Source organism: Lotus japonicus, chromosome 1 (assembly GCF_012489685.1).
Source record: "Lotus japonicus ecotype B-129 chromosome 1, LjGifu_v1.2".
NCBI lineage: Eukaryota > Viridiplantae > Streptophyta > Magnoliopsida > Fabales > Fabaceae > Lotus > Lotus japonicus.
In genome coordinates, this window is record NC_080041.1 from 51,205,899 (window position 1) to 51,277,987 (window position 72,089).

Consider the following 72,089-nt stretch of genomic DNA (forward strand, 5'->3'; position numbering starts at 1 on the left):
AAAAAGGAACTCCGTTGAAAGAGGTCGAGCGCCCTTTCAGTGAGGAGTCGGGCATGTGTGCCTTCTGGAAGAGCACCTGGAACCTCCAGTGACTGCTCCAACAACTCCACACCCCTACGTATAGCAGATTGCAAAAAATAAAATACAAAAAAAATGTCATTAGCAAGAATCGCAAATGAATGGATAAAAATAATATACAAGTTTAGAATCCAAACTTACCACGGCACTGAGCTCCTCCTTCCTATCGTCAAGGATGATGAACACATGAGACACTCTGCTATACCACCTCATGTAACCCTCAACCGCCTTTCCCGGATATGTTGCAGGGATCCCCTGAGGGCGGAGGTGCGTCTCAAACTCAGCATAGGTAGCATCTGCGACCTCAGCAAGTGACCCCGTCGTCTGGATCGCAGAGGGGTGTCGAGGGATGTCCTGTATGTAGCCAAACTGCCGCATAACCCTCTCTGGTAGATGTCGGCTCATAGACCGGCCGTAAGGTGTCCTGATGTAGCCAGAATAGAGGGCCCTGGGATCTCGCGGTCGATAAGCCCGATGGTCCTCAAATGGGGTCCATATGATGTCATCCACAGTAAGCTCATCGAACATGACTCGTCTCTCATCGAGTCTAGAATGCGCGATCCGGGACGTGGACCACCGCTGCGCCCTAGGCTGGTCCTGTTTGTAGTCTGGTACCTCCCTCCTGATAATGACGCTGCCGGATATGTACTCATATGCCCATGACAGCAAGAGCGAGGTGAACCCTCCGATCAGGGCTGTCTTCCTGCGGGATGCACGACTAAGCTGTTCGTACAACGATGCCAGCTTAATCGCACCCCACGCGTACTCCGACACACGACCAAGGTCCTCCAGCATCCCAATCCAGTAGACAGTAGTGTGGTATCCCCCCACTCTTGCTGGCAAAGAAAGTCGCACCAAGCTGGTTCACCAGCCAAATCCTAGCAGCATCCTCATAGCGGTGCTCTACAATGAAATGAATTAAGTTAACAGTTATTAATAATACGCTAAAAATAAATACAACTTAATAAAGTAATGATTAAGACATACCATCCAAAGCAGACGTATACATGTCCTTCATAGTAAGGAACCGAATATTCTGGCCACCCGTCCCATCAAACTCAACAAGATAATCAGCAGCGGATCCTCCCATGAGCTGGGCGAAGAGCGCTGCACACTCATCTCGCTCCCCCCTGCCCGGTGTGTAGAACCTCGACCCCGTGGGGAGATGGAGAAGAGCCGACACATCGTCCGGGGTGATAGTCATCTCCCCGAACGGCATGTGGAAGCTACTCGTCTCCTCATGCCATCTCTCAACAAGGGCCAATATGAGAGGTGGGTCTGTCTCCGGGTACCCGCACCAAGGCATGTGATACAAACCCGTCTGCTGCAGCAGCTGTCGAACATGTGTATGGGCTACTGAATCACCATCACAAGGGAGGTTCCATACCTTCCCCCCAACAGTGGCCACCCTCAATGTCCGACGATCCTCGTACCGCGGGTCTGTGCCAGAAGCGACAGATCATCAGGCCCCCCGGGAAACGGTGCCACCCTCTGGATGAGGTCATCCACACCGCCCTGTGCCCCTTCCTCTGGCACGACATCAGCAGCATCAATCTCCTCCTGATGAATAAGAGGCTCCTCCTCCTCACCACTAGCCTCAGAAGAATACTCCTCGCCACTAGGCTCAAAAGAAGACTCCTCGCCAGATGTCTCCTGACGAGGTAACTCAGCCATCGGAGACAGCGGAATAGAATCCAGCACAGCCGCATCCGGAGTAGCAGACGGAGCCGGAGTAGCAGACGGAGCCGGAGTAGCAGACGGAGCCCCGGCCGGAGTAGCAGACGGAGATGGAGACGGAGCCGAAGCCTCTACCGCCTGAGTGGTTGGAATATGGTCGCTGCGCCGGGTGGAAGCATGCAAGCGCTTGTGTCGGTCCTCTGCATCCTCACTAGTAGAAGCATGTGGAGACCTCTTCCTCCCGCCCTTCATTCTCGCTATCTATGCAAAGCAAACAAATTTAACATCAATTTTTTTTTCAATATGAACTATTCAATATTCAACTATCTAATAAGCTTGAACAACATCACCCTAGATTTGAACAACTTGAACAAACAAGCAAAACATAACGGAAAAGAACATATCATATCATGTTTGAACAAATTTGAACAACTTGAACAAAACAAGCAAAACAGCTCAAGTTGCATGTTTGCCTACAAAATGACAAGAAAATTGATGGAGATGTCAAAACCATAGGATTCAAGTAGAGTAGAAGAAATAGAGAACTGCACCAAGTCTGATTTTGTGATAGAAGAGTATTACTCATGATTGAAGAAACATGTATTGTGCAGGAATTGAACTAAACTGACTTCCCCGAAGATTATCATTATAACACTCTACATCCCTCCATTATTCTAAATGGTGTATGAAGGAGGGAAAGTCAATGCATTTCGCAAAGTAGAGTGGAGGTCAGTGCTATAATGATAGACCCCAAGGGAGGTAAGTGCAATTTGCCCTATTTTTTTTTTTTTTTTACTTTGTTGTCAAATCAACTAGAATTGATTGATGGTCCATTCTTGTTACAATCTTGTTGTCAAACCTGTGTTATGGAAGCAACTTATGAGACCAACTTTTAGTTATGTTTAAATGTAAAGTGCAATCTTTTCTTACATGGAATGTACAAACTGGCTTCTTAAGTTCTAATTGTTAGATTTTTCCTACTTAATCATTTAATGCCATAATAGGCACGCTGATGACCCTAGTTTAGTAGTGTTTTTAGTCATTTTGTAGTTTATTTTGAGTCTTTTCATTGAGTCTCATGTAGTGTTTCATGCATTATCATGCATTTTTATCTTTCTTTAAGTTTTTACTTTGTTTTGGTAATTTTATAGTTTTATAGGGACCTTTCTTGCATTTTAAGTAAGTTTAGGACTTGCATATCTTTTCTACTTGAATTGAGGGTCTTTTGTCCTAATAAACTCTTGGAAATCCTAGATATTTTCCTTACTTTGTTCCCAAGCAGCTAGGTCTGAAAACTGATGAAGAAAGAAGGTCAAAAGGCTTGGAAAATTGAAGGGAGGCTTAAAGGGGAGTTAAGAAGAAGGTCAAGAGGCTTCCTAGCATGTAGAGAGCGCTCAGGCGCTCGTGTTGAGCGCCTGAGCGCCAATTGGATCGATGTTTACATGATGCTAGAAAGGAATTGGCGCCTGAGCGCTCCTGATTGAGCGCCTGAGCGCCAATTACCCCCAGAGAGCTTGTTTTGGCTTGGAATTGGCGCTCAGGCGTGCTTAATTGGCGCCTAAGCGCCCAGACTCGACCTGTTTGCCTATAAATAGGCTTTTTGTCATTTCTTTTGGAACCTTTTGTCATTTTATCATATTTTCATAAGTTAGAAGAGAGGGTTTGAGTTCTGGAGCTTGAGGAGCTTTCCCTAAGCCCTATGTTTCAGGTTTCATCTTTATCTTCTTGTATGGATTTCATAGCCATGCTTGGCTAAAACCCCTTTTGTTTTGGGTTCTTTGTAAGACTTTGGATGTTTTAGCTATCAATCCTTTTCTATTCATGAAGTTCTGAGTAAACCCTTGAATCTCACTTCTATGCTTTATCTTTCAAGCTTGAATGCATGCTAGCTTCTTACTTTTCTATAATCATAACGATAGTTTGTTGTAGAATTGGGACTTGTTGTGAGATTACTCCTTCTATACTTGCTGCTAGGAATAGAGGAAGGGTTGGGGTTTGTTGGCCTGATTTGTATGCTTAGTGCTTCTAGCAAATGTTTAGGTTATCAAGGAATTGAACCTATCTTTTGATTAGGAAGGGTTTTCTTTGCGAGGCATCGAAAGACAACTAACTAGGCTAGAACATCAAGGAGAGACTCAGGATTAATTGAATAGGAAGGTTTGCTAAAACTGAATTTGTTGAGCAAGAACCCAAGGCAATCTCATCTCTAAATTTCAATCGCTTTATTACTTGATCACTTGTCTTTTTACAAACTCAAGAAACAACCAATCATTAAAACTGAATTTTACTTGCTTTTCAACCTTGAACTTGAATCTTAAACTGAATTGCCACACCAATTCCCTGTGGTTCGATTATTTAAAACCCGGAGATATCTGTGCACTTGCAGATTGACCAACACACGCTATCAATTAGTGTCAAAAATTGATACAATTTGCTCGAAAAAATGAGAAAAAAAACAAAGGTATAACTAGATATCAACAATCCAGGCCTCAAAACAACAAACCAGGCCTCAAAACAACAAACCAAATCTCAAAACAACAAACCAGGCTTTGCTGATATCAACAATCTGTCATATTGAAAAATGATTTCCCATTATCATAACGGAAAATCATTTTCCGATATTACAGTGTCAAACACTGCAGACCCAATCGTGCCCAAATCCCATTTCATACAATTTTAGTCAACAAAACCTACCTCTAATCATCAATCAACTACCCTAGTGTTCAATCATTCACCTAATTCAAACTTAAAGTGTGAGAATCAATGAAAATCAAAACTTACCTTTTGAATGTAATGGAATGTGAGTTCTGAATCTTTGAGGGAGCTTTGCTGATAATGAGACCGGAGCTTTGAGGGAGATTGCAGTGGTGGAACGGGATTTTGGGAGAGATTTGAAGAGGGTGCGATTTGGGGAGGGAAATGAGTTTTGAAATTATGGGTTTCAAAACTCATCTGTCGCGTTTATATGTTTTAATGACTATCGGTAAATGATTGCCCGTTATTGGAACGGTTTATCATTTACTGATATTAACCAGGAGGGTTTCCGATAATTTCCCACTTTAAGTGGAGCGGGGAGCCTAAAAGGGTGGGGTGTTAAACCCAAATCCCACTAAAAAGGAAGGGGGAGTTAGCACAGTGCCAGAGAGGGCTAGAGAGGTGGTGGAAAAAATTAGGATATTATTGTCCAAGAAAGAAATAAGTTAAGGGCGTTATTGTCATTACAATCTAAAATTTTAACTGAAGCTCCATGAGTCACTATTTAATTGACACACCGAAGACGGCGTCGCTAAGAGATCACAAGTGTCTCTTAGAGCATCTCCAATGCAAGGTTCTTAGTTCTTATTTTAGAGTTAAGAACTAAGAACTAAGAACTTTACCATTGGAGGTGCTGACATGGACTCCTTAGTTCTTAAAAATAAGAACTCAGCTCTTATATAAGATGTTTTGTTTTTTGAGTTCTTAGCTTAAAATATTAATTATTTCTCTCTCATCCAAATTACTTTATTACTTTATGAGTTTTGTTTTATTACTTTATGGAAAAAAAGTATAAATAATGTGGTTGGTGGGACCAAATGAATAGTAGTAAGAACTAAGAACTAAGAACTCATGGTTGGAGCAAAATTACTTGAGAGTTGCTTAAACACATGTGGCAATACGGGCCCACATGAATAGTGCTAAGAACTAAGAAATAAGAACTAGCATTGGAGATGCTCTTAGAATCCCTGAAAGAGTAGTGAGCTCCTCAACGAACCAAACGGCCTAAGCATTTTAAACTATTTGACCAAACCAAATTCCTCCTCATCGCTTACCAGAAAATCTAATTATATTCATTTTCTGTACGGAACATAGCTGTTTTCATACATAAAGTCCTTAAACACGAGTACAAATATCCATGACAACTCGAATTTTATTTAGTTTTTTGCAAATTTAAATTGCGAATCAACGTTTTCGTTTCGTATTGGCTTGGTCGTAACACAGCATATTTTTTTTCTTCAATCAAGGTGTCTCCAAATCATAATTAAACACGAATTATCTTGAGATTCTGAGATCATATAAAAGCATATTTAATCATGATATTCGCTAATGTAAGACCCGGATAATTTATGCGATTAATTAACTAGTTCTTTATTAGTTAAATAGCGATAAGCGCTATTAAACTTAAGTTGATGTATTTATTGTGCCTTCTGTGTTTATGTAAAAATTATTGTATAATTTAGATTGATATTATTATTTTCTTACTTGAATTGAAATAAAAGAAAATTTAAAATTTAGTTAAAAGAAAAAAAAAAGAAAAAAATGAAAGAAAAAAAGTCACGTAAGTGACTTAAATGGAAAAAAAAAGAAGATAAAGACAAAAGTAACGAATTGAAGAAAATGTTTATGTGATTTGTATATGTGTATATATAACTTGTTAATACCTTGTTTCTTGATCACTTAAACTTGTTCAAAGTGATATTAAATTATATCATAGAACTCCTAATCATTTTTAGGATAATGCTTCATCTTCCTCATATTTTTTCTTTAGTTCTATGAGTTAAATCCTACCCTACTAAAATCATCTCATACCACAAATATATTATATAACTTCAGCTTTTTCATTTCCCTTGCGTGGCAGAGAACCACGTCCACTAAGTGTCCTAGAGCATGACTCTTCAATTCAAATGGTGAATCATCTACCTATTCAAGCATGACACACACACCCTACCATGACTCATAACTTGACAGCACTTGCTTCTTGCATGTTAACAACTCCTAGTTGTTGCATGTTGCTCCACGTCAAGCTTACTAGCTTTCTGCATGACCCGCAAGTTGTTTGATCCACTACCCATGAATTCTTCTTTCTTAAGGATTCATGTCTATAAATAGGCATCAATGTAAGTAGCTTAGGGGAAAAAAAAGAAACACACACAAAGATATATTCACATATATTACTCACAATAACACTAGTTTTGCGTGAGTTAGTTTTTGGTGAAAATTCTTGAGTCTTGCGGAGCGGAAGTTAGGATCTAGAAGCATAGCATTTACGAAAGCGATTAATTTTTGAGATCTCAAAGATCACGAGGTTCGCAACTTCTATGCACTACTCACGAAGGTAAGGATAACTCAGTATAGAGTGTCTTTGAGTCTTGCATGCTTTAATCGCACTGCTTGCGTTTGAGATGAAGGTGTTTAATTTGATTGGCATTTAATTGAAGTATTGACATGTTTTATTGCGTTATATATGAGCTTATGTTGATTGTTTCTGAGACTTTTGTCAAATATATTTTGAGGCTTCGACCATTGTTAAATCTTGGGCTTACGCCTTTGTTTTCTTGGGCTTAGGTCATTATTCATTGCTTAATGATTTACTTGATGAACTAGTATGCATAATTGAATTGACTTTTCTTGTTGGGAATATGAATAACATTTGGTTACTCTGGCTTGATTATTGGACTTGGAATTGTTGATTGGGTGACTACTGAGTTTAATGAGATGTTGTTGGCTGACTTTGGCATATAGGGTTTGAACTTAAAGTGGCAACGTGGTGGTGATTGTCCCACGTGATTGTCCCGTCTTTCGAGGCGTTATAAAGTGGCAATATGGTGGATATTGTCCCACGGGATCGTCCCATCTTTCGAGATGTCTTAAAGTGGCAATGTGGTGGTGATTGTCCCACGTGATTGTCCCGTCCTTTGAGGCGCTAAGTGGCAGTGTGGTGGTGATTGTCCCACGTGATCGTCCCGTCTTGTGAGACGTTATTGATCGATCCATCTTGGTAGTAGCATATAGTCGCATTATAGGGCACTAACATTTGATTCTGTTTATATCTGATTTGATTTCATGTTGTTGGATATGCGTTGTCATCTGTCTTGAATTAAGTTGCTATCTCATATGCCATGTTATGCACTAAAATTTGAATAACATGTTTTTCTCTTTTTATGTGAAGTATTTGCATGGAGTTAACCCTTTCTGTTTGCTACTTGTTGTTTGAGCGCTTAACGCTATTAGGCGATGGCCTTCCGCTGAAATTTAGCTATGTTCGAGTTGGAGACAAGGATTGTAGGCGTCAGAGTAGCGATGGGAGAAGCAGTTTAACTTTCTTTTTGTAGACTATGTATAAGTCATCTTCGCCATCTGAAAACTCTGTTATTAAAACCTTGTTTTCGCCACTGTCAAATATGCGTACTTATTTTGAACCCTTCTTATGATATTGTAAATAACTAGTACTGTATGTCGGGAACGGGTTATTTAATTAAGATTATGTTATGTTTTCAAACCTATGGTTGAAGTGTTTTATCAAACAAGTGGCAGGTGTATTCGCTTTAGCGATGTTGTGTTTAGTTCTTAAAAAATACTCTTGCATTTTAGGATTGCAAATTAGTCCTTAGACTTTGATAGGTTTCCAATGTGATTCCTCAGTTGAGAAATTGGGGCGTTACAGCTAAAGTATTTACATTTTAATTTTTACAACTCCCAATAATACCCCTCATGTTTTCAAACAGTGCACCGTCTACCCCTCTGTCACTCAGTCTTTCTCAGGAGAGGTTCCTGAGTGGATTGGAGAGATGAAGAGGAGTATATGAAGTTGATGATGATTAAGGAAATGATATAAATTAAATTTGCTTACTGTATATATCAATTATGTATGTAACTGAACTGGTTAAATGCATGTTTTCCAATTTCACTTGTAATTTCCACGTGGCAGGTCCAATAAATATAAAAAAAGCCAAATCAACCTATTCCGTTAGTTTCTTAACGTCTGACTGACTGAGGGGTAGACGATGCACTATTTGAAAACATGAGGGGTAGAAACATTGTCAAAAATAGAGTAGGGGCAGAATTTGCACAAGCTTGAAACATCAGGGGCCAAAAGTGCTTTTTAGCCAAATTTTTACTCCAACCCAACAACTCTTAAAAGTTTATATAAAAAAATTATTTTACATTAAGCAATAATAAATGCAAACACATTTTTCATGACTAAACTGAGTATCTACTCTCACATACTCTCACTAGCCATGTTGGAATTAAAAATATGCTCCAATGGTAATAGATATTGGTAGGAGTATGTATTTGACAATTTTACATGCTCCCATTAGAGATGCTCTAAGTTGTGGATATATCCCTTCAAATAAATCTATTTTCACATGCAACGTTCAAGCATTGAACCTTTGATTAAATATTTAGGAATTCAAACTATTTACTAACTTTGTCGAGACTTTCTTTTCATTGGTTCGTAACACACCATACGATGCTGACAATCATCAGTACAGACAAAGAGCTTAATAAGCATGGTCGATTATTTCAATGTTGATCAAGGAACAACCTTGATCAAACCTACCCAGAGAGGAGGGGTAAGGGGAGGAAGGAGAACGGTGGAGTGGTCTAGCGATCGGCTGGGAGAGGTAGGGTGCGATCCATCATCCCGGAAGGGGGGTCTTGCAAAGTGCCCCAAAGCTTAAGTTAGTTGAGGGGAAAGTCTAAGTTTTTCAAGTGTAAAGTGAGGTAGAGATAGATATATACCTTGACTCTTAGAAGTTTAAGGTCTTTTATACTCTAGTAGATACGTGGGGTGGACCCCAGCTAAAGGGTAGTGTCATGAGTGTTCCTGGTACTTGGGTGGTTCCCTACCGCAGGATCCACCTGCAGCGCCTGACATCCCCAGAGATCTCACGGCTCAGGATTCCTCGTAACCCACCCTCTGTCGTCGTGACGTGACACCATCCCCCAAGTACTGGTTGTGGGGTCCACGAGGGGATGGTTGATTGGATCTCCCCAAGTACGTAAAGGGGTCCCTTATCCCCTGGCCGGCCTGTCCCGTTCAGAAAGGTGACCATCGTCCCTGGGCGTAATTCTCCCATTGAACGCCCCGGGTGTAATTCTTCAGGTGGTCGTCCCGTTCTTAATGGCCCTTTCAGATTGATGATCCTTCGGACCGGTTGAATTGCCCCATCGAGGGACAGGGGTAGTTATGACCGCCCAGACTGGAGGGATTTATCCCGGTCCCAGAACAGTAGTCCCCTAGTTCTGGTTCACTAGGATAGTGGAGCGTGAACTAAAATGTTACCGTGGTAATCCTCGTCCGGTAGCCTCTTCTAGATCGATCCAGGGCCTTTAGGATGAGAAGAAGTTCCCTTTGTACGGATGCCGGAACAAAGGGGGTATTTGTTTCTATTTAAGATTTAGGGATTGGGTGAAGTCAAATTACCGACTGCGAGTCCCCTAGTTCTGTTCCACTGAGGCAGTGGAACGAGAAATAAGACAGTGATCGTCCCTCTCCGCGACGGTGGTTAGGTTAAGTCGAATTGCCGACTGCGAGTCCCCTAGTTCTATTCCACTAGGGCAGTGGAGCGAGAAATGAGATAGTGAATGTCCCTCTCCGGGACGGTGGTTAGGTTAAGTCGAATTACCGACTGCGAGTCCGCTGTGGTGCGTTTCCCAAGGGGTCATAATTAAGCATTTTGAAGAAAGGCGTTTGTTTGAATTTGAAAAAGCCCGGGAGTGGGGGGTGGTCTTCTGGCGACCCGTCACTTCGGAGGTACATGTCCCTTCGTAAGGGGGTGGAAGAGGTTATGAAACGTTTTGTTTTCCTCACACGTGTGCAGGTGACTTACCCGAGGCGTTGTCTTTTATTGGAAGGTGTGATGGCGGTTCAATGTCTTTTCAAGGTAGCTTTTCAGCCGTTGTTGTCATTAATGACTTTAATGGGCCTTTAATGCATTGGACCGGTCCATCTTCTCCTTTAGTATAAAAGGGGAGTGAGTTCTTCATTTGGGGAGCTTTTTCCCCAAACTCCTCTATTTCTCTCTTGCGAAGGTGTTTCCTTGGAGAGTTTTGTTGCGGCGAAGTTCTCTCCTGCGCTTTTTGTTGCGGTGTTCGTTCTCATTCTCCGGCGGTCGTCTTCTCGGGTTCTCTATTCAATTTTTGGTAAGTTTATCCTCCTTCTCTTCTTTTATTTGTTTACTTTTTCCTGTTGTTGATGGTTTCTGGAGGTCTACTCCGCTCTTCTTTCTGAGGAGCGTGAGCCAGGGTGCTCACGCATGCCTTCTTCTCTGTCGTCCTTCTCTGCGAGGTGAGGCGTGGGGCCCCGTGGGACTTCCCACCATTCGTTTTAGTGGTAGACCTACTGTTATAACATGCTCCCCTGTGCAGGTGAAGAGATGTCGGGTCGAGGGAAGAAGAAGGCGGATGGCTCGGGGATTCCGGGCTCCAAGTCCCGAGAGAGTGAGCCAAAACGTCCCAAGAAGGAGCAGGTCAAGTATCCTCCGTTAAAGGGGGATTTGGTCCCCTATAACTGGTGTTGTCAAAATATTCTGGATATGTTGTCGATTTACGCTAATGAGGACGAGGGTTATTTCCGGACTCAATACTTTGTACCTGAGAAGTTGGTAGGATTAGGTCATGAGACTTTCTCTCCGGGTCCCAAGGAGAGGCTTCCTTTCACCCCCCCTCCCCTTCGGAATATACATGCACCTATATACCGTCAAGAGGGTATGGGTGTCGATGTCGTTTACGGACTTCTAAGTGCGTGTTCTCAACCACCTACAGGTGGCCCCTTCTCAGTTTACTCCCGGGGGGTGGGCTTTCGTTCGGGCGTATGAAGCTGCATGTGTGCTTTTCAGGAAGCAGCCGACCCTGGCCCTGTTCTTCAATATGTTCGAACCCTCGCATACCCAGGGGGCCGAGGATGGGGTATGGTGAGTCTGATGTCTCAGAAGCAGATCTTCCATCCTTTTGCCGACTCTTACAAGGATTTAAAAAATGCCTACTTTCGCGTTGCTCCGGTTGGTCCCGACCCTTCTTGGTGGTTTGAGAGAACCGAGAGTGGGGGGACCTGACCGCAGTTCCCTTTGGTTGGGACCGATCGACACTTCAAACTGTGTGCGCAGAGGTATTGTACTCAGGACCCGGGGGCGTTGTCGGAGAGCGATCGTCAGTTTCATTCCATTTTGGTTAGGTCCACCCGAGACGTTTTGGACAAGGGAAAGCTGAAGACGATCAAGCCTTTGAGGGCATTTGATCTCTATCGTTTTAGCGCCTGTAGAGTTTCTAGGGATCTAAGTAAGTTTATTTTCCCGGTCTTTAATTTGGTTCTGTCCTGTAATAAGTTTAACTCGTTCAATTTTTATTTTCAGAAGCGAAAATGGATGTGGATCCTGATTTGATTTGTGCTCTTCAGATCGTGGATGATGAAGTAACTGATGATGAGGAAGAGGTCCTGATTGATGAAGGCTAGGAGGAAGAAAACGAGAGGGAAGAGGACGACCCGGGGCGAAGACCTGAACAGGAGGAACGTGTAGACCCTAGGGGGGAGCAGAACTCTAAAGGCTCGGGGTCTGGAGGGAACGACAAGGAAGATGATCGGACTAAAGAGTCGGTCATCGGTGCTGAAGATGAGGGTGATGATAATGGTGGCAGCGATGCTCCAAAGAATGCTGATGACGGGGGCAGAGATGAGGGGACAGAAAGTCCTCGTCCCAAGAAGAGGTTGCGGCGCATAGTTTTGGATTCTACTTCTCAGGGTCCCGATCCACAGGTGGTGAATGTCAACCCGTCCCAGGCCATTCCCCTTCGGTGGCCCATGAGGTCCCTCGGCCAATCTCGGTTTGGAGAGACGAAGCTCTTAACTCTGATGAACATCTGGATCAAATTGACGAGCTGATTTTCCAAGAGATTAACCGTGATTTCGTGCTCGGCCATAACCTCCCTTCCCTGTACAACCATGCTCTGCGGAGTTCTTTGAGGTTGGCCTCTTTAATTTGTTTTACTCTAAATGATGTGATGGTTCAGCTCTCCGAGTGTTAGGAGAATGAACAGAACCTAGCAGCTAGCCTTAAAAAGGCTGAGGAGGATCTGACCGAGAGTCAAAAGGTCGTGTAGGAACTATCAGAGGGATTGGAGGAGGCCAACCGAGTCAAGGGATATTTTGCTCAGAAACTGGAGGCTGCCGTCAAAGTCAAGGCTCTGTGTGAGGACAAGTTGGCTTCCGCGGAGGTCGATTTGGCTAGAGCTCAAGAATTACTACTTCAGAGGGACGATCGGGTGAAAGAGTTGGAAGCAGAGCTGAATGCCTTCAAGGCTACGGAGGTGAAGATGGTTGAGGAGAGCCCTACTTTAAAAATGGAGAAGACAGACATGCAAGGGGCACTGGCTGATTGGGTCGCTAAGATAGTCGGCTTGGAGGAGGAGGTGAAGCAACTCAAGGGTATTTTGGCCAAGATCAACAAGGCAGCTTTCAATAACGCTGTTAGTCAGCTTCAAGTGGTCAATCCGGGCATTGACGTGAAGCCGGTCCACTATCGGAAGTGTGTTTCCGGTGGCAAGATCGGTTCCGTCAAAGATAACGCCTTCGTCCCTTCTTACCCTCCGGCGGAGGGTCCTTAAGTCGTTTTGTCTTTCGTTGTTTATTTTATAAGTGTTTTGATCTTTATGCTTCTGTTCTTTGATGACTGTATTGGTTTGGGTTTTTATGTCCTTCAATGTTATGTTTGTTTTAATGTTATAACGTTTTTGTGCTTCCGGCGGATATTGGTTAGTTTGGTCTTGATTTTGGACGATAACTGAATTGTAAGCGTGCCTTTATCGTTTAGACGATAGTTTTGAGGTCTTTCTGAGAATATCTCGGTGCCCGTTCGGGTCTTAGTTATTTACTTTGGTGGTGCCTCAATCGTGTTAACGATTTTATGAGGTCTTTAGATCAATGAGTTCTTCAAAAGTTGTTCTTCATTCATTAGTCTCCTCGGGTCTCCCTTGACCTCCGTTCGGTCATTTCAGGGGAATTGAAAAAACCTGTGTGTTACGACCTGTCACTATTTACACAAGCAGAGAAAAACAGTCCTAAAATTAAAAGCACATAATGTAAGAGATTTACTAGGTACTAGTTAAAGCGTCTTCTCGTCGTTAGGACGGGGAAGAAGATGGTGTAACTAGCTGTAATATCTCTTCAAGTTGGCTGCATTCCATGTGCAGGGGATCTCCTTTCCCTTGAGAGTTTCCAATTTGTATGCACCTGTCCCGGTTGACTCGGTTACGCGATAGGGACCTTCCCAGTTGGCTCCCAACTTCCCGCGTTCGCCGTCCCGGTCGCCAATACTAGCTTTCCACAGCACTAAGTCCCCGACCGCGAAAGAACGAGGAACGACATTTCGGTTGTAACGAATGGCGGCATGTTGTTTGGCGATGATCTCCCGGCAGTTGGCCAACGCTCTTCTTTCGGCGAGGAGGTCGAGGTTCTCTTCAATGAGTTCGTTGTTGGTTTCTTGGTCGAAACCGATCGTCCTGGTACTTGGTTCCCCAATCTCTGCTGGAATTACTGCTTCGGTGCCGAACGTAAGTCTGTACGGGCTTTAGCCAGTTGTTGAGTGTGGGGTGGTTCGATACGCCCATAGGACGTGGTCAACTTGTTCGGCCCAGTTTCCTTTGACCCCCCCTTCTAGTCTTTTTCTGATCCCCCTAAGTATCACCCGGTTGGCCGACTCAGCTTGACCGTTCGTTTGAGGATGTTCCACTGAAGTGAAGCGCTGTTTGATTTTCAAACCGGAAATGAGTTCCCTGAATCCTCGCGACGTGAACTGTGTGCTGTTGCCGGTGACGAGAACGCCTGGGACTCCGGAGCAGCTGATTGCGTTCTTGTAGAAGAAGCGTTGCACCCGTGATGATGTGATCGTCGCTAGTCGTTCCGCTTCGATCCATTTGGTAAAATAGTCCACTACGACTATCAGGAACCTGAGTTGTCCGAGGGAGTTGTTGAAGGGTCCTAACAGATCCATCCCCCATTGATGAAAAGGCCAAGGGCAGACCAGGCCAGTGAGTTGCTCGGGGGGGGGGGGGGGGGGCATTGTGAAGGTCGGCGTGCCTTTGGCAAGGGACACATTGTTTTACATAGTCGGTCGCGTTCTTTTCCATCGTCGGCCAGTAGTAGCCTGCCCGTAGGGCCTTTCTCGCCAAAGAGAGTCCCTCCGGATGGTGACCACAACTACCTTCGTGGATTTCGGCCAGGACGTACTCGGCCCTCTCCTTCAGCAGACATTTGAGAAGGGGCGTTGAAAAGCCTCTTTTGAACAAGGTGTCGTTGAGGAAGGAGTACCAAGCCGCGCACCTGGTCAGCTTCTTGGCTTCATTTTTGTCAGCTGGTAACCAACTTGTCGAAATATGCTTTACAATTGGTGTTCTCCAGTCGTCTTTTTCTTCTATTTGCAGGGTCAAGGGTTCCGATTGGTTCTGCGGCTTTGTGATGCTTGGTTGAGCTAGTGACCCCTGGATCACTGTTCGGTTGAGTCCTGGTTTAGCCGTGCTTACCAGCTTAGCCAACACGTCCGCTCGCTCGTTCTGCAGTCTCGGCACGTGGCGAAATTCCTTCTCAAAGGATGATGACATCTGCTTCATCCAAGAGACGTACAGTTCGAGGACAGGGTCTTTGACTTGGGCTCGACCGCTGTAACACCCCGATTTCCAGGTGTCACTTTAGTAACCAAAAATAATCTTTACGCGGAAAACAGGTAATTTTTTTCGATTGATTCCTTTAAATCAAAACGATAAAGAAGTAAAGACAAAACACAACTACTAAACTAACCAATATACATCAAATATAAACATGTACAGCCTCAGCTGCACTTCCACGCCCCACACACTCGCAGTGACTCCAAAGTAGTGTGCCCGTAGGCAAATATTTACAGATCCAGAAGTGTGAGTGAGAAAAAGTATAATTACAAACCACCAGGAGAAAGTCGGCCTCAAAATGGCCTAAGCAAAGACCCCTATGGTCCGACTGACTCACTGTGATCCCTCCGCAAGAGAATCACACAAAAAGCCATGCATCGGGAACCTACCCTGTCCCAAAAGCAAAACGAATCAGAGCTATTACAGTAACAGCCAACTCCAAAAGACTCTAACCACCCATACCCCACACTACTATCATCGACCCTCCCTCGATCAGGCATGAAGTCCGGGTCCTCGTCGAAAGCTTCAGTAATAGTCGTTCCGCTCCGGGTCTTTCCCGCACAACGAATCATCACGAACCGGCTGACAGACGCCTGGCAGCAGGCCGACCGCCCAAACACAAACATACAAACAAAGCCAAGGCGCTAGGGTCAACTTACAGAATACAATAGATATACAATCAACATGCGATAAAGGGGGTATATACATATGTTGTATATATATACATATAAGTTATGTATTGCCTACTCTAAGGTATATACATAGCATGTTCTCGAATCTCCTACACAGTTCAATCATTAATACCTAACGATGCTCATCAACATCAAATCATCATAATCTCAACATATGAAGTTAGGTGACAAGGTTAGTCAAACAATGTATAGTCCTCCCAACACACACGTATCCAACTAAACCAATGTTCCCTGTCGTTGCCCTAGGGTAAACAAAGATGAAATCTCACGCTTCCATGAAGTCTCACGCTTCAATGGGGTCTTACGCTTTCACGAAGTCTCACGCTTCAGTGAAATCTCACACATTCACGAAGTCTCACGCTTCAGTGAAGTTTCGCGCCTTCACGAAGTCTCACGCTTCAGTGAAGTTGCACGCCTCCGCAAAGTCTCCCGCTTCAGCAAAGGTGTACGCCTCCGCAAAGTCTCCCGCTTCAGCGAAGGTTCCCGTCTCCACGAGGTCTCCCGCCTCAGTGAAGTTTCTGCTTTCACGAAGTCTCACGCCTCAGTGAAGCTTACTCACTTTCACGAAGTCTCACGCTTCAGTGAAGTTCCATGCTTTCACGAAGTCTCACGCCTCAGTGAAGCTTCCCGTTCTTCACTATGGATGGACCATTCCCGTTATCCATCCTGGATGAACCATTTCCGTTATTCATCCTTGGTGAACCATTCCCGTTATTCACCATATGATATGCACAGGTGAACCATTCCCGTTATTCACCCGATTGATGCAATATGGTTAGCCAAACAACGAATCGCCCTTACCACGGAAGTGTTTAGCTCACAACCCAATCCCAACAAAACCATGAGTTAGTGTCGGTCAATACAACACAACTCCCACCACAAAACCCACAAACAAGCCCAGAGTCTGTGCCGGTCAATACAGCACGACTCGAACAACACTCCCAAGAGTACTAGAGTACTCGGTGACTTTCAATCATCACCATAGCTCACCTTAGTGGCTTTCCCCAATTCCAAAACTCTCCAAACCCACAACAAAAACCGACTTTTCCCCGTCTTTCGTAAATATTTTCCCCTTTAGTTCTCCTATGATTATTCGTTTAGTAAAAACGTTTCGAATTGAATTAGTCAAGTTATGAGTTTACTTCTCAAAGTCTAAGTCTCCCAGAGTCTCTAGTTTTCGAAATTCTAATCATTCTAAGTTTTCCAAAAACCCTCCAAAAGAAGTTTCCCGGGGAAAGTCTAAGTATTCAAACGAATCCCAACAAATGGCTAAGCCTCAAACCCCTCGTTTGGACTTGCCTTGGGTTGTTCATCCAACCCGAAATGTCAAGGATCACCAGATCAATGAATCTCCACTCCGAAGTCGCGTCAAAACGCTCAATCCAACACAACATCAACATCATAAGTTATGAAAACATTCATAACAATAAACCATCATCATAATCAATATCATAGCAAAGCATAAGTCGAATTTATCGACGCCTATTATGAAATCATAGCTAATATATATGTAAGTTGCCCTAACCTCGAGCTGTTCCAGCTTCGCAAACAAAGTTCTCCTCAAACAATTGCTCTGAGTCTTCCAAAGTTCCCTCAACTGAACCTCGGAGAAAAACAAAGCAGAATCCAAACAAAATCGATTAGTTCGATCGCAAAACAATACATAAACGATAGACAAAGCATTAAAGCTTCAGAATAGGACAATCAGGTACGAAAAGACAAGTTTTCGAAACCGAAAAACTCCCCCCTAAAGGAAATAGTCCACGGCCTCAAAGGAAAAAGGGCTTCGGCTCTTTTTCTTTGATCAAATCAATTCACAAGGTAGTTTTAGGGTAAAACTAAGGCAAAGAAACTGTCAGAACAATTTTCGGACAATCGGGCCGAAATACGACTACGCAGGGGCATTTTGGTCCAAAATAAATGCTCAAAACTTCAAAGTTATCCGTTCTGAAAACAGATTTGACAGCAACGATCCTCATGACATCCGTGACAACAAATCCTAAAGGCACGAAGTCAGATTATAGCTTTACGACAATAAAGTTTCGAAATGTGAGACAAAAAGAGTTTTGAGTCAATTTTTCAGATCCTGGACAACTGAATCGCAATCAGAGTTTACTGACAGAGGTTTTAGACTCAGGGGAACATAAGGAACATAACCCAAGCGAGAAATCAGAGAAATCGGACAATTTTAGAAAAAGCTCAAAACTTAGAGCACAGAAACGACTTCAGAAACTCAGCAGAAACAGTAATCAGAGGTAGGATTCATGATAGTTACCTCGATACCTAGAAGTAGGGACGAACTGCACGAAGATTGGTCAAGGTTTCGCGAAAATCTTCTCCTCCCTTCTCTCCCAAGAACTCGCGGCCTCAAATGGTGAAAATGAGAGGATTTTTGCTTTTTCGCGCTATTTATAGGCGGGTGAAATCGCGGGAAAATGAAAATTTCGCGATTCCGATTTTTGCAGCACGATCACCGAGAAATTCTAAGAGAGATTCGGGCGTCAGAAATCCAGAACTCAAAACAAATATCTATGATATGGGAAAAACGATATCGAAAATCTCAAAAGCGGTGTAAGTTAAATCTGTCCCGAAAAACTACTTTTTGCTGTGATCGCCGGACGACAAAACTTCATTCTGAAGAAAGATTGGAAACGTCGAAACAAATCTGGCAACGCGGACGGAATCTTTGTTAGAAGTCCCGAATAGAAAAAGTCTTCATCCATTGCTCGAAAATAGGGTTTCGAAGCAAAGAAATTAGCGTCGGCGGACATCCGAAAAGTGAAACCTATCGTGCGTACAGTCCAGAGTTCCGAAATGAAACGCTGGTCGATGGAAAAATAAAGAGAAACTTTAAATTTTCCGAGAGTTCGAAATCTCACTCAAAACGTTGCTTTAAGAGCGAAATAGCCTATTCTGGACACGCTCGCCATAAGGCAGGTGTGCAGACGACTCGCACTAGCTCCGAAAGAAACAACGCCACATTCCTCGAGCAATTCCTGAACTTTCTTTTTCATTAATCTTTCTCAAATATCAAACTCCTGTCACGCTTACACTGATTCCACGCGTGAGTCGGAAATTAACTTGTTCCGAAAATCCGGGTCTTACAATACTCCCCTCCAAAAAGAAAGTTTCGTCCTCGAAACTCAGAGTTCTGAGAAAAGTCCGGAATACAGTTCCTTGATCTTATCTTCCAATTCTCATGTAGTAGTGCCTGTGTCATTGCTCCTCATAATCTTTACTTAAGCAATATGCTTTCCCCTTAACTGTTTCACTCTTCTATCCCCACTGCTAACTGTCGGCGTCTCAAAAGAAAAAACATCATTCAACCTCATGTCGTCTGACTCGATTACTTGCGTCGGACCTCTGCTTGAAATGATACCGGTTGGCACTCCGTGCAGTCGCACAACCTTAGCCACTTACTTCTTTACTTTCGGTCGTCCGGAATTCTTCTTAAACTCAGTGCCTCTCTGTCATCTCAAAGTAGATACTCAACTTGTCCTCGTGATCTTCATCTACAGTCCAAAACTCCACTTGTTCGTTCGATAACTTCTAGACGAATCCTCCCCCTTGGAAACCGCTAGTCCATTAAAACACCTCTAACTTCGTAACTATTTTTACACACACCAAGAAATCACACTTCTACTTAGTCACTATTCGAATTAAAAATCGACTTATGTCCTTATTTCTTGTCCTTCACTAATCGTATCCCCTTCAACATCAAGTTATCAACAACTTATAAGATAATCCTCTTCTTAATATCTAACAATCCATTATTATCGTCTTCTTCCTTAGAACTTCCCTCACTCAAACCTATTTACACTTACTGAAATCCCTAACACTTCGCACAAATCGAGACTTATCCTCTGGAAGATTAAATCATAACTATACCTCAAGGGACTTAACTAGCCATCTTATCATCCGATCCTTCAACATTCTGAGATTTAACTCTTACCGTAACCGCTAACACCCCCAAATCTCTTATGTGTACAGGAATCTCAGCTCTCTAGGACAACCTTAGCCCTAGGATTCTTATTCAACTTTATCAAAATTCACTTGTTACCCGTAATATGCATCATCAAAATCCATAACAAAGTCTCATTGACTCTTAAACTCTACGAAACTCATCAAAATATAACAACCTTAGGTATTCATCTTAATACTAACACCTTCCTTTTTGTGACTCAATCACCATTTCGTCAATCAACTTCTTAATCTCTCAATCAAATTCTGACAAACTTCGAGTCCTACACACCTTAGACAGACATTCATAGATTTAAAACCTAAACCTTCACCAAGTTTGGTCCTCTAATGACCTTTAATCCTTCGATACTTCTTAAATGAATATCCGTTCCTTAAAACTATAACTCCTTCACTTACCCAAACGACCTGATAAATGTCGTCATGCTTCCACACTCACCACTTGATCCTGCTATCCATAATCATAACTTATTATGCTAACATCATTCAAATCTTATCACATGGTCATGATGTCCGCAACCTCATAATCAACATCAATCGATCACCAACCTTAACACTCCACACAACCCAGAATTCCCTTACTTCAAGATCTCTTTTATACTACACCTCAATGGTCTTAACCCGAAACTCACCTTCAGGTCTTCAATCTTCTAAGATTCTACTCCTATTGTCACACCTACAACCATAAGATCTCCTACTCGTACGCGATTCTCGACTCTCAAGATTCAATCTTAACCCTAAGATTTCAATCCAACTTAGTAAATCTCACTTAGTAATCTTAGCATATTTCTTTGGAATCCATATCAACAACCTCAAGTATTCAACTTATGCTAAAACTTTCTTTCTCCAACTTAATCATTAATTCAACACTTTTCAAGCGAAAATTCATTTCTTAAGACTATAATGTCTCCACATATTAATCAGACGCTTAGCAAAACTTATTCCTCGAACTCGACTATAACAATCTAGTTCAGAGCTAATTCTTCTCAATCTCGCTACCATCAAGGTATCATCTAAAACATGATTAAATCCAACTTATTTAGTCTCTAACAACTCCCCTCAGCAATCACATAACCTATGACTTCATAACTTCCGAGAAACTACTTAATACTTTTCTAGCACTAAATCTCTTGACTTGGTCTACCTCTACTTGGAGTAATCACACGAACTAACCAATCAATGTCTATACGACACTCATCGAATTCCAAAGATTTAAATCTTAATCTTTCACAATCAAGTGCTTAACACGAACTTTCCTCCCAAATCCGACTAATCCTCAATCAATTCAAATTCATCTTACACATCCTTCCATCAAAGTCCATAACCAGTTGTGATTCCGAATATCACCCCCTCAATATTAGGTTGATCAGGCCTAATACATCGAAGGTGGAAATTTAGAAAAACCCACTGGAACAGTCAATGAGTTCCTATCCTCCAGTAGTCACAAATATCCTGATACTAAATCCTTTAAGGATCCCGCTACGGAACTACACACCCTCAACATAACACGTATACTACCCATACGGAATCTCCCTAAGATTCGTTCTTCAACTACTAGCTTCCTCATAAACGCATCGGTGGAAGACTACTTTCTAGACTTAGTGTGCTATTCCCAACCTCGTGTAACTTCTATAGTTAAATCACGAGCAACCTCGAATAAGGTCCTACATCGTTCCCACGTTCTTCCTCGTTCAACTCCTCAGCTCTTGCCCTCCTTGGCATGAATCCTTTCCTCTGGAGCAAGTTGTTTTCCTTTCCCAACATTCCCTGATGATTCGCCCCTGAGTGCCTTGCAGTCTTGGGAGAAATGTCCCGGTTGGTTGCAATTGAAGCATAGACTTTCTTTGGTCTTGCAGTTCACAGCTAGATGCCCCTCTCGGTTACACTTGAAGCATCTCCGTCCAATCACTGAGCATTTGTTAGCAAAATGCCCAAACTTTCTGCAACGAAAACATGTCACTCCTTTGTCACCAACTGGCTTCCCCCCCAGTATCAGCAGTCGTCGGTTTGTACTCTCTTGAGATAAGATTTCTTCCCTCGGAACGCTGATATGGTCCCCACTTATGGTAGCTCTTCCTTCCGTTGTAGCCTTGGGAACCTGACCTCATTGGTCCCCCAGCTCCAGTTCGGTTCATTCCTCTTTGTTGATACATTGCTGTCGCCATCAGTCGTTGATGATGCTCACGTGTAGCCTCCGCCATCCGGTTAAGACCCACCATCCTATATCCCATCGAACGTCCGATTAGTACTAACCATACGGTAGCACTAGACAAACCACTCAATCCGATTGAGTAGTAACGCAAGCAATTAGAGCGAAAATCGCTCTGCAGACAATCAATTTTCACTCTTTGTAGAGTCACACAACCTAGCACAGAAGACCTATTCCCCAAAGACTCCCAAAAGACTCGACTAAGCTCTGATACCACAATGTAACACCCCGATTTCCAGGTGTCACTTTAGTAACCAAAAATAATCTTTACGCGGAAAACAGGTAATTTTTTTCGATTGATTCCTTTAAATCAAAACGATAAAGAAGTAAAGACAAAACACAACTACTAAACTAACCAATATACATCAAATATAAACATGTACAGCCTCAGCTGCACTTCCACGCCCCACACACTCGCAGTGACTCCAAAGTAGTGTGCCCGTAGGCAAATATTTACAGATCCAGAAGTGTGAGTGAGAAAAAGTATAATTACAAACCACCAGGAGAAAGTCGGCCTCAAAATGGCCTAAGCAAAGACCCCTATGGTCCGACTGACTCACTGTGATCCCTCCGCAAGAGAATCACACAAAAAGCCATGCATCGGGAACCTACCCTGTCCCAAAAGCAAAACGAATCAGAGCTATTACAGTAACAGCCAACTCCAAAAGACTCTAACCACCCATACCCCACACTACTATCATCGACCCTCCCTCGATCAGGCATGAAGTCCGGGTCCTCGTCGAAAGCTTCAGTAATAGTCGTTCCGCTCCGGGTCTTTCCCGCACAACGAATCATCACGAACCGGCTGACAGACGCCTGGCAGCAGGCCGACCGCCCAAACACAAACATACAAACAAAGCCAAGGCGCTAGGGTCAACTTACAGAATACAATAGATATACAATCAACATGCGATAAAGGGGGTATATACATATGTTGTATATATATACATATAAGTTATGTATTGCCTACTCTAAGGTATATACATAGCATGTTCTCGAATCTCCTACACAGTTCAATCATTAATACCTAACGATGCTCATCAACATCAAATCATCATAATCTCAACATATGAAGTTAGGTGACAAGGTTAGTCAAACAATGTATCGTCCTCCCAACACACACGTATCCAACTAAACCAATGTTCCCTGTCGTTGCCCTAGGGTAAACGAAGATGAAATCTCACGCTTCCATGAAGTCTCACGCTTCAATGGGGTCTTACGCTTTCACGAAGTCTCACGCTTCAGTGAAATCTCACACATTCACGAAGTCTCACGCTTCAGTGAAGTTTCGCGCCTTCACGAAGTCTCACGCTTCAGTGAAGTTGCACGCCTCCGCAAAGTCTCCCGCTTCAGCAAAGGTGTACGCCTCCGCAAAGTCTCCCGCTTCAGCGAAGGTTCCCGTCTCCACAAGGTCTCCCGCCTCAGTGAAGTTTCTGCTTTCACGAAGTCTCACGCCTCAGTGAAGCTTACTCACTTTCACGAAGTCTCACGCTTCAGTGAAGTTCCATGCTTTCACGAAGTCTCACGCCTCAGTGAAGCTTCCCGTTCTTCACTATGGATGGACCATTCCCGTTATCCATCCTGGATGAACCATTCCCGTTATTCATCCTTGGTGAACCATTCCCGTTATTCACCATATGATATGCACAGGTGAACCATTCCCGTTATTCACCCGATTGATGCAATATGGTTAGCCAAACAACGAATCGCCCTTACCACGGAAGTGTTTAGCTCACAACCCAATCCCAACAAAACCATGAGTTAGTGTCGGTCAATACAACACAACTCCCACCACAAAACTCACAAACAAGCCCAGAGTCTGTGCCGGTCAATACAGCACGACTCGAACAACACTCCCAAGAGTACTAGAGTACTCGGTGACTTTCAATCATCACCATAGCTCACCTTAGTGGCTTTCCCCAATTCCAAAACTCTCCAAACCCACAACAAAAGCCGACTTTTCCCCGTCTTTCGTAAATATTTTCCCCTTTAGTTCTCCTATGATTATTCGTTTAGTAAAAACGTTTCGAATGGAATTAGTCAAGTTATGAGTTTACTTCTCAAAGTCTAAGTCTCCCAGAGTCTCTAGTTTTCGAAATTCTAATCATTCTAAGTTTTCCAAAAACCCTCCAAAAGAAGTTTCCCGGGGAAAGTCTAAGTATTCAAACGAATCCCAACAAATGGCTAAGCCTCAAACCCCTCGTTTGGACTTGCCTTGGGTTGTTCATCCAACCCGAAATGTCAAGGATCACCAGATCAATGAATCTCCACTCCGAAGTCGCATCAAAACGCTCAATCCAACACAACATCAACATCATAAGTTATGAAAACATTCATAACAATAAACCATCATCATAATCAATATCATAGCAAAGCATAAGTCGAATTTATCGACGCCTATTATGAAATCATAGCTAATATATATGTAAGTTGCCCTAACCTCGAGCTGTTCCAGCTTCGCAAACAAAGTTCTCCTCAAACAATTGCTCTGAGTCTTCCAAAGTTCCCTCAACTGAACCTCGGAGAAAAACAAAGCAGAATCCGAACAAAATCGATTAGTTCAATCGCAAAACAATACATAAACGATAGACAAAGCATTAAAGCTTCAGAATAGGACAATCAGGTACGAAAAGACAAGTTTTCGAAACCGAAAAACTCCCCCCTAAAGGAAATAGTCCACGGCCTCAAAGGAAAAAGGGCTTCGGCTCTTTTTCTTTGATCAAATCAATTCACAAGGTAGTTTTAGGGTAAAACTAAGGCAAAGAAACTGTCAGAACAATTTTCGGACAATCGGGCCGAAATACGACTACGCAGGGGCATTTTGGTCCAAAATAAAGGCTCAAAACTTCAAAGTTATCCGTTCTGAAAACAGATTTGACAGCAACGATCCTCATGACATCCGTTACAACAAATCCTAAAGGCACGAAGTCAGATTATAGCTTTACGACAATAAAGTTTCGAAATGTGAGACAAAAAGAGTTTTGAGTCAATTTTCAGATCCTGGACAACTGAATCGCAATCAGAGTTTACTGACAGAGGTTTTAGACTCAGGGGAACATAAGGAACATAACCCAAGCGAGAAATCAGAGAAATCGGACAATTTTAGTAAAAGCTCAAAACTTAGAGCACAGAAACGACTTCAGAAACTCAGCAGAAACAGTAATCAGAGGTAGGATTCATGATAGTTACCTCGATACCTAGAAGCAGGGACGAACTGCACGAAGATTGGTCAAGGTTTCGCGAAAATCTTCTCCTCCCTTCTCTCCCAAGAACTCGCGGCCTCAAATGGTGAAAATGAGAGGATTTTTGCTTTTTCGCGCTATTTATAGGCGGGTGAAATCGCGGGAAAATGAAAATTTCGCGATTCCGATTTTTGCAGCACGATCACCGAGAAATTCTAAGAGAGATTCTGGCGTCAGAAATCCAGAACTCAAAACAAATATCTATGATATGGGAAAAACGATATCGAAAATCTCAAAAGCGGTGTAAGTTAAATCTGTCCCGAAAAACTACTTTTTGCTGTGATCGCCGGACGACAAAACTTCCTTCTGAAGAAAGATTGGAAACGTCGAAACAAATTTGGCTTCGCGGACGGAATCTTCGTTATAAGTCCCGAATAGAAAAAGTCTTCATCCATTGCTCGAAAATAGGGTTTCGAAGCAAAGAAATTAGCGTCGGCGGACATCCGAAAAGTGAAACCTATCGTGCGTACAGTCCAGAGTTCCGAAATGAAACGCTGGTCGATGGAAAAATAAAGAGAAACTTTAAATTTTCCGAGAGTTCGAAATCTCACTCAAAACGTTGCTTTAAGAGCGAAATAGCCTATTCTGGACACGCTCGCCATAAGGCAGGTGTGCAGACGACTCGCACTAGCTCCGAAAGAAACAACGCCACATTCCTCGAGCAATTCCTGAACTTTCTTTTTCATTAATCTTTCTCAAATATCAAACTCCTGTCACGCTTACACTGATTCCACGCGTGAGTCGGAAATTAACTTGTTCCGAAAATCCGGGTCTTACAACCGCTGGCCTGGGCGATCACAAGTAAGGAGTCACAACAGATGAGGATTTCCTTTGCCCCAAGGTCTTTTTCCGTGATGACACCGGCTATGCAGGGCTCATATTCTGTTTGATTGTTGGTTACGGGGAAACTAAAAAGGAGGGACTGCTCCACTATCATTCTTGTGCTGCTCTGCAGGACTATACCCGCTCCGCCCCCCTTTTTGTTGCTTGAGCCATCTACATGGACGATCCATGTCACCTCGGGGTGTGCGTCGTTCTCGTCGGTCATTTCCAAATGAAATATGCCAAAACTTGCGCTTTGATGGCGTGCTTGGGCTCATAGAGGATGTCGTGTTCTAACAGTTCGATCGACCATCCTACCATCCGACCAGCCAGATCTGGTTTTTGAAGCACTTGGCGGACCGGTTGGTTGGTTCGAACGGTTATGGGGTGGGCCTGAAACTACCGTTGGAGGCGACGAGCGGTGGTGAGCAAGGTCAGGGCTACCTTCTCGAGCGTTTGATACCTTATCTCCCCTCCCTTGAGCGCCCGACTGACGAAGTAGACCGGTTGTTGTTGCCCCCCTTCTTCCCGTACTAGCACAGAGTTTACTGCTTTATCTCTTACTGCCAGGTATAAGAACAACCTTTCCCCCAGCTTTGGGCTCGAGAGGATTGGTGGTGTGGAGAGTACCTTTTTGAGTTGAGTGAAGGCGGCTTCCGCCTCTTCCGTCCATTCGAAATTTTCTACATTGCAGAGGAGAGCGTAGAAAGGTAGAGCTCATAGGGCGGCCTTTGGGAGGAACCGTTCTATTGCCACCATCCTTCCCGCTAACTGTAGAACTTCTTTGACTGTTCGTGGGCTTTTCATGTCCCTGATCGCATTGCACTTATCTAGGTTCAGCTCGATTCCTCTGTCGGTAAGCATGTACCCGAGGAACTTCCCGCTGCGAACTCCGAACATACACTTCTCAGGATTTAGGCGCATGTTGAACTTGGATAATTGTTCGAAGACGGCGGCCAGATCGACAGCGTGGTCTCCACCCTTTGGAGTTTTTACAATGATGTCGTCGATATATACTTGTACTGACTTCCCTATCATGTCGATGAAGATCTTTGTCATCATCCGTTGGTAGGTGGAGACTGCGTTCTTCAGGCTGAACGGAAGCATCATATAACAATAAGTTCCTTGGTCCGTGACGAAAGTCGTCTTCTCCTCGTCCTCCTGATACATAGGGGTTTGGTTGTAGCCCGAGTAAGCATCCATTAGAGAGAGGTACTCGTAACCTGAGGAGTTATCGATCGGTGCGTCGATGCAGGGCAAAGGAAAAGGATCCTTCGGGCAGGCCTTGTTCAAATCGGTGTAATCGACGCACATACGCCATTTCCCGTTTGATTTCCTGACTAGAACGACGTTTGATCCCCGCCCGTAGGAGTTCCTTCGATTGTTCCTTGATAACTCCTTGTTTCTCGGCGCTCATCTGTCTCTTCTTCTGCGAGACTGGTCTGTGTTTGGGGTTGACTGTTAGCCGGTGGCAGCAGAATGCGGGGTCAATCTCTAGCATGTCGGAGGGCGACCACGCGCAAAGTGTGTTGTTGCCGGTCAAGAGCTTTTCCATGCGAATCGTCGGATCATCTGGCATTCCCTTCGCAATCATGGTAGTGTCCCCTCTCAAAGGGCCTACCCGAATTGCGCGAGTTTCGCTGTCGGGTTGTAGTCGTCTGTCCTCCCTTGACTGGTCCACTCGCGGGTCCAGATCAGTCATGAAGCTGTTGTGGTGGTAGCGGCGGGACTCACTTTCTCGGGTCAGGCACGCTTTCTTTCTCTTCCTTTCTTCCCTCGCTAGACGGCAACTGGAGTTGTAACATCCTCTGGCCATGGCGAGGTCCCCTTTGACGGAGATTACCCTTCAGGCCAAAGGGTATTTCAGCATCAGATGGTGGGTGGAGATGATTGATCGGTAAATGTTGAGGCTAGGTCTTCCCAAGATTACATTGTAGGTCGTCGGACATTCTACCACCAAGAATCGGGCTCTAATCGTCTTGCAGTAGTTAGGGTCCCCCAGCGAGAGACAGGTGTCGAAGTAACCGAGAGGGAGAACCCTGTCTCCGGTAAAACCGACTAGGTCGTCGTCACAGGGAATTAAATCCTTCATTGAAAGGTCTTTGTATGCCTCGTAGAACATGATGTCGGCCGAGCTACCTGTATCCACTAGGACTGTCTTGACCTTCCCGTTGCCAATGAGGGCTTCGACGACAATGGGGTCATCCTCCTCGCCTGTGTCAGGACCGTAATCGTCCTCCGAGAAACCGACCACCTCCTTCTTTTTGGGGGCTTCTTGAGGTTTTGGTCTAGGTCATCCTTCTGAGTGCATAATCATCCTGGTACTTCTTTTCCGGCTGTTGGAGGTGGGTCCTCCCGTTGCAAAACCGCCCGCTATTGATCCTACCTCCAGGAGGTTCATTCCATGGTGTCTATGCACCTCGTTCTGGCCGTGGCGTTCCGGACTTCTTCTCCTGTCAGGGCTTCTCTTTCTCTCTGGGCTCCTCCTGCGTTCTGGGCTCCTTCTGCGCTCGTCCCGAGGGGGTTCCCTCTGTCGGTTATAATGATGATTGTGACATACGGGAGACCGTGCCCTGTACCTTGTGGGGAAGACACTTCGTCTTAGTGTGGGTGAACGTGGTAGAAGGAGGTCCCCGGACGATAGCGCGACGTACTTGGCTAACTGCCTGCCCGGATTAGCTCTTCCACCTTGTCCTTTAGATTGAGGCACTCGTCTGTGTTGTGGCCCTGACTGTTGTGAAAATCGCAAAATCTTTTCGAGTCCAACTTGTCGCCTTTTGTGAGCATGGGGGGCAGTCTGTCCCTAAGGTCAGATGATGCTTTCTCCCGAACATTCTTGACAAGGGGGTGTTTAAGGGGGCGTAGTTATCAAATCTCTTTCTCTTCGGTTTTTTCTCTTCGCGAGATCTTTTCTGGTCCGGTTGGTTCCGAACATGCTGGTTGCTCTCCTTTTCCTTCTCGGGAAACATGGGTAGACCTGATCAGTTTGACGCTCTAAGGGCTGTTGCGTCCTCCATGTTGGTATACTTTTCTGACCTTATTTGGAATTTCTCCAATGTCTTGGCCTTCTTTCCGTCGAGCGAGGTTAGAAATGGCCCAGGCTTAAGTGTCGTCCGTACCAATACCAGGCGTACTTGGGGGATTAGGTCCGGAATTTCCCCGGTTTCCTTATTGAAGCGATTGAGGAAGGCCTTCAGAGACTCCTTCTCCCCTTGTTTTACCAGGGCTAGAGTTTCTTCGGATTTTGGAATGGTCTTGACTGACGAATATTGGGTGTTAAACCTCGCCGCTACGTCTTCCCACATGTGAAGGCAGTCGTGTAGCAAGTTCTGAAACCAGTTCATAGGTCCCTTGCCTAGGCTTAGGGGAAAAGATCTGCATAAAATGGGGTCGCTCGCTCATGCATACTGCATGGCGCCCACGAAGAAGTTAACGTGCTCCTTGGGGTCTGTGCCCCCTTCATAGAGTTTCATTTTGGGACGAGACCAACCCGGGGGAAAAGGAAGCATCATGATTTCTGGAGATAAAGGGTCGCTCATAGGTGGTGGTAAGGCCACCAATGCACCTATATTCACTCAGGCCGGGGAGGTGCTCCTTCGTCTGGATATGCTCCGCTGAGGGGAGAGTTGGTGCTGGTTTCTCGTGATGGGCTCGTGTCGGCGGATGTTCTGTTGGTGTGATGGTTCATCTCGGACAGAGGGTGTCCGATGGTCCCTTATCGTTTCTCGCTCTAGGGTCCTTTGAGTTTGTTGTCTGGAACCTTCGTCTCGGTCTTCCACCTGTCTAATTCCGTCCTAAAGAAATTGGATCTCAGATTGGGAGTCTTGAAAGCGGTACTGTCGTTCTTGTTTGTCTACTGCGGCTTGATCCTGTTCCATGGCTCGAATTCGTCCTTCATGATATTGAAGAGCTTTGTGGGTGGCGCCCGGGGCAATGGTTTGTTGTTCTGCGACCCGATTCCAAGGCGGGGTTGGAAGAGTTGCTCCTACTGGTCCCGGAGGAGCTGGCTGCTCTTGTTGGCATTCGTCGATCGTCTCGACGTGGCCCTCCGGAGTGTTGAGTCATCTGGAAGTGGCGCGGGTCTCTACCATGCTTGTTGGAAAGGAGTGTGGATGGCTTTAGTCACGATGGGTTGGGAGAAGTTTCACCGGTCCCCATAGACGGCGCCAATGATCAGGGAAGAACCTTGACCAAACCTACCCAGAGAGGAGGGGTAGGGGGAGGAAGGAGAACGGTCGAGTGGTCTAGCGCTTGGCTGGGAGAGGTAGGGTGCGATCCATCATCCTAGAAGGGGGGTCCTGCAAAGTGCTCCGAAGCTTAAGTTAGTTGAGGGGAAAGTCTAAGTTTTTCAAGTGTAAAGTGAGGTAGAGATAGATAGATACCTTGACTCTTGGAAGTTTAAGGTCTTTTATACTTTGGTAGATACGTGGGGTTCCCCGGCTAAAGGGTAGTTTCATGAGTGTTCCTGGTACTTGGGTGGTTCCCTACCGCAGGATCCACCTGCAGCGCCTGACATCCCCAGAGATCTCACGGCTCAGGATTCCTCATAACCCACCCTCTGTCCTCGACACGTGACCCCAGCCCTCAAGTACTGGTTGTGGGGTCCGCGATGGGATGGTTGATTAGATCTCCCCAAGTACGTAAAGGGGTCCCTTATCCCCTGGCCGGCCCGTCCCGTTCAGAAGGGTGACCATCGTCCCCGGGCGTAATTCTCCCATTGATCGTCCCCGCGTGTAATTCTTCAGGTGGTCATCCCGTTCTTAATGGCCCCTATCGGATTGATGATCCTTCGGACCGGTTGAATTGCCCCATCGAGGGACAGGGGTAGTTATGACCGCCCGGACAGGAGGGATTTCTCCTGGTCCCAGAACAAATGTCATGGTACCAAATTCCAAGTTGTGGAACCACTGTGCTGCCTTGAATGGTACATGGAACCATTGTGCTGCCTTGTTGATATGTAATTTTTGTTCCTTTCTATTTGTATTTTGACTTTATTTTGTTATGGGTTGAGGTATTCCTTGTACCTCCATTAATATATGATTGCTTATAAATAAATAAAAACAAATTCCAAGTCGTTCATGGATAGCATAGCCAAAAGCCCAAAAGCATTTATTGAAACAATATTTACATTACATAAATGCACTAATGCATTTTTCAAAACCATTCTTTATCTTTCAAGACGGCAACGTGCAACTGCCTCGAGATGCCGCCTCTGATATAAGGCTCACGTTTTTCCTTTCTTCTTAACTTAATTTGCTCATCACCAAGTACTGCAAAGTGCTAATGTACTTAATTTTTACTCATTTTCACTCGTTGACCAGCAATATATTAAACCACGGGCTTATGCAAAATTTATACATATGTCATAGGTGACCTATGTCATATTCAAATTGTTTAATGTTTAGTTACTCATTCCCCCAGATTTAGATTCTTTAATTATTATGTGAAGTGAGACATTTTTTTTTAAGAATGTGAAGTGAGACATTGAATCAATTTCTTTTTATTTAAATACTCCTTCCGGTTCTTTTTATAAGAAACACTTTAGAATTCTTTTTTTGTTCTTTTTATAAGAAACACTCTTATAAAATTAAGTCAAATAATTTTTTTCAATGAAAAGAGACCTATTCCCCATACAAAAATTTGGAGAGAAATTGCAAGCACCCAATAGATATTGTCAACATTTATGATAATTAGCATGATTGTTATTGTGAAAAGGAAAAGACATCATTGGAATTAAGCATAGTAGTTTATTTTATAAAAAATATTAGTTTCCAGGATTTGTGTGATTTTGTCAAAGTTTTTCTTGTAAAAAGGACCGGAGAATGTATTTAAAGCATTCTAAATATAGAAACATATATAAGAGAATTCACATGAAATGATGCTCGCCTCATTTTCACCGGGCTAACAATGTATTAAACCATCGACTTATGTAAAATTTATGAATGTGATTCAAATTGTTCATGTCAAGGAAAGGAAAGGAAGATTACAACTCATACAACGTGAGATTAGATCATCTGATGTTAGAAGTCCCACATTGCTTGTGCCTTGAACATTTAAAGACTTGATAGCCTAATAAGAGATGGGCCTCGCGCGCAGGAGATTTGGGCCAGTTGGCCCAACGTAGTGCAAATCCTCCGATTTGCCCCCTCCCCCCCTACCACATACTTGGGCCGGACTTACTTTTTGCTGAAACTTTATTTTATTTTTGCTCTTGTGAAGCTTATCTGGAGATCACCGTCCACCACCGTCCATGTGCACCGTCCACTCCATTAAAACCTTGGAACCTTGGAATTTTCGTTTTTGGTTGACTGTGCCTGACTGCCTTGAAAATACAATACCTTCTTCACAAAAAAATTATGTGCAACTTACCTTGTTATTAACGAATTTTATGCCTATATATAGAGGCCGAATTTTGCTATGCAGATCATCCTCATCTTCTCTCTTCTCTTTATTTTTCCTTACTTTGTTCCTGAGCAATTACAGTATTCTTTCATTCTTCACCAGTTCTGTTACCCGACCACGCCGGAGGAAGCTGTTTAATCCTTGGGAGGTGTTCTGGATATTCCGGGATAAAACCTTCAAGGACAACGAATTGATTTTCGCGACTCAGCTTATTGTAACACCCCGACTTTCAGGGGTCACTTTAGTAACCTGTTAAAGTAAATATGCAATATTTTCCAAAAGGGATTTATAAATGCGAGTATTTTTTTTTCTTTTCGAAGCATTTCTAAAACATATAATGCAAACTCCCAAACCGTAAATAATTTACATCCGGCCTTGACCATGGCACAACATAAAAGACATGACAAATAAAATAAGATCCAACAACGGACCCACTATGTAATGACTCCATAGATCCGATATACTCCCTATGATTTCCACACTGGGTAACCATAGGCATGCAATGCACCGGAACCTACCCAAAACCTCAAATAAAAATCATAAAATGATCCTGCAAGCTTAAACCAATAACGGTAAGCTTTTCTACCCAAATGCTCTAGCCTTACACCCGACTCTATTCTTCGAGTCTTCTATAGTTCTTCCACAAGGAGTAGCATCTGCTCACATCGCCACCTTTCGTCGTCTGGCAGCAGGCCGACCGCCCAAACACAAACATACACACAAAACCAAGGCGCGAGGGTCAACTCACAGTATACAATAGATAATGCAAACAACATGCGACAAAGGGGTATATACATAGCATGTTATCAAGTCTCTATCAGCGAAACAATATTCGATACCTCAACAATTCAATATGCAATATCTCAGCAATTCAATAAACAATATCTCATGATTCAAGTTAGGGTGCATGTATGCTTGCAATGCAATTCAAAATGATTCGGATAATTCAATTGGGATGGGCACCATCGAGTTAGTCCTAACACCGGCCTAGTGTTTAACCATTTCCGCTCAGGTGTCGCTTACAAACTCATGCATAGTCGGACCAGTCAAACTCTTGGTGTTCTTCATGAAGGCCCGGTCTTTCGACCGTCCCAACCTTCGTGAAGCCCGACCGAAGCCGTCCCAATTTCACCGAGGCCCGATCTTTCGACCGTCCCAACCTCGAATGTATGCATGATGCAATATGGTTAGCCAAACATCAAATCGTCCTCACAACGCAAGTGTTTAGCTATAACCTCAATTTCAAAACTCAAGGGTTTAATGTCGACCCTACGACATAAACTCCAACAAAAAGAGTACCAATGTACTCGGTGACTTCCTCTCGTCACCGTGGCTCACCCTCGTGGCGTCCACCAATTCTCATGAACTCAAAACAATGTCGACTTTACGACAGAAGCTCCAACGAGCTTGAGTAATAAAAGTACTCGGTGACTTCCTCCCGTCACCGTGGTTTACCCTCGAGGCAACCACCATAAATCTCGAAACTCAGGGCTTGTCGACTATTTCCCGTTTTTGAAATCATTTACAACTCCTAAGTCTCCCTAATGTTCTCATTAATCAATTAAAGCGTTCAAGTTTGAGTTTAATCAATTATGAGGTTTAATAACGAAATCCAAGTTCTAAGGTTCTCAATCTCCAACTCTAACTAATTAAAGTCCCCAAAATCCCCCAATTGCAATCCCCGGGAAAAGTCTAAGCGTTCAAAAGAAGGGCTAGGTCTTAGACCTCCGTCAGAAGCTGCCGAGGGTTTCCTCTCAACCCGAAAGATCAACAAAATCAACTCAAATTTCCTACGCTCTGCAATCGCGTCAACACGCACAATTCGATATCAATTCAATTATATCATTCTCCAATGAGCGATGAAATCAACAATTCAGTGCGGAAAACAAAACCTTGTCAAATGCACTCGAAAGCAGTAAGACCGAAACAAGTAAACGGCCGAAGCCTCTCAGAAAACGGAGATAAACGTCTCAATAAGTTCACTCGGCCGAAGCCTCCAGAAAATATTTTCCGGTTCAAAGCGATAAACAATATCCAAGCAATATTCCCTAACAAGGCAATATTTAATATTCAAAACAATAATCAAGTCGAATTAATCGACGCCTACAAAGCAATAGCTAGTAAGTAAGTTGCCCTCACCTTAGGCGCTTTCCTTACTAAGTTGCGACTCAAATCCAATCCAATCATATCTATACTTTCCCGTGTTGGTTCACTTCCTTTTGTTCTTTTGCTTCGTCGCCAAGCGCTTCCGTTATTCGTACCCTTCATAAGTACACATAACGTAATTACTAATTGAGCTACCTACTTCCCAAGTCTAAAGCTACAATCTCAAGAGGTTACTCGACGAAATCACAAGTTAAACTCAGTCTCCTTAATTGTTATAAACCATCAGGATCAACTTCAGGAATTAAGATAAGTCGTCATAATGACAACAAAACAATAACAGTATTCAATGCTTCAAAAAGCTTTGACTTAGCATATCAACTTTAAAACCAAATACTCATATTGTAACGCCCCGATTTTCAAGGGTTACTTAGTGATTCAAAAAGTAAATTAATCATGCTAATGAACTTTCGAAATCATAAAAATGGAGGTATATTTTTTTTTCTTCTTTGAAACATAATACCTTTTAATACTTTCCAAATCATGCTCTAACGAATGCATACATAATACCCAACAATAAGTACCCCTACATCAATGTATATAATTACAACATATACTTGAAAGAAATATAAAAGAGGCTTCTATGCATGACAAGCTCCCGCAAACCTTCACCCGACTAATCTCCGAAGAAGTAGCTCGTCGTCACATCATTTCTTTGCGGCGTCTCCTCGCATGCGTCCATCGGTCTCTTGCTCATCCTTTAGAGCGGCGTCGTCGAACATTCATAAGAGAGAAAAGGTGCAAGGGTCAACTTCTTATACCACAAGGCCATATGTAGGACGTGCACACATACAACAGGTAAAGACATGCATATTCACAGATATAACACTTAGCAGGGTTCTCGTACAACGACATACTCATATGTTCCTAAGAAGTTCTAAGTGTAGCATAGGATAAGACAAACACATCAACAAACGAGGCACGAGGTCCTTCAACCACACGTCGTACCTCATAGGGTATTCATTCATCAACCACAAGTCACCAGACAATAACAAATACTCTAATGTCAATGATGTTCGAGGGAACCTATGTGTCTCTATATTGTTAGCGTATGCTATATGCTCAATGCTCAATGCACACCATGGTCCGGATAAACGCCAACTCCATAGCAGGAAGGCGGGACAATGACCCTTACCATGCAGTCACTTGCCACTTATCTAATGACCCTTCCTATGGAGTCATTAGCCAACACCTCGGTGTACCCTATCCAAGCGGTACCCTCGGTCAATGCAATGATATGCTTCATGATTAGTCATACAACGTAGTTATAGTATTTTGGTCGTTCGATGACGACTTCACCACACCTTCACATGAGTATTCAGGGTCACCAACTCATAGGCGTCACAAGCTTTCCGTCACCACGGTAGCCCAACCATCGTAGGTTCGACCTTCGATCTCATTCGATCAACATCGCCCATACAACGCATATAATTCGATAAATATCAGGGCATACTATATCATGCATCGTAGGAACATATTTCAAGACTTACATTCATCATAAACATCCCAAGAGTTCATCATATCATATTCAACAAGTAGTCATGTTCCCAAAAAGTAAACATGTTCTCAACAAGTAATCATGTTCTCAAACATCAAGGAACTTAAGCATGTTATCATTCATCATGTTCATAAGCAATTTCTCATGTTAATCAAGCATTCTTAACTCATAAACTTCATGTATATCATGCATATAATTCAGGGCAACAAAACAGCAGAAAATGGTAGAATTAAAATTGAAAACTGTATAAAACTAGCAATCTAAAAATTATGAAACTTTCACAGATTTAAGAACTTTAACTTAGATTTCAAATAAAATTGGTTTCACCCGATTTGGGCTCATATCCAAGGAGTTATGCCCAAAACAATACGAACTGTCCAGCTTACTCGGCAGCAGAAAAAAGGGTGAAATAAAATTAAAAACTGTATTGAAATAGCAATCCAAAAATTATGAAACTTTCACATACTTAAGAAATTTAAGTTAGCTTTCAAATAAAAGTGGTTGGCTTAATCCTCAAATTAGTCCCTGTCTTTGTGTCGCTGTCTGAACCAGGTCCCTGACCGGAAAAATTTGTGCAATACATCCCTATTTTTGCAAAACGTGTGGAGCAAGTCTTCGCCGGAGCCCGGGGCTCCGGCGAGTGATGAAATGGCACGATGACTATTAATGAAGCTGATGTGGCATTAAAAAAATAAAAAATTAAGGTTTAAATAACATAAATTAACTATTTCTAATCCTAACCATAAATTAATTAACCTAATCTAATTAACCCCCAAATCAAAATCAACCCCGAAATCCCCAAATCAGAACCAACCATGGAGATCTACTTGTTCCAGTTTCTTCTTCCTCATCACCTCCTCTTCGATAGTTCCCGTTCCAGCTTCTTCAACTGGGTCATGCCCTCATTTTATTAGAAAGTGGTCAAATTGTTAGCCTAAGACATTAAAAGACAATAGCTTTAACGATTACTTCACTGTCAGTTTGAAAATCTCTCAATATTTAATGGACTTTTCATCATAACTTGGTCCAATTTTACAGAACAACACTGGATTAGTTTTTTTTTTAACCTTGGAAGAAAGAACAATTACAAAGAACAAGAAGAGATGCATCAGTTGATTGTTGTTGCCAATTTATTCTCCTTCTTCCCCAACCTGAAGCACAGCGCAGCAGCCACCACACACAACTCATTCTCCTCCTCTTCCAAAAGAAAGCTTCTGAATCCATCTCTCCCTCACCTGAAATCCACCCCCACCTCACCCTCAACCCACCCCCATCCGCACCCGCAACCCGTAACCCACCCTACCCTCACCCGCAACAGAAACACACCCCCATCCCCACCCCCACTCGCAACCCACCCCACCTTCACCCGCAACCCACCACAGAAACCCACCTCACTAAGAAATTGAGCGGACAAATCCCATCCAGAACAAAGGAGAAGATGAAGAAGCAGAAGACAGATATGGTATGGGTGTGAAACAAAGCTTCCTCTTCTTTTCGATTTGGCTTGCACTTACCATAAGAATATCGAAGAGGAAATGGAGGATGTTGATGATCGGGACCAGGAAAAGCGGAAGAAACAAGCCAAGCAAACCTATGAGTCTCTCTACGCGACCGTTTTTGTGGATTTTGGCGAAGGGGGAGAAATTGACGGATACTTCATCACCAGAGCTTGAATCCATGGCAGAATGGGATGTCAAGAATTTCCAAGTGTTTCTTTTTATAGAGAAGAAAGAAGTGGGCAATAATGTTATAGGCAGAAGATTGGGACGTGGTGGGAGTAGTGAGAGGAGAGGAGAAGAAGATCATCAGGAGAGGATAAGAAGAGGAAGAACATATGAACCCTATTTCAATGGAGGCAATTGGGAATTGGGCTAATTTGGGGGAGGGAATTAGGATACGTTTGGGGGAGTTAAATTTAGTTAATTAAATTAGGGTTAGAATTAGATATATGTTGAATTATGTTAATTATATTATGTGTAAATTAATTTAATTTTTTTTAGTGTCGTGTCACCTTCACTTACACAGTCAGCATGCCATATCATCACTCGTCGGAGCTCCGAGCTCCGGCGAGGACTGACTCCATACGTTTTTCAAAGATAGGGATTTATTCCACAAATTTTTCCGGTCAGGGACCTGGTTCAGACGGCCACACAAAGACAGGAACTAATTTGAAGATTAAGCCAAAAGTGGTTTCACACAATTTGGACTCATATCCAAGGAGTTATGCCCAAAACAGTTCAAAGTAGCGAAAAAAAACGTCACTTGGCGCTGGAGGGACAGAAGTCCCACGCATGTGCGTCGTCTACCCACGCATATGCGGCTATAGCTGTAGGTTCCCCACGCATGTGCGTAAGCTACCCACGCACATGTGTTGCGGTTCTGTACCTCATCCGAGTTTCATACATTTTCTCACTTTTAACTTGATTTTTAGCCCAAGACTTAACCTTTAAGTTCCCATTCATGATTTTAAGGATCATACAACATACTAAGCTCATTTACATAAGTCTTCCAAGGTCTCAATATGCTCATTATCACCATACAAGTTCATGCAATCCTATCACACAATTCGTGCACGCCAAAGTCCAAGACCCGAAGTGCCCTTACCTCGATCGTTGGCTTTCTCCTTAACTTCTCTAGTCTGATTTCCTTCCTAGCCTTTAGCTCATCGTAATGAAATGAACAAGGTGTTCTTCACCTTCACACAACACACAGTGCACACAACCATCAATCACCAAAATCTCATAGAAATCACACACACTCTTAACTAAGTCTAGCACTTCTCATGAATGAACTTAGTCTTAAGAGCTAAAGGGTTTGAGTTTGAAACAACACTTGGAATGATCTTTGAGGGTTAAACACTGAAATTTTAGCCTCAAGGGTTTTAGGAAACAAGCTTGAAAACCTACTCTTGAAGTCTTTACTTCATGAGAACATTAAAAGATCAAGATTCAACCTTTTGAACAAGAAAAGGTTTTATGATGAGTAGTTTTCTTCCTTGGCTCTCCATTTTCGAAATATATGGTTCAAAACACAAGAGATTAAAGCCTTAACATCAAGCTTCAACCTTTTATCAAAACTCTTTTCACAAACAAGAAGCCAAGGGGATCACAAGCTCACCACAAGCATACAATAACAACAACAACTCGGTTTTTAGAAAGGATGAAGAGAAAGATAGCTCCTTTTTGAATTTGGAAACCATCACCATGATCCTCACCTTGAATGCTAGCTCCTTTGTGAAGGAATGGAAGACAAAAGATGATTTCTTGGTGGTGTTTAGTGATGATGAAGATTTCAGTTTTTGTTAAGAAAGATGAAGATAAGATGAAGATGATGTTCACTCTCTCTCACTTATCTCCTTTGGTTCAGAAATCTGATGGGAAGTCCTTGTGATAAGGTGATGGGCGTTTCCCTAGGTGAAAGGTGACTTGCACTTTTGGCTTTGGTTTATCTTCTCATGCACACTACTTATGGCAAAGCACTCATGATACTAACCTTTTTGACCTTGGTTCATGAGCCTACCCTAATAGCCTTTCTCTCCACACTCAACATCTGAACACTCAACCCCAATATCAGATATTTTCTGGCCAATTTTGTGATTGGCTCATTTACGAGTCGAACTCGACTCGTTTTCGAGCCGAAAACACTACCGGGTGAGATGTTTGACCTTATATCGATATTACAGTCAAAACTCTCGAAATTACGTTTAGATCGTCGTAATGATAAGGAAAATATTTATTTCACATTCGAATAATAACTCGATGACAAAAGGGTGCTCTAGGCGAAACGCGTCGGTTCGACCATTTTCCGTAGTGCAAGCGAATCCTCCGATGAACGAAGAATAGAATACTTGGAAAAGTAAATTCGATATTAATAATCAAAATATTACTTTCATTAGATAAAATTCATCATACAAGGTCACACCCATAAAGATCACATTAACCGAGCATTAAAGCACTAAACCGAGAAATTTACCGAGTTTATTTCTCTTAAACTTTCACGGGTCTTACATTTCTACCCCCCCTTAAATTAGTTTCGTCCTCGAAACTACATGTCTAAAGGTAGCTCTAACTACTGCACTCTCTTCTATTCACCCAAAGTATCACCTCTACCTAAACTCTTGGTAGCACATACACAAACCACCACTTGGGGAAAATCAACTTGACACCGAAAGCTCCTTCTCTAGCTCGATAATTCCAACAAAATCCAAACCCTAGCTTCTTGATCACAGCTCACTCATTGTTAAGTCTCTCATACTCATAGCAAGATTCCTCAAGCCCTATGATCTAAACCGTTCTCAAGTCCAAATCTCTGCTATTCCCCCCCTTAAATTAGTTTTGTCCTCGAAACTACAAGTCAAAAGGTAGCTCTAACTACCACACTCTCTTCTATTCACCCGAAGTATCACCTCTAACTGAACTCTTGGTAGCACATCCACAAACCACCACTTGGGGAAAATCAACTTGACACCGAAAGCTCCTTCTCTAGCTCGATAATTCCAACAAAATCCAAACCCTAGCTTCTTGATCACATCTCACTCATTCTTAAGTCTCTCATACTCATAGCAAGATTCCTCAAGCCCTATGATCTAAACCGTTCTCAAGTCCAAATCTCTGCTATCCCCTCACCTATTAACTTCTAACGTGAATCCATTTCTTAACTCAACATCCTCTTCCATAAACATCAAGAACTTAATCCCCAACTCATTTTCCACTCTCTAACAATCATAAACAATTAATGCCATCTTCCTCACTCTTCTTATCACAAAGGAATGCACTTAACTCGAAATCGAACCTTCTAAGCTATTCATCCTCTAACAATTTCCCCTCGGAGTTCACACAACCTAACATTGAATCCCTCGACTTAGTCTCTCATACTTGGAGCAATCGTGTGAACTAATCAATTAAGGATCTCACAACCAATTGTACAATTCCTTCATCATCAACTTCTATACTTAGGTACTATTATCACGGACAATCAAAGACAACACCGAACAACAACTCCGAAATTCGCTTAAGTCATATAAAGGATTCTACACCACAACTCGAACTCAAACAAAAGAGGTTTCAAATATTCACTTTCCCCATTCAACCTTCTAAACATAAGCCTTTGCCCGCAATTAATCACTCGACTATAGCCATTCATCGAACTTTCAAAAATTCAAATCTTAATCCCCTATAACCAATTACTTATAACGGAAGCCCTAAACTTCTCAACCCGGGATCTCAATCCCAAAATGCAACTCCATCCTCTAGTCTTCCATCACATCTCAATCAATTCACAATTCAATAATTCGGTAAGTTGGCATAAGCCCCAAAAATATTTTAAATCGGCCTAAACCTCCACAGTCCAAAGATTCAAAACCTATCTCGTCACTAATCGGCTCGTAAACTTCTTGAAATTCAAGATTCAGTCCTAAGTCATATCTTCCAACATCAAGATTGCCATCACGACTTAATCAATTCTAATTAATACCTTTCGAAGTCTAATTCCTCACTCGGGAATCCAAACTTAATTGTCCTATATCTAACCAATCATGTTATTCCAAAACATCCATTAACAAAGAGGTAATATTCGAACACTTATTCTCTAACACTCCAAAAACTTGTTCGACTTCCAAAACTTTTCGCAATCGCTTTTTAACAAATAAATGTGCGTAAAAACTCAAACGTTCTTGATTTTCATAAACGAATAAACAACGTACGTAAGTAAGGTTTAAAAGAGGCTTTTCCTACTTCCAAAGTATTGTAATATAATTTTAAAATAAAAGGTTTTCTCAACCTTTTCCACAAACAACTCTTTTCACTTGAAATAACTAATTTTGTCAAAACGAAAATCAACTGTACATCGACTTTAGCTAATTTTTAAATACGTCACATAAACTCCGAGATTGAGGGAGGGAGAGCGTGAATGAGGGGAGTAATGGGGAGAGAGTAAAGCCAAAGCTGATTGGGTGGGGTGGGGCCCACGTCAGGAGAGAGAAAGTGATAAGCAATTTGAATGTGTGTTGAGAATGAGAGATGAGGAGGTGGATGGATAAGAATGAGAAAAAGGTGTGGTTGAGAGAAAATTGGAATAAGGAATATTCCCTTGTCATGCTTGATAGGCTATTACAGGTAAATAACAAAGGTGACATGTTAGAGCAGGTCATCTCCTAATAAAAGAAAGAGATAATTAAGAGTAGAAATTCCTAAGATTAAAATTGAATAATACACACAAAAATAATTGTAATTAAATTCTTACTTTTAAATAACTCTATAAAATCAAAATATCGAAATTAATTACTACTTAATAAATTTTCACGAATCGCGATTAGATTCAAGAAGGGAAAATAATAGTAAGACAACATTAAAATATAAAGGCTTAATTGCAAATTTGGTCCCCGACGTTTACTCATTCCATGATTTTAGTCCCCTACCTAATTTAATTACATGGATGGTCCCCCACATTGCAGGTCGTGTGCAACGTTAGTCCCACCGTTTATTTCTTAACGGTGGAGGCTGACGTGGATGCCACTTTGGAGAGAGAAAGAGGTATGAGGAGAGAGGGAAGCACGTGAAACTCACGTGAGACTTATCTGAAGCCATTTTACCCAAAAACTGAAACCTTAGGGATCTTAATCGCGTTACCCTAAACCTAAAATTGCAGAGCTTGGCGGCAAGAGAAGAACCGGTCGACGAGCTTCGATGACGAGAAAGAGCAAGAAGATTACACCAAGGAAGAAGAAGACGCGCATGGAGGTGGACCAGACGATCGATGGAGATAGGCTTTTCGAGTCAAATAAGCACATGGAGGTGGACCAAATGACGGAGATACCGAAGCTTAAAGAATCTGTGGTGGAAAAAAATTGGTTTTCCTTGGGTGGAGATTCTTTGGCCCCGAATCTTGTGTCAAGGTATGTGAAGCCTATTTTATTCACCTTCTTTATTTGTCTGTGGTGGTCCAGTGACTATTTTTTTGTCTGATAGTCATGTTGGTCCTTTTGATGTTGTTGAATTGAATATTGTGTGGTCCTTTTGATGTTTTTCAATTGAATATTGTGTGGCCTTTTGATGTTGTTGAATTGAATATTGTGTGTGGCACTGTTATTGAATTGAATAGGCTAATTGAATATTCTGCCCCTTTTCAGACCTACTGTGATTGACAAGGTGGACGTGTCTATACACCATGGGGGTAAAATGACAGTAGAACCAACCTTTTTATATACTGGTGGTAGTTGTGAAGTCATTCTGAATTGGGACATAGATGAGATTTCGTTAATTGACGTGTCTAATATTGTCACCAAACACCTGGGATATGGCAGCTATAAGACTGTGTGGTATATGAGTGTGAATGGGCTTAAGACACTAAACTGTGATGTAGATATATTGTGTTTCCTGGCAGATGTCAAAGGGCATGGTGTGGTAGATGTTTATGTGGAGCACAACTCTGAGAGAGAGAAACAAAAAGAGAAGGAACAATTCTCTGATGTGGAGATTGTAGAAATAACTGAGGAAATTGGTGAGGTAAATGATGTTGAGGTGAGGGTTGATGAGGTGAGAGTGGATGAGGTCATAACTGAGAATGATGTTGAGGAAATTGATCGCATAATTGATCAAGTTCTTAGCTCCAATGAGGTCAGGGATCAACAGGTGAATGGTGAAAATGTTGTTGGTGGTAGTGAGGAGAGGGTTGAAGAGGTTAATGTTGAAAATGGTGTTGCTGGCAGTGAGGAGAGTGTTGAAGAGGTTAATGATGAAAAGGGAGATTCTGATTCAGGAGATGAAGAGTTCAAGCCAACAGAAAATGAGAGTGATACTGACAGTGACTACTCATTTGACGATTCTGACTATGAGGAGAATTATGACTGGTTGAGTGTTTTGCCTGCTGAGTCTTTGCTGAATCTTCCCCCAGAACCAGGTTTTGCTCCATCTGATCTTGAGGGTGCTCCACCTAATCTATCAAATCCATCCAAATTTTCTGACTTTGATGATGAAGATGGCTATTCAGAGGACTATGACAACCCAGATGGTAGTGATGGAGAAGAAAGCAGTAAGAAGAATTTCCCCATGTTTAGGCAACCACTTGAAGGTGAATTAGTACATTTTGAAAAGGGTCAAGTGTTCAAGTCTAAAGCTCAGTTTATTGCAGCAGTGAAGGACTATGCTCTTGAACAAAGGAAGAATCTGAAGTTTGTAAAAAATGATAAGGTCAGGGTGCTTGTACAGTGTGTTGAAGGATGTCCATGTTATATGAGGATTACCAAAACCAAATCCAGACCATACTTTCAATTAGTTGGCTTTAATCCTCAGCATACATGTTGTAGAACTGCAAGGAATAGGCAGGCAACCACATCATGGCTTGGAAGGAAGCTCATGCCTGTCCTAAGACATGTCCCAAACATGAAGCGTGCTGGAATTATTGATGAGGTGAGAGCAAGGTGGGGCATTTTGATTGACAAAGATAAGGCATATAGTGTCAGAGTTGCAGCTTCAGAAATGCTTCAGGGAGCAAGCCAGGATCAGTATTTTCATGTGAGACAGTATGCTGCTGAATTGATAAGAAGCAACCCGGGAACCACTGCAATCATAAAGACAGCTAATGAGGGTGACCATGCTGTGTTTCAGAGAATGTATGTATGTTTTTCAGCAACAAAAATGCATTTGCAAGACACTGTAGGCCCTTAAGTGGCCTAGATGGTTGCTTTCTGAAGGGTTTATATGGAGGACAGTTGCTGACTGCAGTTGGGAAAGATGGAAACAATCAGATGTTTCCCATAGCTTATGCAGTTTTGGAGGCTGAAACTAGTGAGTCATGGGCATGGTTTGTGAGGCTTCTGATTGATGATCTTAATAGTGTGGAACAAAAGAACTGGGCATTTATTTCTGACCAACAAAAGGTCCAATGTTTACTTTTATGTTCACAAATGCTTTAATACTATTACTTCTAATTGCTTACTTAACTTACATTGATTTATGTAGGGTCTGGTACCTACTATTCGAGCCTTGGGTGACAATGTGGAACACAGACTCTGTGTGAAGCACCTGTATGGGAATTTCAAGAAGAGGTTTCCTGGCAATGAATTGAAGCTTGCAATGTAGTCTGCAGCTAGAGCTAACACTAGTGTTGAGTTCAATGTTGCTATAGATGAATTGAAAGCTCTGAATGAGGATGCTTGGCAGGAGTTGAGGCAGATTCCTGCTAATCAGTGGTCCAGATCTGCTTATAGCACAGCCACATGTTGTGACCTTTAGGTCAACAACATGTGTGAAGCTTTTAACAGAGCTATCCTTGAGCACAGGGACAAACCCATCATCACTCTTTTGGATGGAATCAAATTCTATATGACAAATAGAATTGTGAAACAGAGAAGTCTGATGCAAAGGTGGACCACTGGCTTATGTCCCTCAGTTCAGCAAAAGCTGGAAAAATCTAAGGATTATTCTGACAGATGGACTGCACTTTGGATTGGGGATATTCCAATGGATGAATATGAAGTGTCAAAGAATGAACATAAGTATGCTGTGAATCTAGGGCATGGAACCTGTGCTTGTAGGAGATGGCAGCTATCTGGAATTCCATGTGCCCATGCAGTGGCTTGCATGTGGCATTGCAACTGTGCACCTGAGGACTATGTAAACATTGCATATAGGTAAAGTACATATACATTGTTGAATCATTGGCTTCATGTGATATAATTGCTAATGCATCTTGTTTGTAATTGTAGGAGATCCACATTCTTGGATACTTACTCATATTTGATCCGAGCCAATAATGGGCCAAACTTATGGGCTGCTGTCCCAGGTCTTCGCATTACCCCACCTTATATGAGAATAGCTGTGGGGAGGCCCAAGAAAGCTAGAAGGAAGAACAATGATGAGAAGAAGAACTCAAACTCACTAAGAAGGTACAACAAAGTTGTGCAATGCAAGAGATGTGGAGAATATGGGCATAACAAGAGGACTTGCAAAGGAAAGGATGCAGCTGACAGGGAAATTCCTGTTGGAGGAAACCAAGTAAATATATCACACATTCTTGGTGAATTCCCTTACTGTTATTGAAGTTATTTTTTAACAATCATTAATGATTGTTCTTGTATTTCAGACTGACAACAAGAGATTGCATCCTGAGATGAGAAAGAAGAGGGGTGCTGGAGGTATAAGCATCAATGAACCTGGTTCAAGTTCTCAACAACCAGAGTCCCAACCTGTAACTCAGGACATGCCTCCACCAACTCAACCTTCCCAAACCCAACCTACTGAAGACATGCCTCAAACAAGAGGTAAAGCAAAGGGAAAGGCAGTTGCAACTGGCAGTGGCAGTGGTACTGCAGCAAAGAGAAAGAAACCTGCAACTGGAAGTGGTGAAGCAGCAAAGGGAAAGGAACCTGAAACTGGCAGTGGTGATGCAGGAAATGGAAAAGCTACTAAGAAGAGGACTTATAAGGGCACTAAGAAGTGATATGTACTTCTTAGGATAGTTTACATGTCATTATGTTTTTCATTAGTATTTTGGCAGTTGTGATGTATTAATGACCAAGGCTTATGAGCCATACTTTATTTTGGCCCATGTATTTGTGTTTCAGTTCTGAACCACTTCATTTTGTGATGGATGTATTAATTAGAAAGGCTTATGAGCCATACTTTATTTTGGACCATGTATTTGTATTTCAGTTCTGAACCACTTCATTTTGTGATGGATGTATTAATGACTAAGGCTTATGAGCCATACTTTATTTTGGTTAATGTATTTGTGATTGAATTCTGATCCATTTGGCAATTGTGATGGATGTATCAATGACCAAGGCTTACGTGATTTGTGATGTGTTAAAATAGCCTGTAATTGATCTTAGTATGTGATTGATCTTTACTTCTTAGTATGTGATCGTTTAGGCAGAATTGTTCTACATAATCAAATTCATTCTTTTCCATAATCAAACTACATGAGGAACAAATTCGTTCTTGTGACATAATCAGCATCATTTCCATTATGGTAACATAATAGTTCATTCACCATACAACCAGCATACAAAACTACTTCACAACCAGCATAACTACATGTATTTCTGTTTCAGTTATGAACCACTTCAAATTTCCCTACTTGGTTACATACAAAACCAGCATAAACAAAAGAGCAAACATAGCAATTGCCAAACACATTTGCAACAGCCTTTGTGTCCTCCTCAATTCAACAATCTTCCTTGTCAAGATCTCAACAAGCTTGTCTTCCCTATCTTCCCCTGGCTGTGCATCAACTTCATCCATCCATTTAAAGAACCTGCACTGTTTTGTTCCATATACCTGTGGAAACTTTATGGGTTAAATCGCAACACGTCAATAGATATGAAAAACAGGGGTTAATAATGGCACCTTGTACAATCCGCAACCATAGAACACCCTTCCATTGTTAATTGGAGTCCCAGATGTTACAAGGGGAGCTTCAACTCCACAATCGCAGAGAAGCTTCAACGGCTTCGACCTGTTGTGCCTTCTTCCAGATCCAGAAAAGGAAGACGAAGTTTCACTGAATCCTCCCATTTCGCTCAAGCTTCACGGTTGTTCCCAAACCCTTGCTTCACGTTAGTTCCCAAACCCAAGCTTCACGTTTCGTTCACTTGCAGAGACAAACTGAGGGTGCTCTGTTTTTAAAGGAGAAAGAGGGAAGAAGAAGACCGTTGCAGGTCTCACGTGAGTTTCACATGCTTCCCTCTCTCCTCAGACCTCTTTATCTCTCCCAAGTGGCATCCACGTCAGCCTCCACCGTTAAGAAATAAACGGTGGGACTAACGTTGCACACGGCCTGCAATGTGGGGGACCATCCATGTAATTAAATTAGGTAGGGGACTAAAATCGTGGAATGGGTAAACGTTGGGGACCAAAGTTGCAATTAAGCCAAATATAAACATGCAGTTAAACAAATATAAGGAAAATATTCCTTAAGGTATTTCCCGCCGTCATGGCGTGAATAATATTCAATCACAAATAATTAATAAATAATACACGTTATCGTAATTTAAGGAAATTAAGTAACTAAGCGGTCTATTAAATTTCGGGTCTTACACTTATTTTCTTGCAAGTTTTGTTCGTGGTTCTGTTGCTGTTTCAAGGTTGCTGTTCGGCGTCAAATATCCAACAATCTTGAAGGTTTTATACCATGACGAACGCTAACGGTGACCAGAATGAGAGTTCCAACTCTGGAAAGGGTGCTGTGCCTGTCTATGTTCTTGGCGCGGTTCCAATTCTTGCCTACTCCAAACTGTTTTTTGACATCTCCAAAATTGAGGTGTTTGGAGGCAAGAATTTCCGCAGATGGCAAGAAAGGATCTCCTCAACTCTGGACATGCACGGGGTTGCAGATGCCCTCACAAATGAATATGGTTTCTTGTAAGGCCCGAGTTTTTAAGTTCATGCTAAGTGAATAAACTTCTTATTCACGATTAGGGTTGATGTAATGTGAAGGGAAACCTGAACGAAAGTTTATTAAATGAAATATATTTATGAAGGAGAAAGTTCAGGGAAAAGTTCAAGGATTGTTTTATGATCGATAAAAGTTATAGCACGATCGTTACACGCTTAAACCTAGGTCAGAAACCCTAGTATATAGCTAATTTTCACTTTTAGGCACGACGGAAGTTAATTCCAAAAATCTTCAGAGAAATGTTAGAACTTCTCTTTTTCCATATATCAAAATCGTTTCGAGGCGAAACTCTAGGATCTACGAACGTCCGATTCCAATCATCGGAAGTTTGCCGAAACCGGATCCCTGGTATTTCAAAACCCTAGAATCACCCGACTATGGGGAATTTATCTATTCAGAGCTTCAAATGAATATTCTACACGCGTACACCCATTTCTCTTGATGATTTCAATCTTTCTTCCGAAGGAAGTTTTCTATTCCGACATTCGATGCAAAAAGCAACTTATCGGGTAAAATAGTTTTATACCGACTTTGCATTAGTTGCCAAAAATACAAGGAGACCTCTTTATAGTTTTGGAATTCTTTCGCCAAAACATATCTATTAATTCACGGAGAATGACGCCGGAAAAATCAGATTCGCGAAACTTTCATTTTACCGCGTTTTGCCAACCTCTATATATAGCCAAGAAATGAGAAAAAAACAAATATCTTACCCATTTCATCCAAGGAGGCCGCGAGTTTGAGAGGAGAGGAGGAGAAGAAGATTTTGTTCAATCCTTGCTTGATCGTTGATTAATCAGTTGCTGCTTCAAGGTTTCGAGGTATAGTCGCTAATCCTTACCTCTGATCGCTTTTTCCATAGCTTTTCTGTAGAGTTTTCTGAGCGGATAGTTTATGGGTTTTTGCAAAACTATCCTGAATCTTTCATTTCTGATTCTAAACCTCTTCTATATGTGCCCAAGATCACTTCTGCCGGGTTAGATTTTCCGTTACGTCGCCGGAATTCCGCCGGAATCAATTTGAACCTAAAATACCCATTTTTGGAGTTTTTGGTGTAAAGCTTCAACCTTTAGGCTGAAAACTATCGCCTTAGCTTAGTGCTAGTAGGATTAGTTGTCATAAACGTCGTTGGTGACGTCCCTGCAAAATTTTATTTTTGGGATTTCAGTTTTGAAATTTCTAAGTTAAAAATCATGACCAAAATACCCCTGCGACAGTTTTTGATCCGATAATTTTTCCGAGTTCAGAATACCCTTAGTTACGGCTTATGAAAGCATAGGAACCAAGTTTGATCGAAGAAAAATCGAACCCCACAATTAACCAAAGTGGCCGAGCCCTATAGGGGGGAGGAGGAAAATTTCCTTTTCCGAAAACTTGTCCTTTCGCGCTAGATTATCGTACCTCGGAGTATGTATTGCTTCGTGTAACCTTAGTAAGTATTGATAGTTTAGTTTCCGATAGATTCTGATAGTATTTCTGTGGTTTTGCTCTAAAGGTGATTTTGAGGAATTCCCTGAGGAACAAGGCTTTGAGTGCGAGGAAGCACTAGTTGATCATTCTGGAGAACTTTCAGGTGAGGGCTTCTCACTGAATCTCTAGTTAATGCTTAGGGTCGATGTTTCGACATTGTTTACTGTTTATGCACTGGATTGTGTGTGATTGGAAAATGTTTTCTGAGGCTTCGGCTGACAATGTAGATGATTCATCTACTGAATGTTTTTGAGATTGACTTACATGCTATGTGCTATGTGGGTAATCTAGGATGTGTGGTGCATGCTTTATATGCTAAGTGCTAAGTGTTAATGTTGAGATTTCTTGATATATGACATGTTGTTGATTGTGATGATTTAAATATGCTTTACACTGGAAATCTGAGATTCTGAATGGTGAGAATAGCGGGCAGGTCATGCCGATTTTATTTTGAGAGTTTTGAGAAAGTTTGATAGGACGAATGAGATTCGGGCCTTGTATAGGGTTTATGGATCGAGACATTCTCTGGAGTCATTTGGGGATTCGAAGATCCCGAGAACTTATAGGATTCGCGATAAGACTAAAGGGATAATTATTTTGTAAAGAAAACTCATAAGACATTAAACAACCTCTAAATCTTTAAGTAATGGTATAAATCTCGAAAGGAGGCTTTGGATGCAAATCATAGTTTTGGAAAACGAGAATTGTCGTCGGATCCAAGTGTTGAGTCTGTTGTTGATGTGCTGTTGGAGCAGCGTTTGTTGTTGTGCTGTTGGAGCAGCGTTGGTTGTTGTGCTGTTGGAGCAGCGATGTTGTTGGGCTATCCTGGGGATAAGTCCGGGAAACCGTTAGTTTCCGAGAGTATGATACTCTGTGCTCGCTGAGCAGTTGTGACCATCGGATTGAGATGAGTCGGATGATTTGGAGATCATCGTGGGTTATGTGTTGGCGTGAAGTGTGTCTTTTGTCGCAGAATCGACTTTACCTTAGGGTAAGCTTTTAGAAACTTTAATTTACCTAGAACACGTGGCGACGTGTCGAGTGAGATCGGAGACGTTGGTTGACTAATCATCCTGCATTCATGCAACATTAATGGGGTATTAACACAAGACGTACTCTGGACCTCGTCGGATTCCAAAATGGTCATAAGACCCGGATTTCCGTGAAAGAGCGTCTGTAGACGTCTCTTGTAGCAGACCGAAATGGCAGACCTACGGGTTACGGCTGATCTGACTACCGCTGTCGTTGGAGTAAGAGGCACGCGGGCCGAAATGGTCCCACCGTGGCTGGTGCTAGGGCTGATCCGTTGATGTCCATCCGTTCCGGATTGCATATTGGTTGACTGGGTTAACCTGCATACATATCATGCAACATGCATACTAATTTAGTTGTTGAGTGTGATTGGTAATTGATAAACCTATTTGGAACATGCTAATTGCTATTATTGCATTTATGTTATTGTGGAACATGCAATCCTAGGAATGACATCTCTAGCTATAAGCCTAAGTGGCTATCTATTACTTGTACCTATTGGGTTTATTATCTACATAGTTCTTTAGAGTTGACCCTCGCGTCTTCTGTGTGTGTTTTGGCGGACAACGCCTTTTGTCAGATGAATATTGCGGATTGGTTCACCATGGTCCACCCTTCGGGGGGGAATAGGTATGAGATGATCGATCAGGACGACCCCGGGTCGTGGGTGGTTGACCCCGCGAGCCATCGAGCGACGTATTCGGGGCGCATCATGGAGGATCACGTGGATAGTGGAGGACTTCTGAGGTCAGGAGTGTTGAGGCGATGCTCTATCAGCTTCAACTTGCCACCGGGCGTTCACTGTGGACCAGGACTTGGAGGACCACCACCACCACCATTGTCTGCAGACGAGGAGGATCCCTCAGAGGAGATTCCAGTGGGAGTGCCTTCGGCAGGGTCTAGTGCACCCACCGTTGCGATCATCGATGATCAGGGTTCGGGCCCTAAGCCCGTGAGTCCAGCATCGGAGCGCACTGCGGTTGCGAGGGGAGGACGGATAGGGTTAGTAGACTTGGTCGTTCTGGATTCTGATTCAGACGACGATCATGCTAGCACATAGTTTTGAGTGTTGGTATGAGCTCCTCGAGTTAGGATTAGTGTAGGAGTAGAGTTTTAGCTCTGACAGTCTTGCTTCATTTGTTACTTAGGGGACAGGGTAGATCCGCTATAGCTTTTTGTGTGATTTCCTTACGGGAATCACAGAGAGTTGGTTGGACTTAGGAAGTCTTATTTTCAGGCCATTGGGTCAGCTGATTCTCAGTTTTGAGGGATAGTGTTGCGGGCACTTCACCTTTTCATTTGGTTTGTACATATTGCCTACGGGCGTTACAGTTTTCTTTCCGTCACTGGAGGTTACTCGTGACGAGGTTGTTACTTACAGCGGGGGCTGTTTATATATTGTATATTAGTTTTATTACCTTTTAGCATTTGGGTTTTATTTAATTCCGTCTTGTCTTAGTTATTATTATAAAAAAAAAAGTATATTCACGTTTTTCCGCATTAAGTTTATTTTGGTTACTAAAGTGACGCCACCGAAATCGGGGTGTTACATTTCTGATGTGAAGATCTGGTTGGTGGACTCTGGTGCGACCAAACACATCTGTGGAGACAGAGATGCATTTTCCTCCGACTCTCCTGTCGAGGAAGGAGAAGAACTGGTTTATATGGGTGACTCCCAGACCTTTAGAGTCCATGGAAAAGGGACTGTTCGTCTCAAGCTCACATCTGGAAAGACCCTTGCTTTATTGAATGTTCTTCATGTTACTAAGATCAGATCAAATCTGATTTCTGTTTGTCGCTTGATGAAGGCTGGTGTGAAGATTTATTTTATATCAGATAAAATTGTAATGACCAAGGATAATGTATTCATAGGGAAGGGATATTATGAGCAATGTCTCTTTGTACTGAATGTTTCTGGAATAATAAATGATGAATCTTCTTCTGCTTACTTGATTGACTCCGTTGATGTGTGGCATGCTAGACTAGGTCATGTGAATTTTTCTTATCTTAAAAAAATGCATAACTTAGGCTTAATTGATGGCTCATATAAACCCTGTGATAAATGTGAAATTTGTGTTGAAACTAAATTCACTAAAAAAAGTCATACCCTTCTGTTTTTGAACTTGAAACTGAACTTCTTGGATGTATTCATACTGATTTAGGTGATTTGAAACATACTGAATCTAGAGGAGGAAAGAGATACTATATTACCTTCATAGATGATTTTTCTAAGTACACTAAAGTTTATCTCATTAGAAATAAAGATGATGCCTTTGGCATGTTTCTTTCTTATAAAGCTGAAGTAGAAAATCAATTGGATGGAAAGATTAAGAGAGTTAGATCTGATAGAGGAGGTGAGTATACAATCTTTAATGATTTTTGCAAAAAGGAAGATATTATACATGAAGTAACTCCTCCTTTTTATCCTGAATCAAATGGTGTAGCTGAACGGGAAAATAGGACTTTGAAAAATATGATGAATTCTTTACTTGTTAGCTCTTTTGCACCTGATAATTTGTGGGGTGAAGCTTTGTTGAATGCATGCTTTCTTCAGAATAGGATTCTCCATAAGAAAACTGGTAAGACACCCTATGAACTGTGGAAATGCTATAAACCCAATCTGAAATATATGAGTGTGGGGGTGTCTTGCTAAGATCATGTTTCCTGATCCTAAGAAAAGGAAAATCGGTTCTAAAACTTCTGATTGCATGTTTATTGGTTATGCTGAACATAGTGCTGCATATAGATTTCTTGTTTTAAAAAGTGATGTACATGATTGTGATACTATTTTAGAAACCAAGAATGCTGAATTTTTTGAACATGAGTTTCCTTTGAAATCTAAATATGCCTCTTATTCTCATTCTAAATTGATTAATTTTGATGACTCTGTTCATGTACCTTTTCAAAATGCTAACAATGACTATGCCTCTGAAAAGATTTTTCATATTTGGTTTCATTTTTATCATCAGAAGTACTGGATAAAATAACTTCTTCCAACTTAGAAATTTGATTTTTGAGGACAGAGTTGGAATTAACTAAAGAGAAATTATTTTCTTTTAACTCAGAAATTGTTTTCACATGTTTAGCAGATATATCAGAAGCATCAAGAAAATCCTTTTTCAGCCTTTTATGCTTAGTCAAAAGTAAATCATGTTTGTTCATAATTTCAGCTAAGGCAGATTTTAGTTCAGACAATGAGAAAGATGCGAATACCTCACTTTCATCTTCAGAGTCTGACTCAGCCTCTGATGCTGGATCTGATTCAGCCTTTGACTCTGCTACTTTGTCTTTGACAATAGCCATGAGTCCTTCAACGACTTCGCCATCAGAGTCCACTCCTTCTGAGTCTGAATCATCAAGAGTTACCATAAGACTTTTCTTAGCCTTGACATACTTCTTAGGCTTCTTGTCTTTCTTCAACTTAAGACAATCACTCTTGTAATGTCCTGGTGTAACGCCCCGATTTCTTGAGGGTCACTTTAGTAACATTTTTCCAAAAACGTGTGTGAATTTTAACCGAAATAAAAACCTTTTCGAAACATTGCTTACAAATAAAAAGTAGTAACTTGAGAAGTAGATTGAATAATTCATTTTATTAATAAAAGCTTTGGAAGCATACAATGATTCTTTCAAATTACAACATAATGATTAAACTAGTGTTCGACCGCCCCGAGCCAACACAACAAGAAGGTCTCTAGGTTAGGTTCGAACCCTATAAACAAACTCACCTCACCCCCAAGTACAGACTCAATTATCACACTAAGTACCCGACTCATAGGCCGCGTGCCCTCCAAGGCCTCCTCCAACGCTTGCGTCACATCGTCTCGTATCCTCTTCTCCCGCCAATCCCATAGCTGAACCATCAGTCGCGCGGTCGATGTCTCGAGCCTTGTCGTCGTCCGCATCAAGCAGGTATAGGACCGCATCTCGTCTGATCACACGCATGCTTGTTGTCTAGGCGTTAAGCGCCCCAAACGACAAACAACAAACAAGCAAGGGTCAACTTCTAACACACACGTATCATAAGTAGGGTATACTACCCTATCAATCACAAGTTCTTCCCTAAGCTAACATTCGCAAATAAGGGAACTATTTTAAGTTCTAGGTTTCACAAGTATAGGGAACTATCTCATAGTTCTAAGTTATTGTTAGTCAATGCTCTTGCACATGCATGCAGACGCTTTGGATATCCATAAGCCAATCCCTCTTGGAAAGGCTGGACGAACACGACTCCACGATCGGGGTTGGACCTCTCCAACGCACCGCTGCCCAACAGCTTGATGATCGGGGTTGGACCTCTCCAACGCACAGTCGTTTCACGTTCGTCCTTATTTAGGGCCTCCCCTGAATGTCACCATCGACTAGCCCAGTCCAGGTCACTAGCGGTGGCCAACCAAGCCCAGTCCAGGTCACTTGGTCCACAATGCATGTCATGCAAGTCAGCCATCATCACTAGGCCCTAAGCCTGTCACGTTCATCTCATATGAACAAAATATCATAATATAGTAACTTGCATGCATATCAATAAATGTAGCTAACACCCTAGGCATATAGGCATGTTCATAATAATATTATCTAACATTTATTGCATTATCATCATATAACATATCTAGCACATATATCATCGATAGTCCTAGTATCATGCTTTCTAACAATCACAATCAATCATAGCCGAAGTGCCCTTACCTTAGCCACAGCAGAACACGTCCTAGGACTTTGGATTTGACGGGATCAGACTCGCTTCGAACTTCCTAGTCATGTGGACAAAGTAACGGTACGAATTAGTAGTCGTTTAGCGATGATATATCCATTCCCCGTCGTTTCAAAAATTTTATCTTAAACCTCGAAAAACCAAAACTTTTCCTTTCACAATATCAAAACCTCATTTCTAAAATCCTTGTTTGAAGATCATAAGAATACTATAAGAACATAATGAATTTCTTTAAGAAAAACCCCACATTCATAAACATTCCTAAGCAACCCGATCAAGATCATTCTCTTCTGGTTTTTGGCAGATCAGCTTAAGCTGCAACCACAGAGCATATTGAGAATGGCCTTGCACAAGGCTTAGAAACTAAAACAAGAAAAAATAAAATAAAGACAAGAGAGGGAGAGGAAGCTCACGACTAGAGAGAGGAGAGAGCAAATGAGCTTGGTGAGAAGAAATGAGAGGGAGGAGCTCTCTATTTATAGTGAGAGGTGAGAGCAAAGCATTAATTGCTTTTCTTCCTCTCCAAGAGAGGCCCATGGCTGCCCCCCTCTTCAACCCACTCCAGGGTTTCTAGAGCTTTCCAAGCTCCCCACATTCAGCCCTCAAATTTAGGTTTATTTCATAATTAAACCCTTAAAAAAATAACATTTAAATCCTTAATCATTTAAAATATACAAATTAGAATCCAAAGAGTTTTAAATCAGATATGAAAAGATCCTTGGAGGTTTTAAAAGTTCAAAAATTAATCCCCCCATTAATTGAAAGTCAAGGAATCAAAATCCCTAAAATTTCTCCTTCATAAAACCTAGCCAGAAAAGGAAATTACTTGCAAAAGTCTCATTTTCCTTCCTCCTCAAGCCTTGGCTGTCCACCACCTTCACCATGCTCAGATTTTCTCAAAAAAATATTTAAAATAATAATTTAAATAAAAACCCAAAATAATTAATGCATTAAATACACAATTTCCCTCCTAAATGCATCAAAACTTCAAATTTAAAATTAAAAACCTCATCAATGGTTTTTGAAGGTATGAAAAACGGTAGAAAGGGGGGTTTGAATAACGTTTTCAATATAAAACTTCCACCTTAAAGATTTTAACAAATCTTTTCGAGAACTAAGTGCTAAAGATGAGAGATAGAAAAGCACACAAGGATTTTATTCTGGTTCACTTGATAAATCACTCAAGCTACTCCAGTCCACCCGTTAAGGTGATTTCTTCCTTCTTAGAATGAAGGCAATCCACTAATCAGGTATGTGTTACAACTGCACTTGAAACCTACAAGTGACTAACAATACACTGACTTAGCTCACACTAAGATTCACTCTCTTAGTCTTCTCCAGGATCCGATCAACCTTGATCTCCTAAAGGAAAACTATACAATTGTATATGAAGTTCTTGTTTACAAAGAAAGTGCTTCTAAAAAGCTTATAGTAAACACAATGAAATTCAGGATGAAAGAAAGCTTAGAAGGATTTGAATATTTCTTGCGCGTGTGTAAATTCTTCTAGCCGCTTCTTTCAATCTTCAGTCACTATTTATACTCCAAGGATTAGGGTTGAACGTTGCATGGAAATGCTACCGTTGGAGGGCAGTTCTGGAAATTCCAGCTTCTGCTGTGGCTGAGGATGTTAGGTAGGTCGTCAGGATAGTACACTTTGCTTTTGTACTTTGGATAGTGACTTGACCTTAACCTCGTAGACTTCTGATCAGAGGAGCGCTTCGTATAGGAACTTGTGAAGCTGATTGATCAAAGTCAGAGGGAAGTACAGATCCTCTGACCGTTGTATCTTCTGATTCTGAACTCAGAGGGAAGTACATGGTCTTCAGAGTTTCTTGTTCTGGACATCAGAGTTTCCACTGTTCAGCTTCTGGATCATCAGAGTCTTCTACACCATCAGAACATCTGAACCTTCAGAGTTTCTTGGTTGTCAGAACTTCTGGATCTTCAGAACTTCTAGTGACTGAGTCCTTATCAGAGCTTGATTTACTTCAGATCTTCTGAAGCTTTTCCACTGTTCAGAGTGAACATGGAGAATGCGAAAGCGTTGCTTGGGTCACTCTTTATGCACAGTGCTTCTGATTTGTGTGAGACTGAATCAAGGTCAGAGCCTGTAAATAGCACACTCAGAAAAACACGTTAGAGTACCATAATTGTTCATACTCAAAAGGTTAACTTGTAATCATCAAAACATAGAGTTGTACTACTAGATCAAAACTTGATCTTACAATCTCCCCCTTTTTGATGATGACAAAACTAAGATTTTTGATGAACAATTCTTAAACAATAAACTGAATTCACTCAGAGTTTAGGGATATAGAGTAAGACTTATCCTGATGTGAATAGTTTATCATGCTCATTCTGAATTCAAGTCACAGCTTGATTCTGAGCTTAGCTCCCCCTGAATCTAATACTTGATGAAAACGTTAGAAAAGTCTAGATTCTGAGCTAAATAATATAAGAGTTCAGAGTGAAAAACTTATGACATAGATGAAATGGAATAATCAGAGTGCATAAGTATTCAGAGTCAACGGACAAGGTATCAGAGTCTTGGGTCAGAGTCAAACTAATATCACTTCAGAAGAAGTGAAATGTATTCCTTGTATTTGCCCAGTGACACATCTATGGTCATAAAGGTGGAACTCTTAAATTCTCCAAAAGAAAGAATAAATCACACTAACATATCTTACACATCAAAAACTGGGTTGTACTCCCCCTTTTTGTCATAAGCAAAAAGCTTGGGGTGTGAAAAACTTAGCTTGAAGTACAAGGTACTCCCCCTTAGAGAAGGTCTAAGTTAGAAGAAAAAAGAAAAAAATAAAACGATGCATGAATCAGAGTTAGGCGAAATAAATAGAAGAGTTAATGCAAAAGAAGAACGTTTACCACCGGCCAAGGGAGTAAAGAAAGGGGTCAGTTACCAAGAACTTAACCTCGAGAAACTGTAGAAGCATTAAATTTCAGAGAGAAAGTGAAGCCTATATAAAGCGATGGAGAAAGAGGGTAGACTTCACAACTCGAACAATTTAAAAAATGGCATCATACATGGAAGCACTTGAAGAGCTCAGAAGGAAGGCCTTTGAGGAGGACTTGTTCCTGAACATAAGGCATCCAGAGGGTACAACAACCATATCAGAGCTGACGAGGACACTGCTTGAGGAGAACCTTCGTCCAGAGCTGAAGAACGACTTGAAGGAATTCCTTGCCTTCGTGGAAGAAGTTCAAGAACTCAGCCAGCGAGAGCTGAGGCTACTGGAAGAGAAGGGCACGATAGAAAGAAAGCTCAAGACAACAGAAGAGGTTCTGGAGAGGAATGAGCTGATCGTCAATCTCAACAACATCCAGTATTCACTGGATCGTCTAGAGAGGGAGAGGTCAGAGCAGCGCCAAGAGTGCAGAAGAATGAGGAAGGATCCTCCATTCTAGACTTTAGGAAAAAGAAAATGTATGATGTAAACAAAATGATTATGAATAAAGAAAAAAATAATTTGCAAACACAATGTGACAAATATATATATATATATATATATATATATATATATATATATATATGCAAAGAGAAACAGTAACGAACAAAGCAGAATAACTAAAGTAACTTAAAGAAGATAATATAAGGAAGTTAAAATAAAACTAAGTTAAGAGGGAAAGCAAAGAGATCCTAAGACTAGGGTTTATCAGTGCGACGCAGAAGTTCCATCATCATTTGCTTCATGTCCTGTAGCATAGACTCATGAGTATCAAGACGTTGTTCCATGAGGTCGAGTCTGGACGAGCTTGACGGTGTGGAGCTGGAAGGAACATTCTGAGCAGCTTGATGAGCTGGAGTGGAAGCAGAAGCAGCAGGAGTAAAAACCACTGGTGCAAGTCTAAGGGCTTCAGCTTCAGCTTCAAGTCTCTCTGCCTCTAATCTTTCTTGTTCAGCTTGAGCTGCTGCTTGACGTGCAGCTTCATCTGCTTGCTCTTGCTTTCTTCTGGCCTCTTCAGCAGCTTCAAGGAGCTTATGTCTTTGTTGTTGTTCATGAAGAGCCACCCTTCTAGCAAACCTCTGCTTTGCAGCCTCGATCCTCTGATTCCTTTCAGCAATAAGATGACTCATCATAGCAGGAACCTGAGCAACTAACCAAGTACTCAGATTATTCCATTCCTCAGCAACAGAGTCAGGATCCTCACTCAGATCAGTATGACCTTTGACGTTGCGAATCATCAGTGAAGCTTCATGATTAAAAACACTGATGCACTCAGAGAGAGAGGTTGGTCTTAGGTGAGTGTAGGGAATAATGGATAGGTTTGTTTCAGGAGAGGTTGGGTGGTTGCTGCTGTTTACCTCAGAGACACCTTGAGGAGAACCAATGTTGAACATGTGAGCATTTGGTTCAGAGGTGCCAAGGTGAGGTTCAGAAGTGTCAACCAGAGGATTGGGTGATCTAACCGAAGAGTGGTTAGACACAGATTGTTCTGGGTCTGGTTGAACTGGCTCTTGTTGGACAGGATCAGGTTGAGCTTGTTGAGCTAAAGGGTCTGCCTCATGTAAAGGATTGGCCAAGATAGGTTCATCTGGGTCAACTAGACGTTCACGTCTAGGGCCAGGATATCTCCTAGGGCTTGGACAAGTGAGGTAATACTCTTCTAGGGTAGACACCTTTTCTTTTCTGACCTCCATAAATTTACGATTGGATTCAGAGTTGTTGGAAGGGGAGGAGTCAGCAACATTGATTGGGAATGATACAGGTGTATAGACACTGGAAGAATCTGTATCAGTGGTTCTGGCAACCAGACGTTCTGATGCTCTGGGGACAGAGTGATCAGAAGTTCTGGGTTCAGGTTCTGTTTGGTTAAGAACTGGTTGGTCAGGGATGATGGATTCAGAGGTTAATGGGTTGTATTGGATGGTAATGGGAGAGGTTGGTTCATCCTGTCTAGATGGTTGGTTCTGAAGCATGTTCCAGAGAGGTGCTTCATTTGGAGAAGGTTGGAAAAATGAAGACCGGGGTGAATTAGGTGGAGAGGTGGTTTGTGCAGCTGGTTGGGTTTCAGAAATGGGAGTGAGTGGGTTTGTGGATCGTTTGAGCATAGCAGAGATGGGGAGTGCATCAAATGTATTCAAATCATCATCAGAATCAACAACAGACTTACTTGATGATCGCACTGATGACCGAGTCACTCTGGAAGGAGTCTCAATCCTTCTGACCACTTGAGCAGCTGGTTCCACCCTTGTAGGCTTCACCACAAGTCTGACATGTTTCTTCTTCTTCTTGGGAGGAGAAGGACCATCTTCATTAGGACCATCATTACCATCATTACCAACATCAGGCTTGATGGTTTCATCATGTTTCCTCTTTGGCTGGTCAGCTTTCTTCCTCTTCGTCAGAGGGACATCAGGTTCCTCAGAGGATTCTTCTAAGACCATCTTCCTCTGAGCTTTCCTCTTAGGAGGAGAGTCAAACTCTTGAGCTGGCGGCAGTCTTCTGAAGAATTCATCTAAATCAATTTCAAAGCCTTGAGCCCTTAGGTCTTCAACATAGCACCTAATAGCTTTAGGGTTGTCTGCCTGTGTCCACAGAGGATAGTCATTCAGAGGCACCCTTCTCTGTCTGATTTCAGCAGATGTATCTTCATGAGCTGGGGCAATTTTCTTCTGGACTAAACCCATCTTCTTCAGAGAATTGGCAGTGAAGACATCACTGACAATGGTAGTCAAATCCTCTATGCATCCAGCATTGACCAGATCTTGCACAAGGTTGCTCTCAATGAAGAGATCTGATAGCAATCTCCCAAAAGGAATGTATTTGATTGCTGACTTGATGGAGGCAGTAGTTTTGGACTTCTTGATACACTCCTTCAAGTAAGAGAACAGGAAGTAGGGAAGGCAGATCTTCTGCTTGTCTTGGATGAAAAACAACATCGCCTTCTGGCTGAAGTTGATGTAGTCTGGGGAACTGCCCTTTGGCCTCTGGTTGATACAGTGCAGCAGAATCTTGTGCTAGATTCTGAGCTTGGGATGAAGATCTACCACCTTGTAATCAGTCTTGCCCGGTTTGTATGTGGTGTACAGGGCCTTGTTTGTCTCATCCTTCGTTTTGGGTTTCAGCTTCGATTCAGTGAGTTGGAATCGATACCCATGTGCAGTCTCTGCACCCAGCAGATTCACGAATGACTTCTCAGTAATTATGATCCTCCTACCAGCAATGTGGGAGACCACCTGTGTAAGACCCAAGTTTTTAAGCTTAGAATAAGTGGAAGAGATTTCCATTTACGATTAGGCTTGATGTATCGTGAAGGGAAACCTGAACAAGAGTTTATCGAATGGAATAAATTTATGAAGGAGAAAGTTCAGGAAAAGTCAAAGGATTGTATCGAAGTCGATCTAAGTTATAGCACGACTAATATTCGTTTTAAAACCAAGGACAAGAACCTTAGGAAATCAGACTATGTTCCACCCTTGGAACACTATAGGAATAAAATTTCCAAAGATGTTCCACCCTTGGAACACTGTAGGAATTTAGTCCAAAAATCTTTAGAGAAATGTTAGAACTTCTCTTATTCCATATATAACCATCGTTTCGAGGCGAAACCCTAGAATCTACGAACGTCCGATTCCAACCCTCGGAAGTTTGCCGAAACTGAAACCCTGGTATTTCAAAACCCTAAAATCAACCGACAATGAAGACTTTTTCTATTCGGAACATCAAATGAAGATTCCACACGCGTACACCCATTTCTCTTGATGATTTCAATCTTTCTTCAGAAGGAAGTTTTCTATTCCGACATTCGATGTAAAAAGTAACTTATCGGGTAAAATAGTTTTTACACCGACTTTGCATTAGCCACCTAAAATACAAGGAAACCTCTGTTGAGTTTTGGATTTATGTCGCAAAAACCTATCTTAGAATTCACGGAGAATGAAGCCGGAAAAATCAGATTCGCGAAACTTTCATTTTCCCGCGTTTTGCCAACCTCAATATATAGCATTAAAAACAAGCCTCGAAAACCAAAAATCATACCGATATTTCTTTGAAGAATTAGAAGATTAAGCGGGGAGAATATCGTGTCTAGAATACCTTGGAATCAGTAGGAAGAATCGGAAATCACTCTCATATTTTTCTTTTAACTTTGTGAGCTAAATTCTTCAGTGTCTAAATCAATTTATACCAGTTTACAAATATCTTTCCTAAATATCTAAACCTCCTTATCCTCCCTCACTCTCATTGTCGACATCTCTCTCACTTTTTTCTTCTTCTTTTATTCTTTCCTTGCTGCTGCACACCCACGATCTTCATCATCACCATATGCATTTCTTCTTCTTCTCCTTATTTCTCCTAATTAAGTGGCAGCACTACACCATCACCATTTTCCTCTCCTTTGCTGTCCACGCACACCATGTTTCTTCTTCCTCATCACCGTGCTTTCTTCCTCTTCATGTTCAGCACCCACACATCACCATCATGTCTTCTTCTTCTTTCTTCCTCACGAAGCCACCGCCGATGGCCACCCACAACATCATCATGAAGCAACCAAGACCAGCCACCACCGCCCCTTCTCATGGCCGCACCACCTCCATGTTCTTCTTCACTCCGAACTGCCGCCACTGCGAGCTCCTTCTCCTCCTACGCGCGCACCACCGTGGAAACCCAACCACCATCACCTCCTTCTCTTCATGGCCGTGAAGCCATCGCCATCATCATTGTGCTTCTACTTCACCACCACCGACAAGGACGACCACCGCCGCTGAACCACCATCACGAACCCAAAACGTGCCAGCGACCGTGAGCAAAACAGAGGAAGCAAGACGTGAAAACAGAGCATAACGACGCGCCGACGTCGCAAACTTTGACCTTCGATTCCGGTGTACTCGGACCTCCGTTCACAGCAAAGTTAGTACCGTTGGAACCCTTGCGACGTCCACAACAAAACCCATATTCCGAATCGTCGTTCCGTCGCCGTCGACCGGTGCCGCTGCCGCCTTCGGGAGCTCTTTCCGGTCAACTCCGGCGACCGATGGAAAAACAGAGGATACTGCTACGATCCTTGCCGTGAGGAGAGCAAAACCCTATCTTCAATGTCGTATTTGGGTCATTTTATTCGACGACCGCGACAACCACCGTCGACCTTCGGCTGAACTTTCTGGGCAAACCGTCGACTCTTTGGGGAAACGGACTGCGCCGTTGAGTTTCTGGCCGCGAAAGGATGAAGGAACAACCTTCCTTTATGTCTCCGGCGACAGTTCCTCCGTCAACCCCGTGAGCCGCAACTTTGTCTGGCGACTCTTCGCCGACAAGTTTCAGAAACTTGATTTTCGTACGATGAACGGAAGCACCTTGCATCGAAGCTACACAATGGGAGGAATCGAGCCAACATATGCAAATAAAGATGTAATCGGATCGGAGTTGCACCTTAGTATGGAAATTGGCTAAGGTGAGGGCTTCTCACTGAATCTCTAGTTAATGCTTAGGGTCGATGTTTCGACATTGTTTACTGTTTATGCACTGGAATTGTGTGTGATTGGAAAATGTTTTCTGAGGCTTCGGCTGACAATGTAGATGATGCATCTACTGAATGTTTTTGATGAGTGAATGACATGCTAAGTGCTAATTGGGTAATTTAGGATGTGTGGTGCATGCCTTATATGCTAGGTGCTATGTGGTTATTGCTTAAGATATTGATATATGACATGTTGATTGATTATGATGAGTTAATTCTGCTTTTGCACTATAATCTGAGTTTCTGAACGGTGAGAAAAGCGGGCAGGTCATGCCGATTTTATTTTGAGAGTGTTGGGGAAAGTTTGATAGGACGAATGAGATTCGGGCCTTGTTATGGTTTTTCATGGATCGAGACATTCTCTGGAGTCATTTGGGATTTGGAGATCCCGGGAACTTATAAGATTCGCGATAAGATTAAAAGGATATTATTTTGAAAAGAAAACTCATAAGACATTAAACAACCTCTAAATCTTTAAGTAATGGCGTTAACCTCGAAAGGAAGCTTAGGATGAAGATCTTAGTTTTGAAAAGCGAGAAGTGTCGTCGGATCCTAAGTGTTGAGAATGTTAAGAGGTTTTGAGTAGGTTGATACTCTTTGCTCGTCGAGCAGTTTGTTAGCCATCCAAGGGATGAGCCGAGAAGCTTCACTGAGGCGTGAGACCTTGTGAAGGCGGGATACTCCACTGAGGCGTGAGACCTTGTGGAAAGCATGGAACTCCACTGAGGCGTGAGACCTTGTGAGAGCATGAAACTTCACTGAAGCGTGAGACTTCGTGAGAGCATTGGTGACCCGAAGAGTCATCGTGAGTGGTTGCACCCATGCATATACTCGATGAAGTGCCAAGCAGAGTACTTCGGTATAGCAGGAAGTAACGATCAGCCATGTAGAGTTGGATCGGTCCTGACTATACCTGGCACAACAGGAGGTAACGATCATCCATGTAGAGTTGTATCGTGCCTGTTGATGTCCGGCATAGCAAGCAGAAATGGTTAAACACGAGGCTAGTGTTACGACCGTCTCGAGGTGCCCAGCCTATAAGTGGCAATACCTTTGGTTTGTCCCGTCGCCAAGCAGAGTGACGTTGTTGTTTTGTTCCGTCGCCAAGCAGAGTGACGTTGTTGTTTTGTTCCGTTGCCAAGCAGAGTGACGTTGTCGGTTTGTTCCGTCGCCAAGCAGAGTGACGTTATTCGGGTAAACTTTTAGAGACTTTAATTTACCTAGAACACGTGGCAACGTGTCGAGTGAGATTCGGAGACGTTGTGTGACTAATCATCCTGCATTCATGCATACTGATTTAGTTGTCGAGTGTGATTGTTATTTGTTAATCCTATTTGGAACATGTTAATTGTTATTATTGCTGTTAAGTTCATTATGGAATATGCAACCCTAGGATGTTATCCCTAGCTATAAGCCTAAGTGGCTATTCTCTTATCTATATCTATTGGTGCTATTATTTATGTAATTCTTTGGAGTTGACCCTCGCGTCTTCTGTGTGTGCTTTGGCGAACAAACGCCCTTTGTCAGATGTCTTTGGCGGGCTGATTCATGATGGTTCATCCTTCGGGAGGAACTAGGGTTGAGATGCGGGAACTGGAGCGTATCGCGGTAGCGAGAGGAGGACGGATGGTGTACATGGACTAGGTCGTTCTGGATTTCAAATTCGGACGACGATCACGCTAGCATGTAGGAATGAGTGTTAGTGTGAGCTCCTCGAGATGGGATTAGTGTAGGAGTAGAGTCTTAGCTCTGAACATCATTTGTTTTCTTTGGGGACAGGGTAGTTTCCCACCTATAGCTTTTTGTGTGGTTCTTTACGGGAATCACAGAGAGTTGGTTGGACTTAGGAGGTCTTGCTTCAGGCCGATGGGCCAGCTTATTCTCAGTTTTGAGGGATGGTGTTGCGGACACTTGACCTTTCTTGTGGATTGTACCTTTTGCCTTCGGGCGTTACACTTTTCTTTCCGTCACTGGAGGTTTACTCGTGACGAGGTTGCTACTACAGCGGGGGCTGTTTATATATTGTATATTAGCTCTATTACTTTTCGCTTTTGGGTTTTATTTAATTCAGTCTTGTCTTAGTTATTATCGAAAAAAAAAATATTTCACGTTTTTCCGCATTAAGTTTACTTTTGGTTACTAAAGTGACGCCACCGAAATCGGGGTGTTACATTGTGGTATCAGAGCACGGTCGAGTCTTTCGGGAGTTGTTGGGGAATAGGTCTTCTGTGCTAGGTTGTGTGACTCTGCAAAGAGTGAAAAATTGATTGTCTGCAAGCGATTTTTCGCTTAAAAATTGATTGAAGTTATTGCTTAATCATATTGTATAGCATGTTAGATGCTGTCTCATGATGAGTACTAACTGTTTGATTGACTTAACAGAACCTAGATGTTATCCTAGGAATGGATTGGTTGTCCCCCTATCATTGTCTTTTGGACTGCAACCGAATAAGAGATTTAGTGGTGTTAGCATTTACGACTGTAGTTAAATCTCGGAAAGTTGAAGATGATATGTCTGTTGAGACGCCGTCGGTCAACATTGGGACTAGAAGAGTGAAACAATCGAGGGGAAAGCAGAGTGCTTTAGTAAAAGTTATTTGGAACAAAGACACGGACGGTGCTGTATGAGAATTGGAGGAAAAGATCAAGAGATAATATCCGGAGTTTTTACTGAATCTTAAGTTTCGAGGACGAAACTTTCTTTTTGGAGGGTAGTAATGTAAGACCCAAGTTTTTAAGCTTAGAATAAGTGGAAGAGATTTCCATTTACGATTAGGCTTGATGTATCGTGAAGGGAAACCTGAACAAGAGTTTATCGAATGGAATAAATTTATGAAGGAGAAAGTTCAGGAAAAGTCAAAGGATTGTATCGAAGTCGATCTAAGTTATAGCACGACTAATATTCGTTTTAAAACCAAGGACAAGAACCTTAGGAAATCAGACTATGTTCCACCCTTGGAACACTATAGGAATAAAATTTCCAAAGATGTTCCACCCTTGGAACACTGTAAGACCCAAGATTTTAAGCTTAGAATAAGTGGAAGAGATTTCCATTTACGATTAGGATTGATGTAATGTGAAGGGAAACCTGAACGAAAGTTTATTAAATGAAATATATTTATGAAGGAGAAAGTTCAGGAAAAGTTCAAGGATTGCATTATGATCGATAAAAGTTATAGCACGAACGTTTTACGCTTAAACCTAGGTCAGAAACCCTAGTATATAGCTAATTTTCACTTTTAGGCACGACGGAAGTTAATTCCAAAAATCTTCAGAGAAATGTTAGAACTTCTCTTTTTCCATATATCACAATCGTTTCGAGGCGAAACTCTAGGATCTACGAACGTCCGATTCCAATCATCGGAAGTTTGCCGAAACCGAATCCCTGGTATTTCAAAACCCTAGAATTTCTCGACAATGAAGACTTTATCTATTCAGAGCTTCAAATGAATATTCTACACGCGTACACCCATTTCTCTTGATGATTTCAATCTTTCTTCAGAAGGAAGTTTTCCATTCCGACATTCGATGCAAAAAGCAACTTATCGGGTAAAATAGTTTTACACCGACTTTGCACCGACTTTGCATTAGTTGCCAAAAATACAAGGAGACATCTTCTTAGCTTAGGAATTCCTTTGCCAAAACCTATCTTAGAATTCATGGAGAATGATGCCGGAAAAATCAGATTCGCGAAACTTTCATTTTCCCGCGAATTACCATTTTCTATATATAGCAAGAAAGGTGAGAAAAATTACAAGAACTCCTCCATTTTCTCTCCAAGGCCGCGAGCTCCATAGAAGGAAGAGGAAGAAGAGCTTTTCTTCATTACTTGCTTGATCGTCGATCAATCAGTTGCTACTTCAAGGTTTCGAGGTATAGTCGCTAATCCTTACCTCTGATCGCTTTTTCCATAGCTTTTCTGTAGAGTTTTCTGAGTGGATAGTTTATGGGTTTTTGCAAAACTATCCTGAATCTTTCATTTCTGATTCTAAACCTCTTCTATATGTGCCCAAGATCACTTCTGCCGGATTAGATTTTCCGTTATGTCGCCGGAATTCCGCCGGAATCAATTTGAACCTAAAATACCCATTTTTGGAGTTTTTGAGGTAAAGCTTCAACCTTTAGGCTAAAAACTATCGCCTTAGCTTAGTGTTAGTAGGATTAGTTGTCATAAACGTCGTTAGTAACGTCCCTGCAAAATTTGGTTTTTGGGATTTCAGTTTTGAAAATCCTAAGTTAAAAATCATGACCAAAATACCCCTGCGACAGTTTTTGATCCGATAATTTTTCCGAGTTCAGAATACCCTTAGTTACGGCTTATGAAAGCATAGGAACCAAGTTTGATCGAAGAAAAATCGAGCCACACAATTACCAAAAGTGGCCGAGCCCTATAGGGGAGGAGGAGGAAAATTCCCTTTTCCGAAAACTTGTCTTTCGCGCTAGATTATCGTACCTTAGAGTATAGATTACTTCGTGTAACCTTAGTAAGTATCGATAGCTTAGTTCTCGATAGATTCTGATAGTATTTCTGTGACTTTGCTTTAAAGGAACTTTTGAGGAATTTCCTGAGGAGCAACGCTTTGCTTGTGAACAAGTGTTAGAAGATAATCCTGGAGAATCTGCAGGTGAGGGCTTCTCACTGAATCTCTAGTTAATGCTTAGGGTCGATGTTTCGACATTGTTTACTGTTTATGCACTGAGATTGTGTGTGATTGAAAATGTTTTCTGAGGCTTCGGCTGACAATGTAGATGATTCATCTACTGAATGTTTTTGAAGATTGACTTACATGCTATGTGCTATGTGGGTAATCTAGGATGTGTGGTGCATGCTTTATATGCTAAGTGCTAAGTGTTAATGTTGCGATTTATTGATATATGACATGTTGTTGATTGTGATGATTTAAATATGCTCTGTACTGGAATCTGAGATTCTGAACGGTGAGAATAGCGGGCAGGTCATGCCGATTTTATTTTGAGAGTTTTGAGAAAGTTTGATAGGACGAACGAGGTTCGGGCCTTGTATAGGGTTTATGGATCGAGACATTCTCTGGAGTCATTTGGGGATTCGAAGGTCCCGAGAACTTATAGGATTTGCGATAAGACTAAAAAGGATATTATTTTGAAAAGAAAACTCATAAGACATTAAACAACCTCTAAATCTTTAAATAAAGATAATAAACTCGAAAGGAAGCTTTGGATGCAGATCATAGTTTTGGAAAACGAGAATTGTCGTCGGATCCCAGCATTGAGAAAGTTGAGGGGCTTCGAGTATGTAGATGTTGTGGTGCTGTTGGAGCAGCGTTTGTTGTTGTGCTGTTGGAGCAGCTATTGTGGTTGTGCTGTTGGAGCAGCTATGTTGTTGGGCGTATCTTCGACTTTGCGGCGCGAATCCGTATGTCCAAACCCGACGGGTTGGGCCGATTCGGCAATAATTATTGACACGCGCGAATCCGTATATTCAATCCGATGGATTGGATCGATTCGGCGGTAGTCACTCAGGCTCGCGTGAATCCGTATGTTCAATCCGAGGGATTGGATCGATTCAGCGATAACCTTTCGACTCGCGTGAATCCGTATGTTCAATCCGAGGGATTGGATCGATTCAGCGACAACTTTTCGACACGCGCGAATCCGTATATTCAATCCGATGGATTGGATCGATTCGGCGGTAGTCACTCAGGCTCGCGTGAATCCGTATGTTCAATCCGAGGGATTGGATCGATTCAGCGACAACTTTTCGACACGCGCGAATCCGTATATTCAATCCGATGGATTGGATCGATTCGGCGGTAGTCACTCAGGCACGCGTGAATCCGTATGTTCAATCCGAGGGATTGGATCGATTCAGCGATAACCTTTCGACTCGCGCGGATCCGTATGTTCAATCCGATGGATTGGATCGATTCGGCGATAGTCATTGGACACGCGCAATGTCCGTATGTTCGACTCTTTTGAGTGAACCGACTTGGCGTTGTCATTTGTTGCGTGTGCGAGTCCGTATGTTCAACCCAGGGGGTTGGATCGACTTGACATGCCTAATTGTTGGGCTATCCTGGGGATAAGTCCGGGAAACCGGGAGTTTCCGAGTATGTGATACTCTTTGCTCGTTGAGCAGTTGTGACCATCGGATTGAGATGAGTCGGATGATCCGGAGATCATCAAGAGTTACTATGTGATGTGAAGAAGTGTCTTTTGTCGCAGAATCGACTTTACCTTAGGGTAAGCTTTTAGAGACTTTAATTTACCTAGAACACGTGGCGACGTGTCGAGAGAGAGTCGGAGACGTTGTTTGACTAATCATCCTGCATTCATGCATACTGATTTAGTTGTCGAGTGTGATTGTTATTTGTTAATCCTATGTGGAACATGTTAATTGTTATTATTGCTGTTAAGTTCATTATGGAATATGCAACCCTAGGATGTTATCCCTAGCTATAAGCCTAAGTGGCTATTCTTTTATCTATATCTATTGGTGCTATTATTTATGTAATTCTTTGGAGTTGACCCTCGCGTCTTCTGTGTGTGCTTTCGCGGACAAACGCCCTTTGTCAGATGTCTTTGGCGGACTGGTTCACGACGGTTCACCCTTCGGGGGAAACTAGAGTTGGGATGCTGGAACAGGAGCGCATCGCGATAGCGAGCGGTGGACGGATGGTGTACATAGACTAGGTCGTTCTGGATTTCGAATTCGGACGACGATCATGCCAGCATGTAGGATTGAGTGTTAGTGTGAGCTCCTCGAGATGGGATTAGTGTAGGAGTAGAGTCTTAGCTCTGAACATTATTTGTTTCATTCGGGACAGGGTAGTTTCCCACCTATAGCTTTTTGTGTGGTTTCTTTACGGGAATCACAGAGAGTTGGTTGGACTTAGGAGGTCTTGTTTCAGGCCGATGGGCCAGCTTATTCTCAGTTTTGAGGGATAGTGTTGCGGACACTTACCTTTAGATTTGGTTTGTACATTTTGCCTACGGGCGCTACTTTTCTTATTACCCGTCACTGGAGGTTTACTCGTGACGTGGCTAGCTACTTACAGCGGAGGCTGTTATATATATTGTATATTAGTTCTGTTTATCGTTACTGTTGGGTTTTATTTAATTCAGTCTTGTCTTAGTTATTATCAAAAAAAAATATTTCACGTTTTTCCGCATTAAGTTTACTTTTGGTTACTAAAGTGACGCCACCGAAATCGGGGTGTTACAAACACTGTAGGAATTTAGTCCAAAAATCTTCAGAGAAATGTTAGAACTTCTCTTATTCCATATATAACCATCGTTTCGAGGCGAAACCCTAGAATCTACGAACGTCCGATTCCAACCCTCGGAAGTTTGCCGAAACTGAAACCCTGGTATTTCAAAACCCTAAAATCAACCGACAATGAAGACTTTTTCTATTCGGAACATCAAATGAAGATTCCACACGCGTACACCCATTTCTCTTGATGATTTCAATCTTTCTTCAGAAGGAAGTTTTCTATTCCGACATTCGATGTAAAAAGTAACTTATCGGGTAAAATAGTTTTTACACCGACTTTGCATTAGCCACCTAAAATACAAGGAAACCTCTGTTGAGTTTTGGATTTATGTCGCCAAAACCTATCTTAGAATTCACGGAGAATGAAGCCGGAAAAATCAGATTCGCGAAACTTTCATTTTCCCGCGTTTTGCCAACCTCAATATATAGCATTAAAAACAAGCCTCGAAAACCAAAAATCATACCGATATTTCTTTGAAGAATTAGAAGATTCAGCGGGGAGAATATCGTGTCTAGAATACCTTGGAATCAGTAGGAAGAATCGGAAATCACTCTCATATTTTTCTCTTAACTTTGT

At 42.2% G+C, this 72,089-nt stretch overlaps 1 protein-coding gene and 1 long non-coding RNA gene across 2 annotated transcripts; both read right to left on the bottom strand.

The window, feature by feature from the left end:
- Positions 1 to 22,377: 22,377 nt before the first annotated feature.
- On the bottom strand, positions 22,378 to 34,723 carry LOC130731904 (uncharacterized). Its single transcript, XR_009016881.1, has 2 exons — positions 34,656 to 34,723; positions 22,378 to 22,866 (listed from the first exon to the last, which is right to left on the bottom strand). It is a non-coding gene; the product is annotated as an uncharacterized LOC130731904 (long non-coding RNA).
- A 12,526-nt stretch (positions 34,724 to 47,249) lies between these two features.
- Positions 47,250 to 47,690, bottom strand: LOC130737748 (uncharacterized). The gene is made up of 2 exons (XM_057589599.1): positions 47,523 to 47,690; positions 47,250 to 47,453 (listed from the first exon to the last, which is right to left on the bottom strand). The coding sequence occupies exons 1-2, from the start codon at positions 47,688 to 47,690 to the stop codon at positions 47,250 to 47,252; spliced, it is 372 nt and encodes a 123-aa protein (XP_057445582.1).
- Positions 47,691 to 72,089: the final 24,399 nt, after the last annotated feature.

Coding starts and splice junctions, on each gene's coding strand:
- LOC130737748 (XM_057589599.1), bottom strand. CDS start 47,690: ATGGGAGGATTCAGTGAAACTTCGTCTTCCTTTTCTGGATCTGGAAGA. Junction 47,454..47,522: donor ATGGTTGCGGATTGTACAAG/GTGCCATTATTA, acceptor AAGTTTCCACAG/GTATATGGAACAAAACAGTG.